Source organism: Amphiura filiformis, chromosome 3 (genome assembly GCF_039555335.1).
Source record: "Amphiura filiformis chromosome 3, Afil_fr2py, whole genome shotgun sequence".
Lineage (NCBI taxonomy): Eukaryota > Metazoa > Echinodermata > Ophiuroidea > Amphilepidida > Amphiuridae > Amphiura > Amphiura filiformis.
In genome coordinates, this window is record NC_092630.1 from 36186365 (window position 1) to 36247312 (window position 60948).

The window sequence follows — 60948 nt, forward strand, 5'->3', positions numbered from 1 at the left end:
GGACCATCCCGGTACTGTTGACTGTACTTCAAAAATACACTTATCTACTCTAGGTTCCAGAGTAGAAAATAAGTACAGCTTGTCTGTACGCAGTGCGATAATACTCATATATATGAGGCCTGCATTAATAAGGACGAAGAAGAGGAAAACCACACGCTCGTCACAAGCGATTTGAAGAGCAAATTCAGATTGAAAGTTGTTGTTTTTTCTGTTGCTATACTATAAACGTCTGATGCATACAAATGTGTACAGAAATGTTGTTTAGTCTTGCGACTCAAAAGGAATGTGCTACATTTCGCAAAATTTTTCCCCAAAGAGGAAGCAAATCACAGAAACGCCGGCGGTAGAGAAATGAATAAATGTGTGTTTTACCCAGTGTGTTCAAAACTCACAGTACGTTTTATGAATATAATGCAATGGTGGATTTCAGTAGATTTCACAGAGATTTGAAGTGTTTTAAGAAATCGCACTAATAACCCTTGTCGCGTTGCTTAATTTCACGTTCTTCATCTTCTTTCATTTCCTTTCTCTTATGTTTGTTTTGGTTAGCGCGTTCGGCTGTTAACCGAAAGGTTGGTGGTTCGAGCCCACCCGGGGGCGTTAGAAATCTTTTTTTCTGTTATGAAATGTCTTTTTTCTTTAATCCAACGATATCAACAGAGCTAGAGCCAGTGTATAGTTCAACGTTTTTACTTTGCGGCAGATGTATTGTTCCCTTTATCGCTCTTGCTCTTATTCTTCGTCAGTTTTTTACAGAGTTTGTTACAGAGATGGAAATGTGAATGCAATAATAATTTGCCATACAATTTGCATTAGCTGAAGAAAGCTTGACACGCGTAGCGTTCTGTATATTGCTACACATGATAATACTACGTGAGTTTTACAGACTATTTGTACCGCGAGTGATAAACCTACTTTTTACATTCATTACGTTAACTTAAAAACCTATCACGTCGTTCTACTTTTTTTAAAAATTGAATAATGGTTATCAATAAAGTGTGAATAACTACGATAAAATACACTTGTATAAAACACCGTGAACCCCGATTATCTGGTCAAGAAAAATGTTCCCGATATAACCTCTCAGTTAATAATACAATTTATACTGAATATCTAAAATTCTAAAAATCGCGAAATGTTACTTACGTATACAATAGTAGCTCAAAGTCACAAGATCGACACTAATAGGCAACATTTTTCGTATGCATTTGAATTCATTTTAGTCAGACATCAAAAGTAGCAAAAGAAAAGACAACTTGCATCTGAATCTGCTCGCCCTTCAACATGTTCAAATACTATCTCTATGGTGCAGCTGGTGATGAGTGCGTGTTGTTTTGATTTTGTTCTTTCCAAGGCAACAATTAAGGAAAGAAACATCCCGTGCTGTTATGACGGGTGTAATGACAAACTATGAATAACTATAGCTGTTGTTAGTATGGACAACTTGAAAAATCTTAAATAATGTGATGAAATTCTAAACAAGAGAATGAAGCTTTGTTCGGTTTACCAATTGAATAGCGTTGTTAATTTTCTCTCTATCTTTCTCTCTCTCTCTCTCTCTCTCTCTGCTGTGGTTCGCTTAAACGGCGTTTTTACTGCGAATGTAATATCATAATACCATTACTGATTCCAAATTTGTACTTTAATTGTAAGATTTATGTCACAAGGCTGTTAAATTGGAGCCTGACCTTCAGCAATCAAATCACGACGATAATATGTCTTCCTTGGATCAGAGAAGATGAGAATAGAAGGAGGTCGCTCAATGTCTAGCTATTCTCATCTTCTCAGCTTGGATATAGACGAATCCAATTTCACGCATTCCTACACCTCAATGGCAGCCATTAGCTGGGTCCCCGTCGGCTCTATCTCACCTAAAATGTGAAATGATGCGGCCTTGGAGGGTATTTTAAACTGCATTCTATCACCCGTGTTACACGTAGACAAAAGAATGATGACAGTTTACAACACAAAAGAATCTAACATCGAATTTTAAGCGGGTTTATTCCACCAATTGGGCACTCACAACACCTGTTTGGTGCATGCGGGGACCCAAAAATGGCCGACCAAATCCTGATCATGACTTGGCTCGTTAGATTCGTCTATACTAAAAGCAACTAAAATACCCTATCAGCATGTGTTTTGCAAACAGTGCTCAGTTAGCCTACTTGTCATTTGTCAGATAACCCATCGATTATATATCGACTGTAAATATAATCACAGGAGTGGATGTTGGATATGGATGAAAATTTAAAGAGTTTATCATTGCGGGTTTATGTCTATGCAGTTCTATAATACTTGCTGGAGTCGCCGATAGTTTCAAACATTCAATTGTATATAACCTTGAAACAACAAATTATATTTATAAAAACTGCAACATATAAACGTAAATGCTTCAAGTTTCTAATTAAGTAAAGAATAGATTTTGCTCTTATTATGATTTATAAACATGACATTACAATCGAAACACATGCAAGCACCGCGCAAATTTAAAGTTGATAAGGTATGGACAAGGCATTCACATTCAAGCACAGCGCAAATTGAAAGTTTATAAGTACAGAAGTATGGACAAGACATTAACAATCGAAACACATTCAAGCACCGCGCAAATTTAAAGTTTATAAGGTATGGACAAGGCATTAACAATCGAAACACATTCAAGCACAACGTAAATTTAAAGTTTATAAGGTATGGACAAGGCATTAACAATCGAAACACATTCAAGCACAACGCAAATTTAAAGTTTATAAGGTATGGACAAGGCATTAACAATCGAAACACATTCAAGCACAACGCAAATTTAAAGTTTATAAGGACTGTTTTTCTAGATTTCCCCTTAGGAGCCTATATATAGATCAAACACAATTGACTGAAGATCTTGGTTTTGAATGCGTTGAAAGGGAATTTATAAACACAAAACATGTTGTTTCAAGAGTTGATCTTTTTGGCACATGTAGGTATATTTAAAATGAAGTTGTCCAAGGTTATACAGCTTCAACATCAGAGCAGGCTCAGAAGCCTTAAAATGAAAGGGATCAAATTGGTATCAGTACGATAATTACATTCTTTCTTACGAAATGAAATTGAGTTCCGTAAATCTACATTTAAAGCTCATACTCAGGCTGCGTTGATTTGTTTGAATCACTGTGTCCAGTCATATTGTTCTGAAATAACAAGAAATTGAAAATGTATTACTATATACTTCTACATAGGAGAAAGTCAGCCCATTTTTGGTGGCACCATTTTTTTTATATAAAACTTTTCCGGGTGTTCTCAGTCTCTTTTCCCGTCTTTAAAAGATTACCATAAACGTGGCTTAGAAAATAATCTTCTCTCCTCTCTGTTCATGAGCCCTCATCTTCTTAGATCAGTCATACATCAGTCATACACTATGGACCACAATGGCCTCATCCCATTGGCATAGTTCAATAAACTCAATCAAACAATCATAGTGCAAAATTTGACCTCAAGTTGCAGAGTATGAGTTTTTGTACTCACAATTTCAAAGGTTATGCAATGAATGTGCAAATGATTGGGGTTAAAGAACTGTGACACTGATCATGCTGATAGATGAGCATGTTGTGGATCCTAGTGATACCTGATGAAATCCTCCGATATGTGAAGGACGAAATATTGTAAGTGAGTAAAAATTCACTTGGTTTTAGTTAAGCAAAATTGAAATTTCAAAGATAATGTCTGTGTAGCGTTGAAAATCATTTACACAGGATTTTGGAATGTGACAATATTGTGGAAATGTAAAATGCTAGAACAAACATATTATTTCATGGAATGTGTACACCATATGCTTCCCGTTCGTACTGATTTCGATACAGACATATTATTTTAAAACAATGTTCTTTGATGATTTATGTTGGCATTTCTAGATATGGTCTTTCATTATAAGCAAACATGTAGGCTCGTTTTGTATCGTGCAACACAAGCCACACGCCGTATTGTAACTGTAATGGGATTCGTACCAGGGTCTATCGATCATATTAAACCATTGCTATGTCGTCAGTCTATTCTACGAATCAACACTTTTCTGCACGAATCCACAGTTAAGTGTGGATTCGTACAGAGAACTAGAAGTACATATAATCCACAGTTTATTGGCTAGAATTGCGGCTGTATTTTAAATTAAGTGATCAGAAAAAGAGCACCGTCATGAACAAAACGATGACATTTTAAAATTATGAAACCATCTTACACAGTAAAAATACATTGAATACAATATCTCAATTGTACAAAGTGCTGAAATTACGTTTTTCAATAATTATACAATATAGAGCTTTTATACAAAATTGTACGCTTTTGATTGAAGTATTTTTATGTACAATAACAACGTGCCCGGCATAAAGGAAGTTTTTATATGTGCCTTTTAGATTTCAATTGTTTCGTGTTTTTTTTGCATTTTGCGTGAAATACTCGTCCATTATACTGTGATTATATTGTATTATATAAATCTATTATTCCGCCATATAGTATAATGTTCTTTTCTTTCTATCATTTTTAATTAAAAACTTTTTATCTTTTGTTGTTTCTGTTCCTTTCTGGGTTTTTTTCTTTATATTTTTTACGCCTTTTCAGTCGCTTACGTATATTTTATTTGGGAAACATTGCAACATACACATTCTGTGTAGACTAGACAAAATTGAAGTGATGATGTAACAGGATTAACTACCATAGCAATAGGTTTAAACAATTTTTGAATATATTGCACTGCACTAGTACGTTCACTTGGTACTTCTGCATTGAACCATAGATGTCAAAGAACAGGGATAACGGAGGGATCGTTTTTTACAACAGGGGGAACGGAGGATTTTAGGGGGGGGGCGCGAATTTTTTTTGATTGACTTGAGGGGGACATGAAATTTTGACCTTAATATTGGAAGGAGGACATGAAATTATAAACAAGGAATGGAGGATTCAATGGGGGGGGGGTAAACTGTTGCCTTCGATATGAGGGGGGTGGGTACGTATTTTTTGTGTGAAAATATGTGAAAATCTTCCATTCTTCCCCCTGACGTAAATAATGATCCCTCCCTAAAGACCTTGATCGTAATTCTATAGAATATGTATATCATGCTGACCACTCGCACCTGTAAGACGAGTTTCTTTGAAAAGAGCGGTATTGTATTCGATCTATGCTTGCAGACATACACAGGTGATGACAACCTGCTTAAATACATGTAGTGCAAGGCGGTATATTTAAAAATTGTTCTGCCTATGGCTGTGGTAGTTAGGCCTAAGCCTGTTACATCATCACTTCTACGGCAAATAATATAATTTTCTTAAGGATTATAAAGATAGCTAGAACATTTTTCATCTGCAATCAAATCGTGTTCAGTTACCATGCGTTAGGAATCTAATGTCGTTTTGGTGTGCACGTTTGCATTGCAATATAACACAATTTCAGCCTGCCGGTTGCTAGGGCCATTTTCTATTGTGAATGTGGTTTTTATTTTGAATGGCAAGCTCTTATATAGTTTTCACCACTATTTCTATGCCCGAAGTGAACAGGGTCTAGATAATCCACAGCGTTAGTGAAAAGTGCTTCTCTTGATCGCTCAGAAATACCGATCGTCAGGCAATTTTATGTGAATCTCTACAAAATATGTCTTAACCTAAATCTAAAATCTGGAGGAGTATACGGTAATTAAAGAGAAAGTGACTTTTGAGAGTGCTTCTCACCACTGTTTCTTTGTTGGAAGTGAACAGGGTTGTGTACATAACGCATTAGCATTTATGTCGTCCGTTGTGTGGCCCACTGAGATCGATGATTTTACTGGGCTGAGATTTTCCGTAGCTATGGTAGCGATAGAAAACGTGCTTCTGTTTCGTGCGCAATATCGCCTCGTCATACGATTTTCTGCGAATTTCCAGAAAACATATCTTAACCTAAATCTGAAATCTGAGGGGCACTTTTCAAGATAAAGTGATTTAGAGGTTAGTTTTCGCCACTGTTTCTGTGCCGAATTGAACAGATTTGTGTACAAAACGTATTCACCTGCAGCATTGCGATGATTTAAAGTCGGGGTTCAAATTTACGTTGTTGATAATCAATGTCATAATTTGATTGCTTTTTATCTTAATTTTGCCCTAAAAATGTGTTGTTTACTGCACTGCTCAGCATCAGTGCAGTCACCGGAGCAGATCAGTTACACAATCCAATTAAAATGTGCTTAACAACAGGGGATTAAAGAAACGTTTTCTTTCACATTTTTGTTCTCTGATACTAATTCGATCATGTGTCTTGTTGTACCAGAGAAGATGTTGTGCGGATGTCGAGTCAACGATCATGGAACCGCGGACAAATTCAATTGAATTCTGAAGGATCAATTGGTGAAATCAGTGGCAATGTTTTTAGTGTTTGTGTTAGTCTCGCAGTGTCGCTCTAACCATATTGGCACAAAGGAGTTTGCTGTTAAAAATAGAAATATAGCTCCTGTAAGTCCTCACGAACGTCAAGTTTACAGAGTGCTTTAAGGTGCAACGGCTTGCCTATAAACGATAATAACATAGCATAAGCTTTTATCTACTTTACTAACAAATTTGTAATGCTTTTTTGCTGCCAATTTGATAAATGCATATTTTGCTTTTATTATGAAAATAATCATATTCTCATAAATCGTAACTGCGTAAATCCAATTTTGATGGTCAGTTTATATCGGAAGAATTTTTTGCTTATAAATGGTTTTAAGTGTATACTATGACGACAAAACACGTACGACCTTTTGTGCCTTGTACAGTCAATTTTCATTTGCACATTATTCATAATTTGATGATTTCTCAAACGGATATGTGAGATTTTGCGCAAAATGCCTCTCTTCTTCTGAAAGAGAGGATTTAATTAGATTAGCCGGGACTCAAATCACACAAGAAGATGTTGAAACACAACTTTCGTATTTAAACTGATGGATACAAATAGAACAGATTATATTGTTCCAGATTTGTCAAAGTTACAAAACAAAAAAACCTACTTTGAATCCCCTTTTGCAAAAAATAATTGGACATGTTTTCGTTTTTGCACTAAGAGTCTTTAGGATCGTGGTCATTATACATTCAAAAGAGAATAACGTATTTGAAGATATCGATAAAGAAAGAGAGAGCAAGAGAAATAATCAAAAGATGACATTCTTTACTGCTTCGTTTTCGTTTTTGTAGATTTGAATGGCGCTACCATACCAACTCATAAGGTCATTTGCGCCAGTACTCACTCCTTTGTCAAATTGCACCTGTATAATTATCTTCATCCAGTCACAAAACGTTTTATGCTTCACTGCATCTTAGTTATTTTCTATCAGCTTGATGCCACGTTGTATATCATGATATATCTCTTTCTGTAAACTCATATAGCGATTTGATTTCCATACAGGCGTGTTTAAAAACCAAACGGTGTCTTTTCAGAGCCACACCAGGCTGAGTCAGCCGAGGAAGGGCTAGAAAGTGTTACTGCTTCGTCGTTTTTCATATCCTGTATATAGCCATGCAAGTCATAAGTTCTGAGTCAAAATAAATTTGTTGAGTGTGGCAAGTTTGTATAAAAAAAATAGGGTCATTTGAAATTGTGTTATTGACGCAAACGTTCTTAAATCGGGAGCCTTTTTTCGATTTGACCAATGCGATCAAAATGCATACAAATGCATACAAAGTAGCGGCGTGCCTCCTATCAATACTTGAATTAACATTTTAGAATAGTTTCTTGCGAATGCATCCGTACTGTGCTGTAGATACTAAAAATATCTGATTATTTTAAAATTTAAAATGTCATGTGGAGTATTTTTAGTAATTTAAGTAATATTATATATAAATGCAGTGCAACTTCAGCTGTGTACTACTTTTAGGTTTGGCACTTAAGTCCAGGTGCTCATGGTACAAATTATTTATTTTCATGGCTATAAAATAACAAAATATTGTAAGACGTAGATAAACTCACCATTCCAAACGATAAAATAAAATTCTCATCGCAGACAATTTTTTGTTTACAATTTCCAGTAAAAAGTTAGAATCAGAGAGAAAAAGAACAGATTCCCCAGGCGAGGCTTGAACTCGCAACCTCCGCATTTCTAAACAGATATAGACTCATCAGCGTGGAAGTACTGTTTATAAGTACAGCGCGCTAACCGATTGCGCCACTGGGGACTCGTGTTCACATAAAAACTAAATGAAATGATAAAGTCGTGGAGGCGTGTACGTTTTCCTCGCAGCTCCATTACATAATTAGTGGTTATTGCATAACTCATTGAACATGAATGCAATTCAGTACTGTACTCAAATGCGCAAAAAATGCGTTCATTAAAAGGTTGATTATTTTAAATAGCAAACCCGACACCATTCTTTAATTCCAAGGATGTCTTTGTTGCTCTTGTTGCAAGAGAGAAAATTACGATGGCGTGGCGCGGAACTGAATCAATAACAATATGTAAGACTTAAATTGTACTTCTGCGACTTATTAACAACTGCCTCCGTGGCGCAATTGGTTAGCGCGTTCGGCTGTTAACCGAAAGGTTGGTGGTTCGAGCCCACCCGGGGGCGTTAGAAATCTTTGATTGTTTTCTGTTATGAAATGTCTTTTTTCTTTAATCCAACGATATAAACAGAGCTAGAGCCAGTGTATGGTTCAACGTTTTTACTTTGCGGCAGATGTATTGTTCCCTTTATCGCTCTTGCTCTTATTCTTCGTCATTTTTTTACAGAGTTTGTTACAGAGATGGAAATGTGAATGCAATAATAATTTGCCATACAATTTGCATTAGCTGAAGAAAGCTTGACACGCGTTGCGTTCTGTATATTGCTATACGTGAGTTTTACAGACTATTTGTACCGCGAGTGATAAACCTACTTTTTACATTCATTACGTTAACTTAAAAACCTATCACGTCGTTCTACTTTTTTTTTAAATTGAATAATGCGCATTGGTTATCAATAAAGTGTGAATAACTGCGATAAAAATACACTTGTATAAAACACCGTGAACCCCGATTATCTGGTCAAGAAAAATGTTCCCGATATAACCTCTCAGTTAATAATACAATTTATACTGAATATCTAAAATTCTTAATCAAACTTGCAAATCTCAGTAAATAATAAATCTCAGCTGTTGCTCATCACAACAAAGCCCTGTGTGGTTAAATTCAAAGTTTTAGCCTTATCTTTTGGATCCTAGCAAGCACGCAAACTGCTAAACTAAAACTAATTTGCTTTGCTTTTGACTCTGGGCAAAAGTATCTTTGCTCTGGGCATATGAGAATGGTTCCTTTTTTAATCTCTTGCAACCTTGACATTAAACAATTCACATGTCACATTAAATCATCAACAAAAAAGTGCATCTTCAACAGTTTGTACGAGGAAATCGTGTTTCAGCGCAATCTTGTATGATTTGTTTCCACTCTATAATTGAATCCTCTCTCGGAGAAAAATTTGCGCAAAATCTCACACATTCCTTTTGAGAACAAAAATCGCAAAATGTTACTTACGTATACAATAGTAGCTCAAAGTCACAAGATCGACACTAATAGGCAACATTTTTCGTATGCATTTGAATTCATTTTAGTCAGACATCAAAAGTAGCAAAAGAAAAGACAACTTGCATCTGAATCTGCTCGCCCTTCAACATGTTCAAATACTATCTCTATGGTGCAGCTGGTGATGAGTGCGTGTTGTTTTGACTATTGAAGTGAATTTTGTTCTTTCCAAGGCAACAATTAAGGAAAGAAACATCCCGTGCTGTTATGACGGGTGTAATGACAAACTATGAATAACTATAGCTGTTGTTAGTATGGACAACTTGAAAAATCTTAAATAATGTGATGAAATTCTAAACAAGAGAATGAAGCTTTGTTCGGTTTACCAATTGAATAGCGTTGTAAATTTTCTCTCTATCTTTCTCTCTCTCTCTCTCTCTCTCTCTGCTGTGGTTTGCTTAAACGGCGTTTTTACTGCGAATGTAATATCATAATACCATTACTGATTCCAAATTTGTACTTTAATTGTAAGATTTATGTCACAAGGCTGTTAAATTGGAGCCTGACCTTCAGCAATCAAATCACGACGATAATATGTCTTCCTTGGATCAGAGAAGATGAGAATAGAAGGAGGTCGCTCAATGTCTAGCTATTCTCATCTTCTCAGCTTGGATATAGACGAATCCAATTTCACGCATTCCTACACCTCAATGGCAGCCATTAGCTGGGTCCCCGTCGGCTCTATCTCACCTAAAATGTGAAATGATGCGGCCTTGGAGGGTATTTTAAACTGCATTCTATCACCCGTGTTACACGTAGACAAACGAATGATGACAGTTTACAACACAAAAGAATCTAACATCGAATTTTAAGCGGGTTTATTCCACCAATTGGGCACTCACAACACCTGTTTGGTGCATGCGGGGACCCAAAAATGGCCGACCAAATCCTGATCATGACTTGGCTCGTTAGATTCGTCTATACTAAAAGCTACTAAAATACCCTATCAGCATGTGTTTTGCAAACAGTGCTCAGTTAGCCTACTTGTCATTTGTCAGATAACCCATCGATTATATATCTAACCAATTAAATCGACTGTAAATATAATCACAGGAGTGGATGTTGGATATGGATGAAAATTTAAAGAGTTTATCATTGCGGGTTTATGTCTATGCAGTTCTATAATACTTGCTGGAGTCGCCGATAGTTTCAAACATTCAATTGTATATAACCTTGAAACAACAAATTATATATATAAAAACTGCAACATATAAACGTAAATGCTTCAAGTTTCTAATTAAGTAAAGAATAGATTTTGCTCTTATTATGATTTATAAACATGACATTACAATCAAAACACATGCAAGCACCGCGCAAATTTAAAGTTGATAAGGTATGGACAAGGCATTCACATTCAAGCACAGCGCAAATTGAAAGTTTATAAGTACAGAAGTATGGACAAGACATTAACAATCGAAACACATTCAAGCACCGCGCAAATTTAAAGTTTATAAGGTATGGACAAGGCATTAACAATCGAAATACATTCAAGCACAACGTAAATTTAAAGTTTATAAGGTATGGACAAGGCATTAACAATCGAAACACATTCAAGCACAACGCAAATTTAAAGTTTATAAGGTATGGACAAGGCATTAACAATCGAAACACATTCAAGCCCCTGGGATTCAAGCACAACGCAAATTTAAAGTTTATAAGGACTGTTTTTCTAGATTTCCCTTATATATAGATCAAACACAATTGACTGAAGATCTTGGTTTTGAATGCGTTGAAAGGGAATTTATAAACACAAAACATGTTGTTTCAAGAGTTGATCTTTTTGGCACATGTAGGTATATTTAAAATGAAGTTGTCCAAGGTTATACAGCTGCAACATCAGAGCAGGCTCAGAAGCCTTAAAATGAAAGGGATCAAATTGGTATCAGTACGATAATTACATTCTTTCTTACGAAATGAAATTGAGTTCCGTAAATCTACATTTAAAGCTCATACTCAGGCTGCGTTGATTTGTTTGAATCACTGTGTCCAGTCATATTTGTCTGAAATAACAAGAAATTGAAAATGTATAGGAGAAAGTCAGCCCATTTTTGGTGGCACCATTTTTTTTTATATAAATCTTTTCCGGGTGTTCTCAGTCTCTTTTCCCGTCTTTAAAAGATTACCATCAACGTGGCTTAGAAAATAATCTTCTCTCCTCTCTGTTCATGAGCCCTCATCTTCTTAGTGGATCAAATGACAGTCATACCTGATGAAGTCCTCCGATATGTGAAGGACGAAATATTGTAAGTGAGTAAAAAATCAAAGATAATGTCTGTGTAGCGTTGAAAATCATTTACACAGGATTTTGGAATGTAAAAATATTGTGGAAATGTAAAATGCTAGAACAAACATAATTATTATTTCATGGAATGTGTATATGCTTTTTGTTCGTACTGATTTCGATACAGACACATATTATTTTAAAACAATGTTCTTTGATGATTTATGTTGGCATTTCTAGATATAGTCTTTCATTTAATATGTAGGCTCGTTTTGTATCGTGCAACACACGCCGTATTGTAACTGCGATGGGATTCGCACCAGGGTCTATCGATCATATTAAACCATTGCTATGTCGTCAGTCTATTCTACGAATCAACACTTTTCTGCACGAATCCACAGTTAAGTGTGGATTCGTACAGAGAACTAGAAGTACATACAATCCACTGTTTGTCATCGGCGAACCTGATGAAAAATAATGTTTATTTATATAATTCCCGTCGATCATGCCACTGTTTTTCCGTGTTAATCCACAGTTTATTGGCTAGAATTACGGCTGTAAATTAAGTGATCAGAAAAAGAGCACCGTCATGAACAAAATGATGACATTCTAAAATTATGAAACCATCTTACACAGTAAAAATACATTGAATACAATATCTGAATTGTACAAAGTGTACAAAGTGCGTTTTTTTTAATAATTATACAATATAGAGCTTTTATACAAAATTGTACGCTTTTTATTGAAGTATTTTTTATGTACAAGAACAACGTGCCCGGCATAAAGGAAATTTTTATATGTGCCTTTTAGATTTCAATTGTTTCGTGTGTTTTTTTTTGGTTTTTATTTGCATTTTGCGTGAAATACTCGTCCATTATACTGTGATTATATTGTATTATATAAATCTATTATTCCGCCATATAGTATAATGTTCTTTTCTTTCTATCATTTTTATTTAAAAACTTTTTATCTTTTGTTGTTTCTATTCCTTTCTGGGTTTTTTTCTATATATTTTTTACGCCTTTTTAGTCGCTTACGTATATTTTATTTGGGAAACATTGCTACATATACACATTCTGTGTAGACTAGACAGAATTGAAGTGATGATGTAACAGGATTAACTACCATAGCAATAGGTTAAAACAATTTTTGAATATAGACGAATCCAAATCCACGCATTCCTACACCTGACTAGCAGCCTTTAGTTGGGTAGCCGTCGGCTACAATGCACCCAAAATGTGAAATGATTCGGCCTTGGCGGAAATTTTAAACTGCATTCCATCGCCCGTTTTACACCTTCCGCGAAAACACAGGTAGACAAAAGAATGATTAAAGTTTACAACACAATAGGCCCTATAGTTCCCTTCGGCAAAACACACAGCTTCTACATGGTCTATTCGCTGTTGAAGTGACATAATAATCGGATTAACTACACCATATCAAACGGTACAAATGGATGTACTTGCGAACAAAAGGACTATGTATGAATAGATGCGACGGGATTACCTGCGGAATTATCTCTATTGTATATATTATTCTATTAACCCTCCACGTCCTTGCATCTTCTCTAGGTGTTAGGCGGCTTTTATTTGCACAATGGGGCGCTCAAAACACCAGGTTGGTGCTAGCGGCTACCCAAAGATGGCCGACCAAATCCTGACCATGACTTGGCTCGTTGGATTCGTCTATATTGCACTGCACAAGTACGTTCACATGGTACATCTGCATTGAACCATCTAGATAACCAGGGATAAGGGAGGGATCGTTATTTACAACCGGGGGAACGGAGGATTTAGGGGGGACGCGAATTTTCTTAATTGACTTGAGGGGGACATGAAATTTTGACCTTAATATTGGAAGGAGGACATGAAATTATAAACAAGGAATGAAGGATTCAAGGGGGGGTGTACTGTTTCCTTCGATATGAGGGGGGGGGGGGTACGTATTTTGTGTGTGAAAATCTTCCATTGGCGTAAATAATGATCCCTCCCTAAAGACCTTGATCGTAATTCTATAGAATATGTATATCATGCTGATCACTCGCACCTGTAAGACCAGTTTCTTTGAAAAGAGCGGCATATGCAGACATACACAGGTGATGACAACCTGCTTAAATACATGTAGTGCAGTATATTTAAAAAATTCTTTTGCCTACGGCTGTGGTAGTTAATCCTGTTACATCACCACTTCTACGGCGAATAATATAATTTTCTTAAAAGGTCGGGTATATTGCTCGGACAACATCATATCATTGGCACGGTAATATTATGAGGACAATGAAAATGACTCTTTTTTTGAGAAAATAGGACGTTTAAAATTGATATTCCGCAAAAACCAACTTAAGCGATGAGTTCCTTCGAACGAGACAGATTTGGCCTAGAAAAAAATTGCCGTCATGAAATGACTGTATGTATCTCATGTATCTGATTTCCCTGTGCGATATTGCAATATGCTATAGTTATTATAGTTTCAGTTGGATGAAATATTACAAAGCAAAAGCATAGTAACAATACTGTGTGACGTTTTGTTCCCCAAATGAGAACAATAGTCTACATATTGTTATGCAGCATTATTATGGTAAATAATAGTACAACTCATTGTTGCTAATGTCAAACTTGTCAAAGTGATTATGATTGTATGATGAGAGCTTGATATAGTGTCCGCTTCATTTACTTACGTCATCATTGCGATGATTTTTAAGTCGGTGTTCAAGTTTACGTTGTTGATAATCAAAATGTCATAATTTGATTGCTTTTTTAAATCTTAATTTAGCCCTAAAATGTGTTGTTTACTGCCTGCTCAGCGACAGTGCAGTCACCGGAGCAGATCAGTTACACAATCCAATTAAAATGTGCTTAACAACAGGGGATTAAAGAAACGTTTTCTTTCACATTTTTGTTCTCTGATACTAATTGTACCAGAGAAGATGTTGTGCGGATGTCGAGTCAACGATCATGGAACCGCGGACAAATTCAATTGAATTCTGAAAGATCAATTGGTGAAATCAGTGACAATGTTTTTAGTGTTTGTGTTAGTCTCGCAGTGTCGCTCTAACCATATTGGCACAAAGGAGTTCGCTGTTAAAAATAGAAATATAGCTCCTGTAAGTCCTCACGAACGTCAAGTTTACAGAGTGCTTTAAGGTGCAATGGCTTGTCTATAAACGATAATAACATAGCATAAGCTTTTATCTACTTTACTAAAAAACTTGTGATGCTTTTTTGCTGCCAATTTGATAAATGCATATTTTGCTTTTATTATGAAAATAATCATATTCTCATAAATCGTAACTGCGTAAATCCAATTTTGATGTTCAGTTTATATCGGAAGAATGTTTTGCTTATAAATGGTTTTAAGTGTATACTATGACGACAAAACACGTACGACCTTTTGTGCCTTGTACAGTCGATTTTCATTTGCACATTATTCATAATTTGATGATTTCTCAAACGGATATGTGAGATTTTGCGCAAAATGCCTCTCTTCTTCTGAAAGAGAGGATTTAATTAGATTAGCTGGGACTTAAATCACACAAGAAGATGTTGAAACACAACTTTCGTATTTAAACTGATGGATACAAATAGAACAGATTATATTGTTCCAGAAATTTGATTTGCCATGGGAATAATGGAAATTGTCCAATGTCAAAAAAACCTACTTTGAATCCCCTTTTGCAAAAAATAATTGGACATGTTTTCGGTGTTTGCACTAAGAGTCTTTAGGATCGTGGTTATACATTCAAAAGAGAATAACGTATTTGAAGATATCGATAGAATGGAAAGAAAGAGAGAGCAAGAGAAATAATCAAAAGATGACATTCTTTACTGCTTCGTTTTCGTTTTTGTAGATTTGAATGGGGCTTTCAATTCATAAGGTCATTTGCGCCAGTACCCACTCCTTTGTCAAATTGCACCTGTATATCTTCATCCAGTCACAAAACGTTTTATGCTTCACTGCATCTTAGTTATTTTCATTATCAGCTTGATGCCACGTTGTATATCATGATATATCTCTTTCTGTAAACTCATATAGCGATTTGATTTCCATACAGGCGTGTTTAAAAACCAAACGGTGTCTTTTCAGAGCCACACCAGGCTGAGTCAGCCGAGGAAGGGCTAGAAAGTGTTACTGCTTCGTCGTTTTTCATATCCTGTATATAGCCATGCAAGTCATAAGTTCTGAGTCAAAATAAATTTGTTGAGCGTGGCAAGTTTGTATAAAAAAATGATATATAGGGTCATTTGAAATTGTGTTATTGACGCAAACGTTCTTAAATCGGAGCCTTTTTTAGATTTGACCAATGCGATCAAAATGCATACAAATTTGAGCAAATAATATGGGTGTTTACAGGTATAGGCATACTCTGTTCATATTGTATAGGTCTACCCACTCTCTTAAAGGAAGTCTCCGGCAATCAAAACATTATTCCTTACATGTTAGAAAAATAATTATCAAGCACGAATCACATGGTTTTATTTAAAACAAACTCATAGTGACCATAAAAACGAATAACAACATCCGTTTCTCAACACGCGATATTCATAATTCCTGGGCGCCGAGTGCAATGACGTCCCAGTAATACAATGAAGGCTGACGACAATTGAACACAAATAACCATTACGTCATTGCACTTAGACAATTTCGGCGCGGGAATTTTGAATATCGCTTGTTGAGAGCCGACTGTTTTTATTCGTTTTTATGGTCAATATGAGTTTGTTTTAAATAAAACAATGTGATTCGTGCTTGATAATTATTTTTCTAACATATAAGGCATAATGTTATGATTGCCGGAGTCCCCTTTAACTGATAAACGATACACGTGCATTATTCAATTACAAAGTAGCGGCGTGCCTCCTATCAATACTTGAATTAACATTTTAGAATAGTTTCTTGCGAATGCATCCGTACTGTGCTGTAGATACTAAAAATATCTGATTATTTTAAAATTTAAAATGTCATGTGGAGTATCGTAAGTAATTTAAGTAATATTATATAATGCAGTGCAACTTCAGCTGTGTACTACTTTTAGGTTTGGCACTTAAGTCCAGGTGCTCAAGGTACAAATTATTTATTTTCATGGCTATAAAACATGTAAAATAACAAAATATTGTAAGACGTAGATAAACTCACCATTCCAAACGATAAAATACAATTCTCATCGCAGACAATTTTTTGTTTACAATTTCCAGTAAAAAATTAGAATCAGAGAGAAAAAGAACAGATTCCCCAGGCGAGGCTTGAACTCGCAACCTCCGCATTTCTAAACAGCTGTAGACTCATTAGCGAGGAATGTACTGTTTATAAGTACAGCGCGCTAACCGATTGCGCCACTGGGGACTCGTGTTCACATTAAAACTAAATGAAATGATAAAGTCGTGGAGGCGTGTACGTTTTCCTCGCAGCTCCATTACATAGTGGTTATTGCATAACTCATTGAACATGAATGCAATACAGTACTGTACTCAAATGCGCAAAAATATGTTCATTAAAAGGTTAATTATTTTAAATAGCAAACCAGACACCATTCTTTAATTCCAAGGATGTTTTTGTTGCTCTTGTTGCAAGAGAGAAAATTACGATGGCGTGGCGCGGAACTGAATCAATAACAATATCTAAGACTTAAATTGTACTTCTGCGACTTATTAACAACTGCCTCCGTGGCGCAATTGGTTAGCGCGTTCGGCTGTTAACCGAAAGGTTGGTGGTTCGAGCCCACCCGGGGGCGTTAGAAATCTTTAATTTTTTTCTGTTATGATGTTATGAAATGTCTTTTTTCTTTAATCCAACGATATCAACAGAGCTAGAGCCAGTGTATAGACGAATCCAAATACACGCATTCCTACACCTGACTAGCAGCCTTTAGTTGGGTCCCCGTCGGCTACAATGCATCCAAAATGTGAAATGATTCGGCCTTGGCGGAAATTTTAAACTGCATTCCATCACCCGTTTTACACCTTCCGCGAAAACACAGGTAGACAAAAGAATGATTTAAGTTTACAACACACAGTTCCAACAGTTGTGCAAATAAAAGCCGCCTTACACCTAGAGAAGGTCGAGGAGGGTTAATAGAATAATACAATAGAGATAATTCCGCAGGTAATCCCGTCGCATCTATTCATAGATGTACAAATGGATGAACAAAAGGACTATGTATGAATAGATGGGACAGGATTACCTCTATTGTATATATTATTCTATTAACCCTCCTCGTCTTTGCATCTTCTCTCTCTAGCTGTTAGGTGGCTTTTATTTGCACAATCGGGCGCTCAAAACACCAGGTTGGTGCTAGCGGGAAACCAAAGATGGCCGACCAAATCCTGACCATGACTTGGCTCGTTGGATTCGTCTATAGTTCAACGTATGGTTCAACGTTTTTACTTTGCGGCAGATGTATTGTTCCCTTTATCGCTCTTGCTCTTATTCTTCGTCAGTTTTCTACAGAGTTTGTTACAGAGATGGAAATGTGAATGCAATAATAACTAGATATATTGCATCCTTGTAAGGCTGCGAAGTCTAGCCGTGACCTTGAAATGACCTCTGATGACCTTCACCACATTTTGCATCATATCCACATAACATATACTAATTTTCATTCAAATTGAATAAACTTTGTAATTTGACCCCTTTGACCTTTGGTTGACCTCTGGTGACCTTGAAATGACCTCCATTATATTTTGAATCATATTAAGATCACATACACTAATTTTCATTTAAATTGGACAAACTTTAGAATTTGACCCCTTTTGACCTTTGGTTGACCTCTGGTGACCTTGAAATGACCTCCAATATATTTTGAATCATATCAAGATCACATATACTAATTTTCATTTAAATTGGACAAACTTGAGAATTTTACCCTTTTTGACCCCAAAACAGACCCCTCCTCAGTGTTTAAGCCAAATCTGATTACAATCGTATATGAACATAATGCTAGAGACCTTTTGGCATTAGTTTGATGATCACAGCACTTAAAGGAGGATTTCGTGATCCTAGCATCCTCGTTTTATGACATTTTCAGTAGATATCCACGAAAAAAGCTTATTTCCAAAATTTCAGTTGATTCCGATTTTGCGTTTGCGAGTTATGCATGATTATGTGTATTACACTGCTCCATAGACAATGTGTAGTAATTTCGTTCTGGTGCACCAGAACGAAATTCGAATTTAACGATATTTTTGCTAAACGAATTAATCTGCAAGAAATATTTGGTACATAAACATTATGTAGCCAGAGGTATCCAGTGGTGTAAAAATCTCAACTTTTTTGGGAAAAGTGGGGGATGAGGCTGTGGATCACGAAATGCCCCTTTAATATGCAGAAAATATTGAATTTTAAAGTGATTTTCAGTAATCAACCATTTTTGTTCTCTGATACTAATTCGATCCTTTTCTTTTATTTTAAGTGTCTTATACGGATGTCGAGTCAACGATATCGAACCTTGGACAAATGCCATTGAATTAAAAAAAAATCAACTTGTGAAATCAGTGACAATGTTTTTTGTGTTTTTGTTAGTCTCGCTCTCACAACATGCACAATATAAATATAGCTCCTATAAGTCCTCACGAACTTCAAGTTTACACAGTGCTTTGAGTTTTAACGACTTGTCTATTAACCAGAGTAACAGCAGAATAAACTTGTAATGCTTATTTGTTGCAGTTTTGATAAATGTATATTTTTATCTCGGATTTTCAAGGTTGCATAAAATTTGAAATTATCGAAGACGTATCACTATCAAGTAATAAGGCGTTTGTCCTATTTGACTTTTTTTTGTGCCTGCGACATGAAAATAATCATATTATCAAAAATCCTAACTGCGTAAATCCAATTTCGATGTTCAGTATTGCATGTAAATAGTTTAAAGTGGATGACAAAACACATACGAGCTTTTGTGCATTGTACAGTCGATTTTCATTTGCACATTATTCATAATTTGATGATTTTTCAAACGGATATGTGAGATTTTGCGCAAATTTCCTCTCTTCTTCTCCTCAAAGAGAGGATTTAATTAGATTAGCTGGGACTCAAATAACACAAGAAGATGTTGAAAAACAACTTTCGAATTTCAACTGATGGATAAAAATAGAACAAACATATATGTTGTTCCAGAAATTTAATGTGCCATAATTTGCCATGGGAATAATAGTCCAATGCCAAGGTTACAAAAACCTAATCACATTGTGCAAAACATCATAATGGGGTAAGTTTTCGGTGTTTGCACCGAGAATATTTAGGACCGCGGGTATACATTCAAACAAAAGGGTATTGCCTCAACGTATTTGAAGATATGTGACGTGTCATGTCAAAAGCAGACACTTTTGGGCAGGATCGTATATGGAGAAATAGCCAAAAATCTGTCCGGGGTGATTTTTTTCACAATTTGGGTTTGTTGCGAATTTGTGATGTTATTAATGTTTAAAATATTGTCTGATAGTTTCAGACTGGAATATAACTGGCATCTGGTATTTTTGAGACATTTTCAAGATAATTCCTACTTAACATTGTCAATAATATTTTTAAAGGCCGATATCTCAATTTCCAATTTTATAATACCATAACTTACGAATTCAATATCTTCGCTTAGGAATGTCCGATTTCATTGGGAAAAACGGCGTTGTGGAGCAAAATATCTCTATATTTAAGATATGTAAAACCTCAAAATTGATAACCTGCCCAAAAGTGTATGTTTTTGACATGACACGTCACATATTATATAGAATGGAAGGAAGGAGAGAGCAAGAGAAATAATCCAAAGATGACATTCTTTATTGCTTCGTCGTTTTTCAAATCCTGTATATAGCCATGCAAGTCATAAGTTCCGAGTCAAAATCATTTTATTGAGTGTGGCAAGTTTGTGTTAAAAATTATATATAGGGTCATTTAAAATTGTGTTATTCTTTGCCTTTATTCGATATTCGCTTTGACCATTGCGATCAAAATGCATACCATGAACAAACAATCTGGCTATTTACAGGTATGCGTTGTTTATATAGTACACACACTCTCTTAATAACTGATAAACAATAATTATTCAATTACAAAGTAGCGGTGTGCCTCCTATCAATACTTTAATTAACATTTTACGACAGTGCTGTGTTGTAAACGAAAAATGTCTGGTTGTTTGAAATTTATAATATGGAGTCATATGGAGTATCGTAAGTAATTTGTTTTAAATAGTGTAGTGCAACTTAAGCTGTGTACTAAAAGCAAGTTTGTCACTAAAGTACGTGTATCGCTTTCCGGGTGCTCACGGGATAAATCACGTTGCGTATCATGTCCGCTATTTCAAGACGCAAGTGTCCCTTAAAGATTGACGGCCTCATCCCCCCACTTTACCCCATATTTTTCTCATTAACATATATTTAAATTAGGCGCTTTAAATCGGAATATTTCCGAAGAAATCATCAAAACACTGTAGTGAATTAGTCTTATCTGTGGTATACCACGTTTGAGACCAATTCGAGAGTTTTTTGATGATTTCTTCGGAAATACACCGATTTGGAACTCCTAATAGGATCTCTCATTTAATATCAATTTATTATATGAATATCATTAATAAAACACTGTAGAATATATTATCATGATTATCACACTGTATACATGGTATAGGCTAAATGTTAGTAATTCCATAAGGAATTAGTCCCATTTACAAGAAACATTTGCATGTTCTTTTTGCATGGATGCTTGAAAGGGACGACCTCATGACCTATTATGTAATACATCAATTTTAAAGAATTCCATTTTCCAAATATAAGCTAATATATCAGGTCATCTTCCTTTACATAGTGCAGTTATGTCCACGGCAAATTCACCGTGACCTTTCCAGCCATAAACCCGCTTATTGAAGATTAAACCGATATATGCAGTACTAAACCATTATAGTAATCTATTGTCCAATGCAAATTTATTACCACGTGATAATATTAATCCAATGAGCGATCGAATTGTCCGCTACGGTCGACTAATCCAATCGATAATGACGCTATTGACATGTACGAGCGGAGCTCCACTGACCGAGTTTTGGGTTTTTTTTTACTGGTTTGCTGTCATTTACTCATCAAGGTGGTCTCCCGTTATTATAAGGACTATGCTAAGTATTTAAAGATTGACATGTAGAGAATAAACCATAGTTGATTGACAGAAAGTACTAATCTTGTACCTATTACGGTTTCGTGACACCAATCTTCCAAATACGACCAAGCCAGGGCTGCCCGGTGAAGCAAAATGTGCATTAGAATAACACGGGAGTTTGGATAGATTAGATGGTAGGATTTCTTTCTCATAAAAATGTATGGTCCCCGTTATTAAAGCTTGTACCGGGTTGAAAATTCAGATATTTTGAAAAGAATAAGTAATTGAAACATAGAGCAAGTACTAAAATCATAGCTTTTATACTTTTTGATATATGACGCTAACTAGTTCATCTCCTATATCTACAACACAGCGCTACCAGTAGGGTCAATTGCCTATTGTGAGTGCCCCTGTGTTGTGTGCATACATGTAGGCAACAATAACTGCATGATGAATTATATTTTATATATGTTTTAATTATATAAAATAACAAAGTATTGTAAGACGTAGAGAAATTACCATTCCAAACGATAAAATAAAATTCTCAGAGAGAAAAAGAACAGATTTCCCAGGCGAGGCTTGAACTCGCAACCTCCGCATTTCTAAACAACTGTAGACTCATTAGCGAGGTTTGAACTGTTTATAAGTACAGCGCGCTAACCGATTGCGCCACTGGGGACTCGTGTTCATATTAAAACTAATTGAAATGATAAAGTCGTAGAGGCGTACGTTTTCCTCGCAGCTCCATTACATAATTAGTGGTTATTGCATAACTCATTGAACATGAATGCAATGCAGTACTGTACTCAAATGCGCAAAAAATATGTTCATTAAAAGGTTGATTATTTTAAACCCCACGCCATTCTTTAATTCCAAGGATGTTTTTGTTGCTCTTGTTGCAAGAGAAAAAATTACGATGGCGCGGCGCGGAACTGAATCAATAACGATATCTAAGAGTTTATATAAAAATATATGCACTGATGTTTCTTTCTATTATTTTATAACGCTGGAGAATATTTCGTGACACAATAGACAATTTGTCGTTACCATTTAAGTACTATATATAGTGCTACTGTACAGATTTATATTTAGGAAATTATGTTAGGCAAAGTACTTTCACATTAAACAATTATACGTACATTTATATAAATTACATTTGCAAGTAGAACTTGCACTTGCTTGTTTTACATGTTTTAACAAGCCAGCAAATACAAATTATATATAATTTGTTCATGTTCAAGTACTAACCACCAAGCCAGCTCTTTTTACAACAAAAAAAAAAAAAAAAAGGAAAAAAAAAAAGAAACAGAAAAAAATGAGGTAGAAGCAGCAGCAAGACCGCTGAAGTACTCAAAGTAGGTGATAGTCTGATCCTAAGTGAAAATACCAGACGATTGGAGTGCAGGTCTTATCAATTCCTTGTGCAAAACAGTTAACATACCCATCACACCTTTAGATTATCACCTGCCTCCGTGGCGCAATTGGTTAGCGCGTTCGGCTGTTAACCGAAAGGTTGGTGGTTCGAGCCCACCCGGGGGCGTTTGAAACGTAAAGTTTTGATTGATGAAATTACGTATTACGTTCTTCAAAATAATATTACTACTGTCTGTTCAATTAGCTTAGATTCTTGAATTTTTAAGATATTTGAAAAAATTGAAAATTGTGGTCAAAGTCATCAAAGAAAAGTGTTAGCACAGCCTTAGACCTAACATGATTTATACTTTTCAAATTCTAAAGTTCAGTTTAGAACCTCATTTCTTTTCAATTTTGGTCATTTCCCGCGATATTTTTATAAAAAGCCGTAGAACGTCGGGTACCATAAACTTTTTTGAATCAATCCATTTAGAGCAATGGGGACGAATGTCATAATGCGCTGAGATAGTATTTATTCGACCATCCGTATCAGGAAGTATTGTCCATCAAAATAGATATATATTTGCCAGTATGCATAATTTGTGTTGAAACCCTACTGTTGAAACATTACGTTATTATTTATGAACTAAGCTGTTCTAAAATATGCCCAGCTTATATATATAAATACATTCCTCGTGTATTTATTTATTTATTTATTTATTTATTTATTTATTTATTTATTTATTTATTTATTTATTTATTTATTTATTTATTTATTTTACGAATTGGTCTGAGAAGGTATAGGCCTATAGGCCTACTATAAAATTACACATTTATTTTCAATTTGTTATTCCGGGTTTTTGTATGAGAAGGACATTTGGAAACAAAAGAATTTTTGCATCAGAAAATATTATTTAAAACAATCAGGTTACAGAAAACAATTCTTGTAAAGTCACTGTATCTGAAAATGTCAAGCGAAAGCTGATATTCTTGGGAAGGAATGATGGTATTAAACAAAACTCAAGTTACATTGTAAACCAGTTGAAATAAGAACGAAATCCATAATTTTAATGTCATTGTTTAGGAAAAATAATGCTCAGAATAATGTTATGCATAAAACGTAATCGCGCCATATAATTTCGTGTAAAAACACTGGTGGACCCTCATCACCTATAGAACCTATCCAATAACCGGAACGATATAACAATTGGAATGGCAGGACAGATTGGTGGACAGATTGTTTTGCCAAATTGGATAGGGTCTATGCCCTAAGTTGAGAATGGACCGTCCCACTCGATTTGTAAAAAGGTCGCGAACCCTTATGGTGGACCCAAGTAACTGCCTAAAATGAGGCAAAATTGAAAAGAAATGGGGTTTTAAATTGAACTTTGGAATTTGAAAAGTATAAACCACGTTAGGTCTAAGGCTGTGCTAACACTTTTCTTTGATGACTTTGGCCACAATTATTTATTTTTTAAATATCTTAAAAATTCAAGAATCTAAGCTAATTGAACAGACAGTAAACCTTCTTTTAATGTATCTTCTGTCTGCCATTAGTAACCTGTTATTATTTTCTAAGGTTATGCAACCTTGTATCACAGAGATTTGTACATACCGTATATCATAATCAATTTGCAGTGATTTCCCTATTTGTGCTGCGTCGTGGGTTAAAATATAGTTAACCTTGCTCAGTAAACTTCTTTTTGACTCGTATAATACAAGAAGGACTTTTTGACACCGTTTGATTAGATCTCTTTTTCTCTCCGTCCGTCCATCTATCCTTTCTCTTGAGTAAGTAATTATTTTTTCTTATTTTTTTCTTTCTGAAATCTTAAAATACGTTGAGACAACTGCCTCGTTTGTCTCGATACATAGCCTGCACCTTGTACAAGTGCCGAATTAAAACATATCACTTTTTGCAAAAGTTTTCTGTAAGTTTGACATCGGGCAATTCCCATGGCACATTGCATTTTTAGAATATTGTAAAAAAGCGAAACCATCTTTTGTGCTTTTTGTCCCAGATAATCTAATTAAATCCTCTCTTTAATATGAAGAGAGGAAATTCCCCGAAGCTACGCAAAATCTGTGAGATCAGTTTGAATAATCATCAAACCTTAACAAATAGTAGTTCAAAGTTAAGTTGACTATATAGACAACCTGGCTGTATTTCAGCGTTTACAATGAGATGACTATAATAGCAACAGTAAAAGAAAGTAAAAGATACTTTTGTACAGAACTAGTCTTACAAATTCAATCTTTATGGCGATGAGCGTTTGTTCGGGCGATTGGGCATTGGTCATTGACAATTGAAGTTGTTCTTTCCAACGCAATAATAACGAGAGAAAAATAATGAACACTGCTTTTTATAATAACGGGCATTATGAAAAAACGTTGAATAATCTCGATCAACGTGGTAACATTCTAAACAAGTTCACTTGTTGAACAGCGCTATTTAATTTCTCTATCCCACTTTGCTGTGTTTGTGGTTTGCTTTTAACAGCGTTTTTACCGAAATGTGAATGCAATATTAAAATAACACCCTGACAGATTTATATTCTGTATTTTAGATCTAAGATTAATGTCACGAGGCTCTCAAAAGGTTAGACTGTAATTAACGTGGAGACCAATCAATCAGTGAGATATTGTGTCTTAATTCTATGGATACATAGGAATGCCTCGGCCTGCTGTAGTAAATGAAATCGACTTCGACTGTACAATGCACAACTGGTCGTACGTATTTTCCATCATAGTATACACCTATGTTCTCAATATTGCGTCACTACGGCATTCCAAGCACTTTTTACAGTAACTCCAGCAGTGCAGTAAGTTATGGTTGACGATGACGGAGGCATCTTTGAACCCTTCGATGTAAGAACAGGAGTCTTGCAATGCAATGTATTGGCCCCTTTCTCTTTTCCTTGTTGACTACCTTTTGGGAAAGGCGTCTGGACCAGACTCCGGAGTTGTGACCTGTCCTCCTCGATCAAGAATATATCCGGGCAAATTGCTAAAAGACCTTGACTTTGCTGATGATATCGCTCTCCTTGAGTCCTCCACCCCGGGCCCAGTCTCAGCAGACCTTGGACTTATAATCAGCGCACCCAAAACAGAGTATATGACCATCAACTGTCAACCCTAGTCTCCTCTCCAAGTGTACGGAAACCGACTTCAGATACCTCCGACTTCAGATACCTAGGCTCCATGATGGGGTAGTGACCTGAAGAAACGGGAAGGTCTTGCTTAGACAGCCTTCTTGAAATTAAAGCAACTGTGGAAAATCCCAATTTCCACCAAGGTTAAACTGTTTCACACAACCTACGTCACATTTTTACTATACGGCTGTGAGTCGTTATCTTTAAGGATATGGAAAATAAAATCAACTCATTTGGCACATCCTGCTACCGTATTATGCTGAACATCAAGAGAGTAGACAGAGTACCAAATTCTACCATCTACAATCTGACAGAGACAGTGCCATTTGTTGAGAAAGCCAGGACTCGTTAACTGAAATTTGTAGGGCGTATATTCCGCTTGCCTGACGATGAGCCAGTAAAAGAGTATGCATTGTATGTCCCAACTCATGACGAGAGGAAACCTGGACGGCAACGAACCTTGTTCTGGAAAATATATTCAGTGTCTTTTGGGGATATGGACAGCATGCTGAGTCAAGGTCAACTATCAGCAATGGCTCAAGACCGATGTAGCTGGAGGAAACTTGTAGTCGCTTGCCCCGCAGCTAAAGGATAACGATGATAATACACTTAAAACCATGAAACCATTTACATTAAAAAAATTCTTCTGATACTGAACATCGAAATTGGACTTAAAGGAGGATTTCGTGATCCTAGCATCCTCTTTTTATGACATTTTTTCAGTAGATATTCACGAAAAAGCTTATTCCCAAAATTTCAGTTGATTCCGATTTTGCGTTTGCGAGTTATGCATGATTATGTGTATTACATTGCTCCATAGGCCACTGTGTGTAATTTCGTTCTGGTGCACCAGAACGAAATTCAAATTTGACGATATTTTTGCAAAACGAATTAATCTGCAAGAAATTTTTGGTAGATAAACATTATGTAGCCAGAGGTTTCCAGTGGTATAAAAATCTCAACTTTTTTTGAAAAAAGTGGGGGATGAGGCTGGGGATCACGATTTTTGAGAATATGGTTATTTTCATGTCGCAGAAAGACCAAATTTAATTTTGGCAACACTCTTAATTATCACTTGACAGTGATACGTCTTCCATGATTTCATATAACCTTGAATATCTATGATAAAACAACAACATGTACAATGTACATTGTACATTTATCAAAACTGCAACAAATAAATATTTAAAGTTAAGTAGAGGTTAGCGTATGCTATGTTATTATGGTTTATACACAAGTCGATAAACCTCAAAGTTCTGTGTAAACTTGAAGTTCCAGAGATCTATTATAGGAGATATTGTTTTTATAAAAGCACTTTCAGTTCTCTGGAATGCAAATAACTTAATTCTTCGTAAAAGAATTTTCCCAAAATTATGTCAACCGTAAAAGTTTTTAGCAGGACAAATTCACCAAACTTCCTAGTTTTATAGAGAAAATGTATTTTTATCATTGACATTGTAGTTATAGTTGTAGTTATAATTGTAATCACATTTTTATAATCATTTATAATTGTAGTTGGATTATAGTTGCATTTATAGTTGCAGTTAGAATTGTAGCTGGATTGAGAGTTATAATTAGAGAGTTATAGTTGAGTCTAGAGTTATAGTTGAGTTTATAGTTACTTTATAGTAGTTGTAGGTTTAGAGTTAGGGTTGAATATTTCACTTATGCTACATATGATCACAGAAGTAAGAAATCTTTCATGATATCAGGTATTAAACCTAGTAAATTAAAAACCTAGGTCTATAGATTCAAATCTTCTTATACTATACTCCTGTGATTACTCCAACATCAGATACTCTTTTTTTTCTGGAAGACCTGGGTAAATTACTTGAGGGCACAACAAAGGGGAATTAGTTTTATGGGCGTATTACATGTTTTCACTGTGGGAGACTATTAGCATGATTAGTAGTTGTGAAAACAGACCCTGGAAATAAATTCCAGGATCTGTGCTGTGACTTGGTATAGATCTGATCACCTACCATAGTGGGGTGGGTGTAACAATGCCATTTAGTACCATTTAGCATAACATAATTAGCGCAAATTGCACTCTATTAGTTTAATTAGTGTTCAGTGGTGTAGTTCAGGGGTTGTGGTGCCCAGGGGCCAATGATACATAATGGTGCCCCTTTTTTTTGCATCAGGCCCCCCTTACAAGTGTTTGTGAACGGTCCCTAAATAGTTTATTTGCAAGCATAGCAAGCATGAACTTTTGCACACATTTGAATTCGGAGAGAGGGGGGGTGAAGGGGGTAGCAGAACGTCCAGCCAAACTGATGAAAGTCCAAATCGGTATTTTGTCTCTTTATCCCATAAGAGAGTGTAATGTACCCGTAGGTTTATTAAAAACTCTATATTCCGGTTCATTAATACAAAGCAGTAATATAGATGGATGTGCTTGAAGATTCGGTCATATTGTTCTCCTTTTTGTGTCGTATACATGCAGAAATTTCAATTGTTAATTTCATAGAAGTTGAAGAAAAAGGTGTAGTTGTCATCCTTGTTGGGTCTTGGTTATGAGGCTGCATCCTTGACCATACTGCCCCCTCTTTTAAAGTGCCAAATCCCCACAGCTCATAATTAGTGCACAGTCCAAAATGAGGGGTGTTTGGGCGATGGAGCCAAAATTAAAACCACTGGCAGGCCTGTACATAGAACCCTATTTATTTTCACCTTCAAAAGACAGCGTAAAGGCCCCAACAGTCAATTTTGAGTTTCCCGATAATTTCTGAAAACAAGTGAGGTAACTTTTTCATTATTCATTATTTTTCTGCCTTTCATTATATGACCAACATGCATGTAAAATGTGTTGTTATTTGCCGCTCACTCACTTGAAGATGGATGTTTAGCCCAAATGAGATTCAAAAGTATATTAATAGAGTCTGCAACAGTGCAAGGTTGACAGCAAAATGTATGTTTTGATTTTGAATTTTAAAAAAAATGGATATTCATCATTTTCTTTTGCAAATATAGCCAGTTTTTATTGGTATTTTTTGGAAAATCACAATAATGGGGGGGGGGGGCACATCAAAAAATTTTGGTGGGTATGCTCCTCCGAAATTTTGACGTGGTGGGTCTTTGGGGGCTGACTGCGTACCGATAAAAGGGGGTCTTTTGGAGCTGCGAAAAAGTAAAACAGGGACTTTTGGAGCTGCAAACAGTCCAAATCAAGGGTCTATCTTCATGATTTTGGCCTTCTTGTTGAAAATCGCCTGAAAAAAACCTTTCAGAGGGTCTTTCGGAGTTCTATTTTGGTCAAATATAGGGGGTCTTTCGGAGCTGCGAAATCCAAAAAGGGGGTCTCTCCGGGGGAGCATACCCGTATGGTCATTTGTGTTGAGTGAACCTCCCCCCCCCCCTGGGACCAGCTTCTCCCACTCCCCATTGCTGCCCGCATTGCTGCTGATGCTGGTATGCCTCTGCTCTTCCGGGTCTTTGAATTGATGAAGGATCATGCTATAAAAATTAATTAAGTCATGAAGTGACATGAGCTATCTATAAATTGCATAATGGGTTGCTGTTTTGGCCATGATTTGACCACCCAGAGGCTTTCATTTCCTGCAACACATTGACCCCTCACTGTGTGACTCAAATCCAAGCATGAAGTTATAGAACTCCCAGGACCCCAGTTTAGTATCTTTGTTTACCTTGACAAAAGGACTCATGTAACATTTCACAGTGAACCCAGGAAGGGCTTCATCATATTGAAAAAATGCAGAATTATGAACAATGCCAAAGGGATTGAGGCTAATTGTTATAATTGGTTGGTTAGACCTGTATACATGGTATAAAGGTATCAAAGGACACCATTTCATCAGTATGGGTATAGCATATAGTTTCAACAATGCATTATGGGAAACTATATCATAGTTTCAACAATGCATTATGGGGAAGCATTCCAGTACAGGGTACAGAATGCAATACTAATATGGAAGGCATTTGACTACAGGTATAGCATAGTATCAACAATGCATTATGGGAAGCTATGGCATAATTTCATGGGAATGAAATAATTCCATAATTTTATGGGAAGCTATGGCATTATGGGAAGCTATGGCATTTAACTACAGGTATAGCATAGTATCAACAATGCATTATGGGAAGCTATGGCATAATTTCATCAATACTTTGTATGGGAATATAAGGTACAGCTGATGCATTCTGGGAAGAATACATAGTGTACATGTATTTAACATGACAATAACGTGGTTTTAAAAATGCATTATGGGCAAGAGTTTCAACAATGCATTATGGGCAAGAGTTCCAACAATGCATTATGGGCAAGAGTTCCAACAATGCATTATGGGCAAGAGTTCCAACAATGCATTATGCGAAAGCATTCAAATATAATCTACAGCAATGCATTATGAGTATAGGTATAGCATATAGTTTCAACAATGCATTATGGGAAAACATTCCAGTACAGGGTACGGAATGCATTATGGAAGGCATTTGACTACAGGTATAGCATAGTATCAATAATGCATTATGGGAAGCTATGGCATTTCATCAATACTTTGTATGGGAATATAAGGTACAGCTGATGCATGTAGGCCTATTTAACATGACAATAACATGGTTTTAAAAATGCATTATGGGCAAGAATTCCAACAATGCATTAGGGGAGAGCAATCCAATACAATCTACAGCAATGCATTATGGGAAGACATTCCGCTACAGAGTATAGGTATAGCATATAGTTTCAACAATGCATTATGGGAAGCTATGGCATAATTTCAACAATGGTACAGAGAATGTCTTTAGTTATATAACTCGATCTAGCCAACTATAAACTCAACTATAATTCCCACTACAACTATAAACTCAACTATAATTCCAACTACAACTATAAACTCAACTATAATTACAACTACAACTATAAACTCAACTATAATTACAACTATAACTACAACTACAACTATAACTACAACTATAAACTACAACTACAACTATAAACTATAAAATGTTAACACTCAGTTTTATAATACATTGTTATAATGTTAAGAAATGGCGTCAGTAAGGGAGAGAACAATTGTCTTGTTTCAATCGTTTTGTATTGCACTTGAAGTGGCCAAATTTGAAGGCTTCTTGAGTAGTACGAGACCTATTTTCATCCGTATTGCCAAGGCAACGCCCTCACTTCAACCAAAATAAGATTTCGAGGGTGCTTAAGAAACGACGAAATCAGATTTCACTGTCATACTGCTTAGTTTTAATATGATAAGTCACGAATTCTTCTTATTTATCAAATCATATTGCATGTCATAAAGCAATGAGCTCTTCTTATTTATCACATTATAAACACAGTGACGTCTTTAACCATTGATCAATTTGACATCATTCAACTTCAAGCATCAATGTTGATGACATTATTGGCAATTTTATTTGATATTCAGGTTGCTAATAATGTTATGGGAACAGCAAATTTTGTAAAGGAAGATATCACCTTTTTTGTTCAAATAACAATATCTTCAAAATGCAATAACATAATTATTTCGACAAATTCCACAGATCAAGTAGTGTGCACACACGATTTCAATTCATATATAAATCTACATTGCAAATGTAATCGATATTATACTCGGGATATTATATTTTTGATATTCTGTGTATATGTGTCGGTAACAATCATTTTGATACAGCTTGTACACGAGTACAATAATGAAAACCTGACATTTTGAAAAGACAAAACGTAGTGGATTTGCTTACATATTTTTTTAAATTTATTTATAACATTCGGCCGAAGCCAGGCTAATCCCAATAGTGCTCAGAGGCTACTAAATTCAAGGGATGCCATCCGGATATGACGGGACAGGGATATGGAAAGAAGTCCGATTTTAGATCGGACTTCTTTCCATATCCCTTTCCATATCCGTGTAACGCGGCCCATACACGTTCAATTTTATTGGGCAATATCAATAACCCTAGATACAAAATCTATCATAAGTATGATCATTAATAGTGCACAATGGTAGATTTTGTATCTAGGGTATTTGATATTGCCCAACAAAATTGAACGTGTATGGGCCGCACTGTTGTGTAATCTATACGGTTTGCTTTCGGGAACAGATGTGTCTCACTTTTAACAATCAGTGACCTCAACAACAAAACATTGCATGCGTGGTATACCTTTATTCCGCGGAATTCCGGTTCATCTTGTCCCCGGGATAGTCTTGTCCTAGTTCGTCTGTTCCACTATTTTGCTGAATTGTACTAGTCATGGATACCGATAAACAGGTGAAAACTTAAACTCGTATTGAATAATATAGTCAGAGTTGAAACCAACAAAAAACAACATTACATATATTTCTGATCATTTCAGAAAAAGGAAGTATTCTTGTTTTCACAGGATTCACGAACTCGTTACCAAGATCAGTCTGATGTTGTAAGCAGTTTGTGCATAGTACCATTGTTGCATGATACCATTATTGTCTAAAATGTTATCATCACAAGCAAATAAATATAGTTAAAAATATTACCAATACATGTATAATAATTACAGATCGTTGACATATATTTCACAATCAAAACACTTTCAGTATGTCATTTCCTTCTGTATATGTCTGATTTAAGTTAAAATAATGCTGCGCTGTAAACAAAAAACTAAGGTACAACATCTAATTTGGTCCTATATATAGCGCCATCGGTGCCCGATAGGTACCGATGGCTCGTTCTATCATAATATGAAAATTTTCACAGTGCATTATTTTTTTATTTAAATGAAAAACGATAACACTGTCCAAACATTCATTATTATACTTCATGCAATTTAATACATCACCAAGGTATGATAAAACGAGGCATCGGTACATAACCGGACACATAGTGCTATAGGACAAAATTAGATGTGGTTCCTACATTATTGTTATTTTTATACAATACAGGTGCGTTTTATATGAAGCTGCAGTGTTCTCTAATAAAATTATTGATCGGGCCAACTTACTTGACCTCGTCGCTTTACTTTGTAAATGAATACTACGTTTTGATTATCAATAAACTTGTTATGTGTAAAAAATAACCTTGTACAGTTGTAAAATGTGTTTTTATTGTTGATCAAATTGATGTAGATTTGGATTGCATTGGTTACATCCACATAAAATGCGAAAATTGTGTGTATAGTGCAACTTCTGCTGCGTACTACTCAAGCAAGTTTGTCACAAGAGTACGTTTACCGCTTTTCGGATGCTCACGGCACAAATCACGTTGCGTATCATTTCCGTTATTTGGAGCACAAAGTAGCTAACAGGTGATATAAGCGCTAATAGCGTCTCTTCCCCAGACTTCGAATATTTCAATTTTAGCAAAATTGCAAGTGAGGCGCTAAAGACGTTGTTGGCATATCTGTCGCTAACAGGTGATATTAGCGCTAATACGCTTATGGTGCTAGGCTTATCATACACTATTAGCGCTACTACTAAGCGCGTTTTCATTAGACTTAGAATATTGTCACTTTTAGCACAATTGCAAATGTGGCGGTAATAACTGCTAACAACGTTATTAGCACATCTGACGCTAAAAGGTGATATTAGCGCTAATAGCGCTTATGGTGCCATTATAAGTTGTTGGGGTTAATAGCGCTATTAGCGCGTCGTCCCCAGACTTAAAATATTTTCAATTTTAAAACATTTGCAAATGAGGCTCTAATGACCGCTAAACCACTACAAATAGTTTGGCAATAGCACTTTTAGCGGATTTTTCATTAACGTTGCTAATAGCGGTAATATCCACAGATGTATCATACTAAAGAAACGCTAATAGCAACATTAGCAAAAAACGCGCTAATCGTGGAATAGGCCCATGCCTAGTGATTAATTTCACACAGAGCGAAATGGAAAAAATGTAAGCTTCCCCAGGCGAGGCTTGAACTCGCAACCTCCGCATTTCTAAACAGCTGTAGACTCATTAGCGATATACTGTTTATAAGTACAGCGCGCTAACCGATTGCGCCACTGGGGACTCGTGCCAGAGTAAAGCTATTTAAAAATATTAAATCCGTGTACGTTGGTTCTTGTGCCTTGCAGTTCCATTACATAATTAGCGGTTTATTTCATAACTCTTTACTCAAATGCGTTAATAAACATGGTATTAATTCAAAACGTTGGATTATTTTACAATTGATTTATTACCTATTCCAACTCCAGTGACACTTGTATTGTTGGATTTACACTAAACAATAACTGTCTTCCAAAAAGAAATGTTTGAAATTACCTTTAGACCCTACGTGATTTCAATTTTTCAAATTCTTATCAACTTTACCTCATTTTTTTGCCGGTCAGTAACTTAGGTCCACCAAAATAGTAGTCCTGACTCCCTAGTAAGTAGTATGGTGGTTCGAATCTTATTAAAAATTGACTGTTTTTTTTTTATCTTATAAGATAAGTTACGTCTAGATAGAGAAAAACAAATTGAAGTATCAATTTACAAATTGAAATCTCAATGTGTGCGAACCGTGGACGGTCGCATGGTTAACCCATTACAGAAATTGATATATGCTCTCATCAACTGCCTCCGTGGCGCAATTGGTTAGCGCGTTCGGCTGTTAACCGAAAGGTTGGTGGTTCGAGCCCACCCGGGGGCGTTTGAAATTTTTTTCTTCAAATAATAAGTAGCAATCGGTAATAAACACATATAGTAATTTTTTAATATGATTATTTTTTTAAGGATACAACCCACAGACTTAGAATATTTCACTTTTAGCACAATTGCAAATGAGGCGCTAATGACCGCTAATAACGTTATTAGCACATCTGATGCTAACAGGTGATACTATCAGACGCTATTAGCGCTAATAGCGAGTCTTCCCCAAAGTTTAGCAAAACTACAAGTGAGGCGCTGATGGCCGTTAATAACGTTATAGGCACAATTAAATAAATGAGTTCTGGTACAGATCAAATAAAAATGAAAGTATGAAATGAATCTCATCAATAACGTTATACACGTAGGCACATCTGGAGCCAACAGGTGATATACAAATAACGCTATTGGCGCTAATAGCGCGTCTTCATTAGACATAGAATATTATCACTTTTAGCGCAATTGTAAATGAGGTGCTAATAACTGCTAATAACGTTATTAGCACATCTGACGTTAACAGATGATATTAGCGTTAATATCGCTCATGGTGCTATTATAGGTTATTGACGCTATTACTTTTTAGCGCGTCTTCCCAAGACTTAGAATATTTTCAATTTGAACACATTTGCAAATGAGGCCCTAATGACTGCTAAAACGATAAAAATGGTCTGGCAATAGCATTTTTAGCGGATTTTGCATTAGCGTTGCTAATATTCACAGGGGTATCATAGTAAAGAAACGCTAATATCATCATTAGCAAAATTAGCCCATGCCGCGCCTTCTTCATATTCTAGTGATAACAAAATATCAGCTTCCCCAGGCGAGGCTTGAACTCGCAACCTCCGCATTTCTAAACAGCTGTAGACTCATTAGCGAGGAATGTACTGTTTATAAGTACAGCGCGCTAACCGATTGCGCCACTGGGGACTCGTGCCATAAGACTTTAAAATGAAGTCATAGAGGCGTTTACGTTGGTACTCGTGCCTCTCAGCTCCATTACATAATTAGTAATTATTACATAACTCTTTGAATACAATACAGCAATATGCTCAAATGTGTACATAATAAACATGTTTATTAAAACGTTGTATTATTTTAGAATTGATTTATTATCCATTCCAACTTCAGTGAAACCTCGTTAATTTCACTGAATTGTTGTACTGATTTTACTCTAAACAAGAATTCAGTGTCTTTCAAAAAGAAAAGTTTGAGCTCACCATTAAACCGTAATTTCAATTGTTCAAATTCAAGAGTTGAATTTATTTGTAACCCGAATTTTTCTCAACTTTGCCTCATTATTTGGCGGTCAGCGGCGCGCGTTGGTAACTTAGGTCCAACTAAATAGACCTGACTCCCTAGGATGGTGGTTCGAATCTGAGTAAAATATACTGCTTTTTTTAAAAATTTCATAAGATAAATTACGTTTGGACAAATTTAAGTATCCATTTACAAATTAAAATCTCATTTTCGATTATGATAATGACTAGCTGCTATATGAGATTTGTCATCTAGTTGTGGTCCAGGAGCGAATGTGTGCGAACCGTGGATAGTCGCATGGTTAACCCATTATGAGCTCATCAACAGCCTCCGTGGCGCAATTGGTTAGCGCGTTCGGCTGTTAACCGAAAGGTTGGTGGTTCGAGCCCACCCGGGGGCGTTTTCTTTTGATTGTTCGAAATTAAAGGATCTATCACGTATTTCATTTTCTTCAAATAATAAATATCAATCGATAATAAACGTTTTTAATTTGATTTTTGTAAAACGATACAGCCCCCAGACTTAACATATTTCTCTTATAGCACAATTGCAAATTATGTATTTCATTTTTCTTCAAATAATAAGTATGAAGAGGTAATAGGCTCTAAACAAACATAACAAACTTGTTTAATTTTATTATTTTTTAAGGATACAACCCAAACGAAAATGCGGATCAATGCCCTACAACATGTATCACAGTGCTCTGCAGTGATTTCCCTGATTGTACTGCGAGTTGGGTGGCTTACCGTAGTTAGCGCAATTTTGCTAATGACATTATTAGCGTTTCATTAGTATTGTATCTCTATATATTAGCGCTAATACGCTAATGAGACATCCGCTAAAAGTGCTATTACACAAAGACATTTTAGTGTTTAGCGGTCATTATCACGTCATTCGCAATTATGTTAAAAGTGAAAATACAAGCAGGGAAATCACCGCAGAGCACTGTGATGTTGTAGGGTATTGATCATTTTCGTTTGGATTGTATCCTTTCAAAAAAATAAAATTAAAAAAAATTATTACCTCTTGATACTTATTATTTGAAAAAAAAAACCTGAAATACATAATTTCCAACAATCAAAATTAAACGCCCCCGGGTGGGCTCGAACCACCAACCTTTCGGTTAACAGCCGAACGCGCTAACCAATTGCGCCACGGAGGCTGTTGATGAGATCATAATATCAATTTCTGTAGTGGGTTAGCCATGCGACTATCCACGGTTCGCACACATTCGCTCCTAGACCACAACTAGATGACAAATCTCAACAAAAGCAGTTTTTGTCGGGATGCTCATCCTACCCAAGCATCCCGCCAAAAATGCTTTTGCTGCAAACCCCTATATATCAGTACTTTCTTTGATGATTTTTTGATGTTTTCTCAAAATTGCTCAAGTGGATGTAAGGGGTTTTGCAACAAAGCTCTTCATATATCAATTTCTGTAGTGCGACTATCCACGGTTCGCCCGCATTCGCTCCTGGACCACAACTAGATGACAAATCTCATTTAGCAGCTATTGATTATCATAATCGAAAATGAGATGAGATTTCAATTTATAAATTGATTTGTTTTTCTCTATCTAGACGAAACATATCTTACAAGATAAAAACAGTCAATTTTTACTAAGATTAGAACCTCCATAGGGAGTCAGGACCACTGTTTTGGTGGACCTAAGTTACTGACCGCAATTCGGGTTACAAATTCAACTCTTGAATTTGAAAAATTGAAATCACATAGCGTCTAAGGGTGAGCTCAAACTTTTCACTGGAGATGGAATAGATAATAAATCAATTCTAAAATATTAATGCAACGTTTTAATAAACATGTTTATTTATATGTACACATTTGAGTACATTGCTGTATTGTATTCAAAGAGTTATGTAATAATCACTAATTATGTAATGGAGCTGGGAGGCACGAGTACCAACGTAAACGCCTCCATGACTTATTAATTTTAAAGTCTTGTGGCACGAGTCCCCAGTGGCGCAATCGGTTAGCGCGCTGTACTTATAAACAGTACATTCCTCGCTAATGAGTCTACAGCTGTTTAGAATGCGGAGGTTGCGAGTTCAAGCCTCGCCTGGGGAATCTGTTTTTTTTCCTCACTAGAATTAGCGTTTCTTTACTATGATACCTGTGTGAATATTAGCGCTATTAGCAACGCTAATGCAAAATCCGCTAAAAGTGCAATTGCCAAATCATTTTGAGCGTTTTATTTAGTGCTCATTGGCGCCTCATTTGCAAATGTGTTAAAATTGAAAATATTCTAAGTCTGGGGAAGACACCCTAATAGCGCTATTAGCCCCGACAACTTATAATAGCACCATAAGCGCTATTAGCGCTAATATCACATGTTAGCGTCAGATGTGCTAATAACGGTAATAGCATTCATTAACGACTCTTGAGTTGACGTTGGGAGTTCAAGCCTCTGCTGGGAATTTTACATTTTTCTTTTGGTCTGTGTGAAATTAATCACCAGAATTGGAAGAAGGCGCGACATGGGCTAATTTTGCTAACTATGCTATTAGCGTTTCTTTAGTGTGATAGCAACTCTAATGAAAAATCCGCTAACAGTGATATTACCAAACCATTTTTATTGTTTTAGCGGTCGTTAGCGCCTCATTTGCAAATGTGTTAAAATTGAAAATATTCCAAGTCTGTGGGTTGTATCCTTTAAAAAATCAAATTAAAAAAAAGCTTACTATGTGTGTTTCGACCCAAGCGCGATATTGGTCATTTAGCGCGTTAGCGCGCCAAGATGCTAACAATGCTAATTAGCGCTGAAAGAATGAAAACCGTGCTACTACCGCTATTTAGCGTCATAGCGCGCAATTATCAGATGAACGCTAACAGGTGCTAATATTCAAATAACGCTTGCGTGCTATTTGAAATTTGCTAATTTATTTGCTAATTGAAAAGCGTTAATAACGCTAATAACGTGTATTAGCACACAATGTGCTATTAGCGCTAATGGCAAGTACTAGCGCAAGTAATGCTAATGGCGTTATTATCACCGAATAGCGTGTCATTTGTAATTGTGCTATAGCAACAAAATGTTAAAAGTCATAGTAAATGGCGCTACCAGCGCTAATAGCGCTATTATCGTGTATTAGCACACAATATGCTATTAGCGCTAATAGCAAGTACTATCGCAAGTAATGATAATGGCGTTATTAACACCAATTAGCGTGTCATTTGCAATTGTGCTATAGTAACAAAATATCAAAAGTCATAGTAAATGGCGCTACCAGCGCTAATAGCGCTATTAGCGTGTATTAGCACACAATATGCTATTAGCGCTAATAGCAAGTACTAGCGCAAGTAATGCTAATGGCGTTATTAACACCAAATTGCGTGTTATTTGCAATTGTGCTACAGTAACAAAATATTAAAAGTCATAGTAAATGGTGCTACCAGCGCTAATAACGCTATTAGCGTGTATTAGCACACAATATGCTATTAGCGCTAATAGCCAATATTAGTAATGCTAATGGCGTTATTAACACCGTATATCGTGTCATTTGCAATTGTGCTATAGTAACAAAAATTAAAAGTTATAGTAAATGGCGCTACCAGCGCTAATGGCGCTATTATCGTGTATTAGCACACAATATGCTATTAGCGCTAATAGCAAGTACTCGCGCAGGTAATGTTAATGGCGTTATTAACACCTATTAGCGTGTCATTTGCAATTGTGCTATAGTAACAAAATATTAAAAGAGCCATAGTAAATGGCGCTACCAGCGCTAATAGCGCTATTAGCGTGTATTAGCACACAATATGCTATTAGCGCTAATAGCAAGTACTAGCGCAAGTAATGCCAATGGCGTTTTAAACACCGAATAGCCCGTTATTTGCAATTGTGCTATAGTAACAAAATATTAAAAGTACGCTATCAGCGTTAATAGCGCTAATAACGCTAATAACGTGTATTAGCACACAATGTGCTATTAGCGCTAATGGCAAGTACTAGCGCAAGTAATGCTAATAGCGTTATTAGCACCGAATAGCGTGTCATTTGCAATTGTGCTATAGTAACAAAATATTAAAAGTCATAGTAAATGGCGCTACCAGCGCTAATAGCACTGTTAGCGTGAATTAGCACACAGTATGCTATTAGCGCTAATAGCAAGTAGTAGCGCAAGTAATTAAAATTGTTACAAATGAACACTTTCTCTACATAAGGGCGCTATTAGCGCTATTAGCGCTTATAGTGCTAATAGCGCTCATTAGCGTGATGTGTGCTATTAGCGCTAATATCAAGTACTAGTGCAAGTAATGCCAATGGCGTTTTTAACACCGAATAGCGTGTTATTTGCAATTGTGCTATAGTAACAAAATATTAACAGTACGCTATCAGTGTTAATAGCGCTAATACCGTGTATTAACACACAATGTGCTATTAGCGCTAATGGCAAGTACTAGCGCAAGTAATGCTATGAGCGTTATTAGCACCGAATAGCGTGTCATTTGCAATTGTGCTATAGTAACAAAATATTAAAAGTCATAGTAACTGGCGCTACCAGCGCTAATAGCACTGTTAGCGTGAATTAGCACACAATATGCTATTAGCGCTAATAGCAAGTAGTAGCGCAAGTAATTAAAATTGTTAAAAATTAACATTTCTCTACATAGGGGCGCTATTAGCGCTATTAGCGCTAATAGCGCACATTAGCGTGATGTGCGCTATTAGCGCTAATAGCGTGTGGTGTACCAATAATGTCATCCAGTAGAGACAGCCCGTCACCATTAAGGTTAAAGGGCTCTCCTGAGTTCCAGTATCAACAAAAAACATCAAGGCGTAGAGCTGGCAGGCCCGAGGCCGGAGACTCCCATACGACGACTAACACTCCAAGTGGGTCCCCAATATAATGGCCCCACAGGGCATGAAAGCAATGAGTAACCTTGAGGTTGACGTGCTGTCTATACTGGATGACGTAAGTTTCAATATATAAGAGCCCCGCAGGGCAAAAAAGCTAATGTGACCGCTGTCCCCACCAACAAAAAACATCAAAGCCGCAGGGCAGGCAGGCGCGAAGCCGGAGACTCCTATACGACAACTAAACACTCCAAGTGAGTTCCAATATATATAACAGCAAGAAAGCTAGTGTGACTGCTGTCCCCACCATCAACAAAAACATCAAGGCCGCAGGGCCGGCAGGCCCGAGGCCGGAGACTCCCATACGACAACTAAACACTCCAAGTGAGTTCCAATATAAAAGGGCCCCGCAGGGCAAGAAAGCTAGTCTGACCGCTGTCCCCACCATCTAGTATATACCCAGCAAACACAAAACGTTTTCGACATCATTCGCAAAAGGTTATACAAAGTTGTCAGAAAACGTTTAAATGTCGGGTTATATAAAGGGTATATTAAGAGTATAAAACGTTTTCATAACATTAAAAACATTTTTGATAATCTACTGCTCAGCAAACAAAAATGTTTTACAGAAAACGTTTAAATGTCGGGTTATATAAAGGGTATAAAAACGTTTTAATAACATTCCAAAAACATTCTTGAAAACTTGATACAAAACATTCTAAACAGAATGTTATTTTGGGGTTGAAAAATATTTTGGGAAAAATTTTTGCCCAAAATATTTTCCATAACGTTTTAAAAACGTTTTCATGACCTTTGTATAACCCGACATTTAAATGTTGTTAAAAGGTTTTCAATAACACATTTTAAGAACATTTCTGTATTTGCTAGGTTCAAACATTTTAACATGTTATTTAAGTATTGACACAATATTTGGCAAAAATGTTTATAAAAATAGTTTACAATAACATTTTTGAAAACATTTAAAAATATTGTTGTAGTGTGTTTTCATATAAAACGTTTTAAAACGTTATCAAGACCTTTATATAACCCGACATTTTAATGTTATTAAAACGTTTTTACCTAAACCAAAAGCCAAAATATAACTTATTTAAAACGTTTTTAAAACGTTTTTGTGTTTGCTGGGTAAAGATCAAGGCCGCAGAGCCAGCAGGCCCCAGGCCGGAGACTCTCATACGACAACTAAACACTCTAAGTGAGTTCCAATATAAGGGCCCCGCACGGCAAGAAAGCTGATGTGATCGCTGTCCGCACAATCAACAAAAACATCGTGGCCACAAGGCCGGCAGGCCTGAGGCCGGAGACGCCCATACGACAACTAAACACTCCAAGTGAGTTCCAATATAAAAGGGCCCGCAGGGCATGAAAGCTAGTCTAAAAACTGTCCCCACCATCAAGAATAAAGATCAAGGCCGCAGGGCCGGTAGGCCCGAGGCCGGATACTCCCATACGACAACTAAACACTCCAAGTGAGTTCCAATATATATAAGAGCAAGAAAGCTAGTGTGACTGCTGTCCCCACCATCAACAAATAAGATCAAGGCCGCAGGGCCGGCAGGCCCGAGGCCGGAGACTCTCATACGACAACTAAACACTCCAAGTGAGTTCCAATATAAAATAGCCCCGCAGGGCAAGAAAGCTAGTGTGACCGATGTCCCCACCATCAACAAAACACATCAAGGCCGCAGGGCCGACAGACTCGAGGCCGGAGACTCCCATACGACAGCTAAACACTCTAAGTGAGTTCCAATATAAAAGTGCCTCGCAGGGCAAGAAAGCTAGTCTGACCGCTGTCCCCACCATGTAGAATAAAGATCAAGGCTGCAGGGCCGGAAGGCCCGAAGCCGGAGACTCCCATATGACAACTAAACACTCCAAGTGAATTCCAATATATAAGGGCCCCGCAGGGCAAGAAAGCTAGTGTTAAAGCTGTCCCCACCATCATCAAAAACATCAAGGCCGCAGGGCCGGCAGGCCGGTGACTCCCATACGACAACTAAACACTCCAAGTGAGTTCCAATATAAAACGGCCCGCAGGGCAAGAGCAACGAAATTTAGTGTGACCGCTGTCCCCACCATCAGCAAAAACATCAAGGCCGCAGGGCGGGCAGGCCTGGGCCGGTGACTCCCATACGACAACGAAACACTCCAAGTGAGTTCCAATATAAAAGGGCCCTGCAGGGCAATAAATTTTGTGTGACCGCTGTCCCCACCATCAGCAAAAAACATCAAGGCCGCAGGGCCGGCAGGCCCGAGGCCGGTGACTCCCATACGACAACTAAACACTCCAAGTGAGTTCCAAAATAAATGGGCCCCGCAGGGCAAGAAACTTAGTGTGAACCCTGTCCCCAACATCAGCAAAAAACATAAAGGCCGCAGGGCCGGCAGGCTTGAGGCCGGTGACTCCCATACGACAACTAAACACTCCAAGTGAGTTCCAATATAAAAGGCCCCGCAGGCCAATAAATTTTGTGTGACCGCTGTCCCCACCATCAGCAAAAAACATCAAGGCCGCAGGGCCGGCAGGCCTGAGGCCGGTGACCCATACGACAACTAAACACTCCAAGTGAGTTCCAAAATAAATGGGCCCCGCCGGGCAAGAAACTTAGTGTGACCCCTGTCCCCAACATCAGCAAAAAACATCAAGGCCGCAGGGCCGGCAGGCTTGAGGCCGGTGACTCCCCATACGACAACTAAACACTCCAAGTGAGTTCCAATATAAAAGGGCCCCTGCAGGGCAATAAATTTTGTGTGACCGCTGTCCCGACCATCAGCAAAAAACATCAAGGCCGCAGGGCCGGTGACTCCCATACGACAACTAAACACTCCAAGTGAGTTCCAAAATAAATGGGCCCCTGCAGGGCAAGAAACTTAGTGTGACCCCTGTCCCCAACATCAACAAAAAACATCAAGGCCGCAGGGCCGGCACGTCCGAGGCCGGAGACGCCCATCCCACAGCTATACACTCCAAGTGAGTTCCAATATAAAAGGGCCCGCAGGGCAAGAAAGCTAGTGTGACCGCTGTCCCCACCATCAACAAAAACATCAAGGCCGCAGGACCGGCAGGCCCGAGGCCGGAGACTCCCATACGACAAGTAATCACACCAAGTGAGTTCCAATATAAAAGGAACCGCAGGGCAAGAACGTTATGGTGACCGCTGTCCGCACCACCAACAAAAAACACCAAGGCCGTAGGGCCGACAGGCCCGAGGCCGGAGACTCCCATACGACAACTAAACACTCCAAGTGAGTTCCAATATAAATTTAGCACAATTGCATATGACGTGCTATTACTGGCTATTAGCGCTAATAGCGCTATTAGCGCTAATAGCGCGCTTTCCCTAGAGTTAAAATGTTTTAAAATTTAGCACAATTGCATATAACGTGTTATTACTCGCTATTATAGCGCGTTTTCCGTAGACTTAGAATCTTTTTTTAAATTTAGCATAATTGCAAATGACGTACTATTACTCGCTATTAGCGCTAATAGCGCGCTTTCCCAAAAGTTAGAATATTTTCAAATTTAGCACGTCCCCTTAGTATTTTCTTATTAGCATAACTAGCAAAACACTGCTAACTATTCGTTATTAGCGCTATTAGCGCTATTAGCGCTAATAGCGCGTCTCCTTAGTATTTTCTTATTAGCATAACTAGCAAAATACTGCTAAATATTCGTTATTAGCGCTATTAGCGCTAATAGCGCGTCTTCTTAGTATTTTCTTATTAGCATAACTAGCAAAAACACTGCTAACTATTCGTTATTAGCGCTATTAGCGCTAATAGCGCGTCTCCTTAGTATTTTCTTATTAGCATAACTAGCAAAATACTGCTTACTATTCGTTATTAGCGCTATTAGCGCTATTAGCGCTATTAGCGCTAATAGCGCGTCTCCTTAGTATTTTCTTATTAGCATAACTAGCAAAATACTGCTAACTATTCGTTATTAGCGATATTAGCGCTAATAGCGTGTCTCCTTAGTATTTTCTTATTAGCATAACTAGCAAAATACTGCTAACTATTCGTTATTAGCGCTATTAGCGCTATTAGCGCTAATAGCGCGTCTCCTTAGTATTTTCTTATTAGCATAACTAGCAAAATACTGCTAACTATTCGTTATTAGCACTATTAGCGCTAATAGCGTGTCTCCTTAGTATTTTCTTATTAGCATAACTAGCAAAATACTGCTAACTATTCGTTATTAGCGCTATTAGCGCTATTAGCGCTAATAGCGCGTCTCCTTAGTATTTTCTTTTTAGCATAACTAGCAAAATACTGCTAACTATTCGTTATTAGCGCTAATAGCGTGTCTCCTTAGTATTTTCTTATTAGCATAACTAGCAAAATACTGCTAACTATTCGTTATTAGCGATAGTAGCGCTAATAGCATGATTTGCTAATGCTTTGCTACTGATAAAAAATGTTCTGGCTATTATCGCAATTAACGCATTTTCCTATTAGCACTGCAATTAGCGCTAATTCCCATAGCCTTATACACTAACATAACGCTAATAACAGTAATAGCAAAATTGCGCTAATTGCGATAATAACCAATACCGCGCCTTGCTCTGTGTTTCTATCGATTGCTAATATCATTTGAAGACAAATGAAATAATTTCGAACAATCAAAAGAAAATGTTTCAGACGCCCCCGGGTGGGCTCGAACCACCAACCTTTCGGTTAACAGCCGAACGCGCTAACCAATTGCGCCACGGAGGCTCTTGTTGTGTTCATAATCAATTTCTGTAATGGGTTAACCATGCGACCATCCACGGTTCGCACACATTCGCTCCTGGACCACAACTAGATGACAAATCTCATTTAGCAGCTATTGATTATCATAATCGAAAATAAGATTTCAATTTGTAAATAGATACTTAAATTTGTTTTTCTCTATTTAGATGTAACTTATCAATTCTAAAATGATGCAACGTTTTAATAAACATGTTTATTATGTACACATTTGAGTAAATGGTTATGTAATAAACCACTAATTATGTAATGCAGCTACGAGGCACGAGAACGTACGTACACGCCTCTATGACTTAATCATTTTAATTGTTTGATCTGAGGAATCCGGGGAAGGAACATACAGTGAAATTAGTTTCATTATGGCACGAGTCCCCAGTGGCGCAATCGGTTAGCGCGCTGTACTTATAAACAGTACATTCCTCGCTGATGAGTCTACAGCTGTTTAGAAATGCGGAGGTTGCGAGTTCAAGCCTCGCCTGGGGAATCTTTGTTTTTTTTCTCTCTCTGTCTCTGAAATTGATCTGAAATGATACATTGTGACATGTGTGCGCATATCGTTTCTTTGTAATTATTGAACCAAATCAAACACGTAAGTTACACCGGTATGGTATGAATATTATGTGGCGTGTCATGTCAAAAACAGACACTTTGGGCAGGTTATAAATTTTGATGTTTTTACATATCTTAAGGGATCTGGAATGAGCGTTTTGAACGTTTCGACAGTATTTTTTGTGGGACATGAGAGCACATCAGACATATCGAATTGAATACGAAGAATGTCTTTCTGTATCATTCAATAATTTTCATTTTTTGAAATTCACGATATAATAAAAAAATTTAATGACAAATTATAAAAATTTGATATTTTTCACATTTTGGATATCCTATAACAGTCCTCGAAGTAAATTTTATAAATCTAATGATATATTCTTAAAGTGTATGTAGCTGGGAGGAAAAGCCGACGATCAATAGAAAATCTTGACCTTTCGTATTGAAGATATGGATTTGTTTCCCAAAACACCAAAACAAATTAGGTCTTTTTGGGAAAAAAATCCATATCTTCAATATGAAAGGTCAAAATTTTCAATTGATCGTCGGCTTTTCCTCCCAGCTACATACAAGAATATATCATTAGATTTATAAAATTTGCTTCGAGGACTGTTATATATCAAAAATGTGAACAATATCAAAATTTCAAATGAAAATTATTTGATATCAGAAAGACATTCTTCGTATTCAGAATGCAATTTGATATATCTGATGTGCTCTCATGTCCCACAAAAAATACTGTCGAAACGCTCAAAACGCTCATTCCAGATCCCTTAAGCTCCCTCGAAATTTTATAGTTGGTTGAAGTGGGCGCTGCTTAGGCAATATACGGGCTTTTGACAAGAGTCTGTAGTCCGTGTGATTTAATTGTCCTTGTGTGGGTTTCATGATTTTGCTTCATTTAATTTAAATATTCTAAAATAAATCAAATCAAATCAAGTAATAAAACCAAATCAAGTGAAATGTCATTTGATGTATAAATTCGAAAACGTTGACATTAGCCCGGGACTAAAGAGCTGCAATTTATCACAATCGAAGCCAGACATAGCTATAATTTCATGAGTTAATCGCAATTATAGTGATAAATGTATTATTTGAATATAATATGGTTCCGATTGGATTCTAGGATCACTCGTTTACCGTGGTATGTTGCATGTTAAAGTCCAAAGTTATTAAAGGAAATCATATTTCCAAGGTTTACAAAAAGCATATTCATCCACTTCATATTGCCTGTTTATTCTGGCCTGACCTTGAATTTCTTCCTTCCTACCTCTAAACAAAAATGTTTATTATAATCCATACGCTGAAAGTTTTATGTAAATTGAATTTTGGAGAACGATGAGAAGGAGTCACGAACAAAATGCCTGCTTAATATCGCCCGACACTCGTCACAAGCCCAACTTAATGATCTTCGTTCAAACCGTCATCTTTATTGTAATATTAATGAGATATGTTAAAAGTCATTAACATTTTCATTAGGTATTTCTGAAATGAAATATTTGGCATTAAAACAAGGAAACAGCATTGTTGACAAAGTTGAAGCCACATTGAAATACATGTAGCTAATTTATATACTGTCACGGTATATAAATTCATATAAAATATCATATTTTGTCATTCATACACGGCTTTCAGCTGAAGTATTAGCAAGCTATGTTAGCACATCTATGACAATAACAAAGGTACCGAAATCTGTATTATGATCATTTTTACGAACGTCCGGATGAGCAAATCACTGAATGGACCTTTTAATGTACCGTACCTTTAAACTTAATATAAGTTAATGCAATGTATTATTATGTAATGAGATATAGTATTTCATGAATGTGTTGTATAACCAATCGTATGAGACAACGTCACATCTGATATAATTGAATTAGGAGCATTGTAATTATAGGCTACTGTGAGTTGTATGCAACGTAAGCAAGTTTGCCACTAAAGTACGCTTACCGCTTCCCGGGTGTTCACGGTACAAACAACTGACACGCTTCAAGGTCACGAAGGTATCAAATGAAACTTATTTCATTCTACAGGCATCTGCTGCTATTAAGATATCAATATGAATCTGTCCTAGATACAAATAGTGCGGATTCCTACGCATATGTTTTTGTTTGTTATAAAATATTAATGGCAATGAAATAACAACATTTTTGGGGAAAACGTGAGACCACTTTTATTGACCCATATATTGAGCTGACCGTCTATAATGTACTCTTGCTTACCTATTATTCTGCCTTTCTTGCAAATTAGTAGAAGAAAAAGATAGAAATAAGATATAAATGTTAAATATGATCCAGCGATGTAGCCGATGTAAAGTGAAGGCGAGTGCGCATGTGCTATGTCAGCAACCAGCCAATCCAATAAGAGTAAAGATTTGCTACAAAATAAATTCACCTGTCGTCAAATAAGTGATTGATGCGGCGTTACTTGCTAACACAGCATATGTAACCGCAAATACTCACTAGCTTTACGCGGCCGGCGTTTAATATTTCTTCGTAGCCTTTTTCTTGCACAAAATGTGATGACAACAAGGTTTTCAAGGCTGCAAAGAACAGCATACTACCAAAAAGAGACTTTTGTCTGTTTCCAATTCAACATTTTGCTTTGTATATCGAAATATCTGAGCATTGGACACATGGCAACATAACTTGCAACTTATTGATTCGATCCGAGTGTTTAATATGATCACAATATTCTGTTTTCCTGTTCAGTATGGATCAAATATATACTCTTTCAGGAATTGTACAAAGTGACACACGTTTTTGGTGCAACAGCAGGACATAATTGTTATTCTTTAAATACCACAAGTGTTTTATGGTTAAGATGGATATGTTTACTATGGAACCCAACTTTACAGTGAATACTTCTGATAGTCATTCTGCTTCAGTAGAGGCTGCAGGGGGAGAATGGGTTATCGCCTGTTACTTCATTGTCAGCATCACCGGGTTACTTGGTAACGCGTTGGTTGTATTCGTACTATCACGAGTACGGAGACTACGTACTGTCACCAATCTGTTTATCTTACACCAGTCCATAGTAGATTTAATGAGTTCTTTCTTAGTTATAGCGCTAACAATTACTGAAGTAAGTGTTCCAACTGGCTACATCATACCACGCGTCATGTGTAAGCTATGGCTGTCGAGATATCCACTTTGGTCGTGTTATATGGTATCGACAATGAATCTGGTATCTCTTACGCTAGAACGATGGCATTCCATTCTGTATCCATTACAACATAACATGCTCATCTCCAGAAATCGTGTCTTATCTTTGTTCCCGATCCTGTGGGTATTAGGTTTCACATTTATAACTTATGTTATCTTTATGTACAACTTGGATGATTCTGGCACAATGTGCAATATTGGTCGACTGGGTCTAAATCTAACTGCCGGTTTAGGTATAGTCACCGTTTTACTTTATTATATAATACCAATTTGCGCGATGATGTTCGCTTATATGAGTATGTGGTATGAAATACGAAAACAAAAAGTACATGTCCCAGTCCAAGTCGCAGCAACTGCCAATCCGTCAGGTGAAGCTGCAGCGATCTCGCATAAAGATAGAGAACGACAAAAAATCGAACGTAACATTCTTAAAGTGCTCTTCTTAGTCGTTTTAGTGTATTTCATATGCTGGGGACCTAACCAGATAGCATACTTGCAATTTTGTCTGGGAGGACATTTAGACTTCAACAGCACATTCTTTCACGTTTCTGTGATAATGATAACATGTAATGTCAGCATTAATCCAATAATCTACGCTTTAAAATATCAGCAATTTCGGCAAGGATTAAGGTCGATATTTTGCCCGTCGAACCGGGTGGAAAGCATCATGGCACTTGAGTCTGGAGTATCAAACGCGAACAGACCTCATGGAGTGGCTTCCACGCATACAACAGAAGCATCGTAACTTTTGCTTTAAGGTCTACGTTTTATGTTTTAGTTAATTAACGTGGTTTTAATTAATTAACCCAAGTGATTTCCCCCCAAGTATGTAGAAGGATTAACTAACTCCTGTTGCTATTTTTGCTGTTTCCTCTTTACATTGATTACATTTAACCATAGACAGTAGAGAGAACTCTGTCTATGATTTTACTTATAGAAGTTACTTGTTAAAGGTGACTAGATTTAACATAAACGCATTCTATTCAACTGGCATGAATATTCTCTTGAGTGAGACCTTAATGATTGATAAATGAATATACAATGTATGTAGATAGTTTGTTGAATGCGTCATGTGCGTCTGTATTTAAAGGCCCATACAGCTATCCCAGCAAAGGTGTAAAAAATGAAATTGTTATAAATTGCCTGAATGATTAGGATTAAAATTGTCAAAAAACAACAACAAGAAAAACATTGGCCAAAAAACGAGGGAAAACAGCAGTATTGACAAAGTAACTGAAATACTCGTACATGTAGTTAATTTCTCTACTTAAGTATTGAAACACCAACAGGCTATGTTAGCAATTTCTATGACACTAACAAAGGTGCCAATACCTGAATTTTGATGATTTTTACGATCAACCAGATGAGCAAATCACTGAATGGGCCTTTAATAGTAAATCCATGGGGAAAGGGCGGCGTAAATGAACTACAATACCGACGACTAAAAATACCATGATGAGAAAGTGATGACATTTAGAATGAAATGAACACAAGGAAATCTGTCTCGCTAAATCACGCACATCGTATATCTTTTATATTTTATATTATCCATGATAACGAAAATGCTGTTTCACCGTGGTCAGTTATGTAAAGCCACTCTGTAAAATATGATGTGTTGCCGATCTGCTTGGCAAGAGTTTCTTGCAAATACACGTACCTTCAACAATAAAAATAGAAACATAGTAAGCCCAATCGGCATTGTAACTTCCAGTTTTTGAGAGCAGTTTTGGGACACTTTGACCTCTGACATATCGGGAAATTGATGTAATTATTATTCATTCATTTATTATTTTAAATAATGTTATCAACAACAATATTTCAAATAATTAATTTATGAAAAAGGCCTAATCATATTTTTTTATTCTAGTAAAACATTTTAAATGATATTTTATACAAAAAAAAAATCATTTTTCCGATAGGTCAGAGGGCAAAGTGTCCAAAAACTGCAAAAACTGTCCCGCAATGCATTGCAATGCCGATTTGGCTTATTATGTATTGGCTGTAGCTGAGGCGCAAGTTCATTCACCTGTGTTTAACTGAGACATGTCTTCTAACAAGTCATGTCTATACCAGAAGACAAAAAATAAATACGTGTCTCAATTAGTCGTACATGGAGACATTACTTGTGTCTCATAATCTGCTTCACAAGACGTGTCTTAATAGATTGTGTTTTCTTTCAGGCAAGACAGTAAGGCCCCATATCCATAGGCTGTTCCCTTGTGGCGTGTGCCCTTGTTCCGTGTTCACTTGTTCCCATGTGACCTGCCACATAGACAACGAACCTTTGTTTTGCTTAGTGGCCGTATCCATAGGTTGTCTGTGTGGCAGGTCACATGGGAACAAGTGAACACGGAACAAGGGCACACGCCACAAGGGAACAGCCTATGGATACGGGGCCTTAGACACATATCCATGGCTCCACTGTTTACATGTTATGTCATGTCAATAACGACGTGTCTATATTTACAAGACACGATAACCAAGACACGATAACTAAGACACGATGGCTAAGACACGATGGCTAAGACATGATTTTTTATAGAGTGTACTGAAGTATTATTGTTTTCTTCACTTCAACGCACATAAAAAAGTAAACTGTAATAAACTTTTTCACATGACATTTACTTGGTTTTTGTTGTTATACCTCCGTGAAAGAGCATAATAGAGAGAGAAAATAACGCGTGCTTACCAATCAAATTATCGTTATTAGCGATCTGTTTACAACTCTATCAGCACTGAGTGCTGGAAAGACATGGTAAAGAAGCTTAAAGAGGAATAAATTTATCTACAGCAATGAATAATCTTACACCAAGATAATAGGAATTACTAACTAAGTATTTTAATACTTAGTTAGTAATTCCAATATATCTTAAAAGGTGAGTTGGAGCGGTACCACAGCTCTGAGACGAGCTAGCGTATTTGTGCTCAAAAATATGTGATGCGATCAAGCAAAATCAGTCGGACTCGGAAATATTGATTTTGAGATATAGCCAAACAAAGGAAATATTTCCTTTTGTTTCCTCTTGTTTTAAAAACTCTTAAGGGATCTAAAATAAGCGTTTATTGCGTTTCGACAGTATTTTTTGTGGGACATGAGAGCACCTCAGACCTATCGAATTGAATTCTGAATACAAAGCATGTCTTTCTGATATCAAATAATTTTCATTTTTTGAAAATCACAATATAATACAAATTTTATGACAAATTATAAAAATTTGATATTTTTCAAATTTTTGATATATAACAGTCCTCGAAGTAAATTATATAAATCTAATGTTATATTCTTAAAGTGTATGTAGCAGGGAGGAAAAAGCCGACGGTCAATTGAAAATTTTGACCTTTCATATTGAAGATATGGATTTTTTCCCAAAAGACCTAATTTTTTTTGGTGTTTTGGGAAAAAAATCCATATCTTCAATACCAAAGGTCAAAATTTTCAATTGATCGTCGGCTTTTCATCCCACCTACATACACTTTAAGTATAAATCATCAGATTTATAAAGTTTACTTCAAGTACTGTTAAATATCAAAAATATCAATTTTTAATGATTTGCCATAAAATGTGTATTAAATTGCGAATTTCAAAAATTCAAAATTATTTGATATCAGAATGACATTCTTCGTATTCAGAATGCAATTCGATATGTCTGATGTGCTCTAATGTCCCAAAATAAATACTGTCCAAACGTTCATACCCCAGCCCTTAAATTGCTCATATCCTTTGAACTGGTTATTCAATTTCAATGGTGGTTCCTGCAAAATCCAGCTTTGTAAGTGCATTTTACTAGGCCCTGCATGAAATTATCGATTGGCTCCAAACAAAGGATTTGAGCCGGTGTCCTTCACCGTAGTTATGGCGGAGTGTAGTCCATTCAATCAAATGTTGTCATCAACCTATTTGATCGTAGTGCAGGGTTATATGTGTGAGACGAACTGTCACGGTAGATTGCAATCATGCTTTTGTTGAATGCATTTGAGTAGTCCGCCATATTTACGGGATGATACGTCAAATGCAAGGCCTCTATAAGAAACTGAAAATTTAATATTTCTGAGTTCCGCTTGATTTTGCTTGATCGCATCACATATTGAGATAAATAAAACCCACACTATAGCAGGAAAAGTGTGTGTTCAATACGTGAGATTACAAGGCTCACTATAATGGGTTTTATTTTTCCTCCACGTGCATGATTTTCATGGGAGGGGGAAAATAGCGAAAACTTTCGGTTTGTCCTATCATAACTCGATCAACAACTGCAATACATATGGAAATATAAATGTGACCTTGACTCATTTCCTATAAGATCAATATATTACCCTGCAGAAATAAACTCTTTAACAAACTCACCAAAACTGGAAAAAAATATGGTCTAAAGGCTCCGACTCGCATTAAGACTCCTGGAACGAACTCCGCTTTATATTCTGTCGTTCGGCCGAGAGAATTTTTATTATCACTCAAAATACTTCCAACGCCTTTAGTGGGACTTGGTTATTGGAAGTTTTCAATTGCATTCTCAAAATAAAACAGGCTAGTGACCCCGCGCTTTTATCTATGCTTTTATTAACAAGGCAAAAATGTGCACATCGCGTAATCTCTACAATACTATATATATTACAGGGTGTTCCAGAAAAATTACCGTGCAAATGAATTTGGACGTAAGTCGAGAAATAGACATCAGAATCCACACATCTAAGCATCAGCGTGTAGCCCATCTTATTCTGCATCCTGTACGTCGATTTTACTGGAATCAGTTGACCGATTGCGAAGAAATGAGCGATTACATAACGTATGCGTCAATTCACTTCATTCCAAGTTCGAAAGAAAGATCATTCAACACAATGCGCATTAATAGTGGTTAATTGTCAATGGGCTTCATGTTTTGTTCTGTGAACTCCTTTTCGTTCTTTTAAACAATCTGTTTCTTGCAAAACATTTAATTAGGTTTTGTTCAAATTTGAAAACCTGCACGATATTGAAAATGAAGGCTTGCATGTAAGATGATGCTCGGTACTTGTAAATATCGTTTTCGTTAATGTTGGTATAAAATAATGTTGCATAAAGAATTATTGCATTCCAGCTGGCTTAAAAAATTTCTCAAACACATTTATGTTTTTGAATATTTCGTAGAGATTGCAATGCAAATTTTAATCTTTTAAAACTTCAACATTAATGTTGCATGGTATTAAAAATCACACATAAACTGTAAGTTCTTGATCATTGTCATTCTTGGCCCAAATGTTCTTGGAAAGTTAAAATATAACAGATTTGCACAACCGTAAGAATTAAAGTTGCAGAAATCAAAGTTCTCTCGGACAAACTGTTATTCATCTTCAGTGAAAGCATGAATAGCATAACAACGTCGGATTATAGAATTGATAATGTGGACTAAATTTAATGAGATACACAAACTTTAGGAAGCGGTGAGCGAGTATGAAAAAATAGCCGGTGATCAAACTTGGAATGAACTACATTGATGCGCACATTATGTAATCGTTAATTTCTTCGCAACCAGTCAACCGAATGAAATAAAAATGTTCGTACGTGATACACAATAAAAAAGGCTATGGGCCACATCTTAAATAATGTCTACTTCTCGACTTACGTTCAATTTTATTCACTCGGTAATTTTTCTGGGACACCCTGTAGTAGTTGAGGAGTGTTCAGAAAAAAAGGGGGGAAAGGGGCAAAACTTTTTGAGCCTTGCGAGAGGGTTCCAAGTTCTTAGCACATCGAAGACGAGGTCTCGGGGCGAGGTCCAACGGTTTTTTTTTAAACATTTTTAAAACTGTTATAATTGCAAACAATTTTCGCGTTTGTGAAGTGCCAAAAGTGTTTGAATAATTCTCTTATAAATGTTTAATTCTTAAGGTCTGATGAAACTTACATTTCATGTGTGTTTGTTCCTTAATACTTTCTACGAATACCGGTCAGTAAGTGTCGTATTGGTGTGATTTACACAATCAAATTCTTATTAATGCCTTCACAGAGGTAAACTGCGGCGCAGCTACTTCATTTGTATATTCTAGAGTACCTGTGTGGGTACTCTAGAGTCACACGTACAGTACACGCACGGTACTGGAATGATGCTGCACTGGTACTGTTACAACCACAAAGTTGCTGGGCTGCATTGTACCCGAGGGCGGCAGCAATATGAAGTATATATATGTGCATTAAAACGCACATTCTGACCCGGGGGGGGGGGCACATCATAAAATGGTGGGTATGTTCTCCCGGGATTATGAGGTGATGGGTCTTTGAAAGCCGACCGGGCGTACCGGTAAAAAGGGGTCTTTTGAAGCTGCGAACAAGAAAAGGGAAGGTCTTTTGGAGCTGTGAACATTAACAGTCAAAATCAAGGGTCTTTCTTGACTTTCTGGTTGAAAATCGCCTGAAAAAACAGAAATGTGAGGAATGAACAATTTAGGGGTCTTTTAAAAGGGCATTTCGTGATCCACAGCATCATCCCCCACTGGAAACCTCTGGCTACATAATGTTTGTGTACCAACAATTTCTTGCAGATTAATTCGTTTAGCAAAGATATCGTGAAATTTGAATTTCGTTCTCGCAAACTCGCAAACCCAAAATCGGAATCAACTGAAATTTTGGGAATAAGCTTTTTTCGTGGATATCTACTGAAAATGTCATAAAAAGAGGATGCTAGGATCACGAAATACTCCTTTAAAGGTGAAATTATCAAATTCAAGGGTCTTTTGCTCAAATTTAGGGTGTCTTTTGGAGCTTCGAAATCCAAAAAGGGTTTTTTTTCGGGAGAACATACCGTATGATCAGGCCTACCAACCCACCCCCACCCCCATCCCCACCCCCGGGATTCTGACATGACCGATCATCAAGATAGTTACCTCGATTTAATCAAACCTGACTATGCACACCGTTTCAGATAATTGTCTGTATAAGTTAAGTTACGATGTGCTCCAATTGATTTGCATTCGAAGTGAGAGAAATAGAGCAAGAGTAGACTGATTTATATCATTATGGCCTTCGTGTTTTATTTCTTATCGTAAGTATGTTCCACTTCATTATTGCATGTTCACTTGCCTGACTTGACACGCGCCGCATTACTTGCATCAGATATATTGACGAGAAACTTGTTGCAACTAACTCTCTTATAAAGTTTGACATATGTGCTTATTTTTGAAGCTTAAAAGCTTCAAGCGGCAAGTTCGAGTAAAAGCTGCACCCCACTTATTTGCTTGTATGCTGAATTCAAACCTTTTGTTTGCGAAGCTGTTTTGAGCCCCGTGACCCTAACAAAGACCCCAAATCCCCGATATGATCATAGATGGAACAAAAATTAAACATGCTCCAAATTCACTAAAAAGCATGTCAAATTATTTGTCTGGGCCAAAGGATCACAAAAATGTAACATATTTGCGCGTAGGACATAATTATATGTAACTATAGGGGCTAAACAGGTCAAAGGTCAATTTGCATGTGGTACAGGTGTGAAAAATTACAGTTGCTCCGATTTTCGTAAAAACAAGGGATTGAGGAAAAGTACAAGGGATTCAGAAAAAGAATCTGCGATGTGAAGGTCAGAAGATAGATGATAAATAAATACAAGATGCCATTAAATTATATGGAATCCTACATATCTTTTAACTCTTTGCTGTGTAACATAATAACTAGACATCGCAGAAAGTGCAAACTATTCTTTTTCTGAAACCTCTTAACAATTATTTGCCTCAACTTTTACGAAAATTGGAGCAACTTTGATTGTTGCCCACCGACCTTAGACCCTTTGTGCCCCGTAACTTCTATACGCACAAGCATTACATTTCTTGGACTCGTGTGGCCAGACGCATAATTTGACATAATTATTTGAAAGTATTATTGGAATCAAATCAATTTTTGCCCCTATATGATCCTACGGGATAATTTTGGGGTCTGTTTGAGGGCGAAATACATGACAGACAAGAGATTCGAGTCCAGCATTTACCCAAATTAATAAAAATAAGCTGGTTGCCAACTTTTACGCAAAGAACTCTGGATTTTTTTCAAAATAGAACCAGTCTATTATGCCAAACCAGAATATAGTTGACGGGTTTTTTCCTATTTAAAAGACATATTTTTACATTTAGATCGTATTATATTTTGGATAGGTCTTACGTAATATATAAACGTGTTTGGTAATTAGGGCAAGGAAATCTGTATTTTGTTACTTTGATAACGAAAAGGTCCATGCAACATACTGCAGTTACTGTCCAGTTTCCTATACACACTACACAGTGCTCTCACCATTGACATGTGACCTCTACAAACAGTGTATGTTACAACCTTGGTTGTTTAGAGGTATAGGGCATTGCCTAGTTAACGTCACTGTGTGAAAACTAACCAGTCAATATTTTTTGTACTCTCTAAAACTCTAGAAAATATAGTTTTGTAACATGTCCCAGATTTTTAGCTAATCTAGATGTTCGGAAATATTCGTACTTTTTTGTTTTAGTAAAGAAGGCCTGCAAAATTCCCTGTAGATCGAATGCAACTTTAGTCACTATTACTCATTTTGTGGACCACTCTCTTCCGAAGGGCATTAAAACTAAACCCCCTCTGTCAATCAAGAATAATGTATACATTACATGTAGGCTAAAAACTAAGTAGGTGGGGCATCTGCAAATGGTCGTACCTCCCTGATATGTAAATGACAGATAACAGCAAAAACAACTTCCAAATCTGTCCATAACTGTCAATGTATGTAGAGAAACAGAGGATTTCAAGTGGGTGATTATTGATTGGCAAGTGACATATTTGGGCATAACTGCAGCCCACCATTCAATGTGGAGGATCGACTGGCACTTTATCGATTGATTTTGCTGGAGTAATTTCCTGTTAAACAGGTTTTAGTACTGCAAAGGTCGAATCATGTTTGCTGTGCAGCATAACTGCACTATGAATAATAATAGGACAATTACTATATGAGTACATTACTTTCAACTGAATTTACCGAGTGCGTGTGGCATAGCAGTTATCCTAACGTGATTATATAGCTAAATATTATTTGTGCTGAGGGGTTATATATCTAAGCTGAATTTTATGCGAGTTGTGGTCAAATATTTACAAATTCAATGAAGCTTGCGTTGCAACTGCCTGTAATTAGCTTTAACCTTTAGGTTCACTAATGTGTTTGAATTACAACCAAATTGCTCCATTACCACTTGTACCATGCTTGCTTTGTTTGGTTATAGATTGAATTATTCTTGTTGAATAAACTGAGAAAAAAGGGCAGCCATAAGCTCAGTATCTTTTTAAGTGTACTGATTTCTGAACAAGGATCATTAGTGGAAGATAGAATCTACGCGTCTGTTCAAGATACACATTTTCTTCCTAAAAAGACTTGAAAATATTAGGCCTTTGTTTGGGGAAATGTATCTTCAATACGAAATGTCATAATTTTCAAATGATGGACGGTTTTTCACCAAATTCAAGGTTAGCAACTATTTTAAACTGTTGTGATATGGTAGTTCACAGCATCTTGCGAATGGTAGTGAAATTGCATTAACCATTTCATAGCGAGTGTGTACAAGAATTCAAATATCACAGATATACTTTTGTAGGTCCTGTGGTTCTTGAGTTATGTTGTAAAGAGGGCTGAAACAACAACACTTTTGTAAAACGTACATAACTCATTAACAACAATATATTAAGCAAGTATATGATTTGTAGAATGAACTTTTGCAAAACAACAAAGTGTTATTTTTCAATAATATATTGATTTATATAGTGATTTTTTTTGGCTGCTTCGGCCAACAATCACCCTCAATAACGTGCAAAATAAGAAAAAAATCTTTAATCAATTTTACTGTTGGGATAACACAAGAAATGAGAATTCTTGTCCCTTTGCCCAGATAGAAGGGTGTGCAGTGGTCGCTCCGCTATGAGACGTTCATTGTGAGAAAACAGAAGAGCAGAGATTTATAGTGTGCTGTGCGCAGACATAAACACACAAGCTTCAGTACACTTTACATGAATCTGCTCGGACCATTGTGGCCCAAAACACACATGAACTATTCGACCATTCAAGGATCGACCAAGCATTGGTGGTCGATCGAAAGATCGAACTAATTTGTTTCTATTGCCTAACAACAATGTCTTACCTGTTTCTGGATTAACCTATGAAAATACTTGTTAACTGTTAAGATCACTATTTCTTGCAGCGGTGCGTGCGAGTGTGTGGGGAGGGTGTGGGGATGGGGATGATTATGCGTGTATTTATACGTGGTTGCCATCTCTATTGCCCTCAGATTTCTTATAGTAGGAATTATTTTTACAGCGATATTGCGAATTGCGGAAAACTTACGTTTTTCAGGGTGTTTGCTGTATTTTGCTTGGCATTGCTTTGTCATTCAACTTGTTCAAAAGGGTATCATGAAAACTGTTTTGAACATTTTCATTAGTTATTCGTTTTCAATTATATAACTGGATGTTTGTTTGTTTATGAAAGCAAACCGACGAACACGTCCCTTATACATGTTATTGTTATAGGTTTTATTTCTCCTCGGGGAGAAGGTTACATAAACAATAACATACCGGTACTAAACAAATCATATTATTGAAGGACGAGGCTAATAATACGAGGGACGGTCAATATGTTCCCACAACAGTTTATATATATCTTCGTTCTTTCATGACCGTTATTTATGATAAATTTACAAGTTTGTGCCTTTGTCTTTCAAATCAAATGTGTATTAGCGAGATTGAATACGTAATGACATCAGCATAAACACAAAAGAACATGGACACTGACTGATTTATGGTGAAAAGTAGTGGAGAAAATAACGAGCCAAATTGAGGTGTTGTTTCATAATTCCAAATATCTCGAGATTAAAAGTATGGAATCTGTCGCGGGTTTTCAATTTGGTAGACCGATAACACTCATTTCAGACCTATACCATTTATTAATAAAGATAAAAGGGATCATGAATAGGTCTATTGCCATTTGGTCTAATACCATTTCGTCTAATTCCCGTTTAGTCTATATTCAATGTGTCTATTACCAGAAAGGCTAATTGCCACTAATAACCAGTATGTCTAATAACCATATAGTCTAATAACCATTTGGTCTAATATTTCTTTAATAACCATTTGGTCTAATAACCGTTTGGTCTAATAACCGTTAGGTCTAATACTCGTATGGTCTAATAACCAGTTAGTCTAATACCATTTCGTCTATTTATTAATAAACTAAATGCATGTAAGACTAAATGGTGTGTAGACCAAATGGGTATTAGACCAAATGGCTATTAGACCAATTGGTTATAGACCAAATGAGTATTAGACTAAATGGTTGTTAGACTAAATGGTTTTAGACTTATTGGTTAATAGACTAAATGGTTATCGGACCAAATGGTTATCGGACCAAATGGTTAAAGGACCAAATGATTATTGGACGTAGTGGATATAGACCTAATGGGTTTAGACGAAATGGACGTAGACGTGATGGATATTAGACCAAATGGTATTAGACCAAATGGCAAATCCCCCATGAATATC

General features: G+C 36.6%; 14 non-coding genes across 14 annotated transcripts; 7 read left to right on the forward strand and 7 right to left on the reverse strand.

Annotated features, from left to right (window-relative positions):
* Positions 1 to 8025: 8025 nt before the first annotated feature.
* Positions 8026 to 8139, reverse strand: Trnai-uau (transfer RNA isoleucine (anticodon UAU)). Its single transcript has 2 exons — positions 8102 to 8139; positions 8026 to 8061 (listed from the first exon to the last, which is right to left on the reverse strand). It is a non-coding gene; the product is annotated as a tRNA-Ile (tRNA).
* A 319-nt stretch (positions 8140 to 8458) lies between these two features.
* Trnan-guu (transfer RNA asparagine (anticodon GUU)) lies at positions 8459 to 8532 on the forward strand. The gene has a single exon. It is a non-coding gene; the product is annotated as a tRNA-Asn (tRNA).
* Positions 8533 to 16964: 8432 nt separating this feature from the next.
* Positions 16965 to 17079, reverse strand: Trnai-uau (transfer RNA isoleucine (anticodon UAU)). The gene is made up of 2 exons: positions 17042 to 17079; positions 16965 to 17000 (listed from the first exon to the last, which is right to left on the reverse strand). It is a non-coding gene; the product is annotated as a tRNA-Ile (tRNA).
* A 314-nt stretch (positions 17080 to 17393) lies between these two features.
* Trnan-guu (transfer RNA asparagine (anticodon GUU)) lies at positions 17394 to 17467 on the forward strand. Its single transcript has one exon. It is a non-coding gene; the product is annotated as a tRNA-Asn (tRNA).
* A 4907-nt stretch (positions 17468 to 22374) lies between these two features.
* On the reverse strand, positions 22375 to 22489 carry Trnai-uau (transfer RNA isoleucine (anticodon UAU)). The gene is made up of 2 exons: positions 22452 to 22489; positions 22375 to 22410 (listed from the first exon to the last, which is right to left on the reverse strand). It is a non-coding gene; the product is annotated as a tRNA-Ile (tRNA).
* A 787-nt stretch (positions 22490 to 23276) lies between these two features.
* Trnan-guu (transfer RNA asparagine (anticodon GUU)) lies at positions 23277 to 23350 on the forward strand. Its single transcript has one exon. It is a non-coding gene; the product is annotated as a tRNA-Asn (tRNA).
* A 10810-nt stretch (positions 23351 to 34160) lies between these two features.
* Positions 34161 to 34271, reverse strand: Trnai-uau (transfer RNA isoleucine (anticodon UAU)). Its single transcript has 2 exons — positions 34234 to 34271; positions 34161 to 34196 (listed from the first exon to the last, which is right to left on the reverse strand). It is a non-coding gene; the product is annotated as a tRNA-Ile (tRNA).
* A 548-nt stretch (positions 34272 to 34819) lies between these two features.
* Trnan-guu (transfer RNA asparagine (anticodon GUU)) lies at positions 34820 to 34893 on the forward strand. The gene has a single exon. It is a non-coding gene; the product is annotated as a tRNA-Asn (tRNA).
* An 808-nt stretch (positions 34894 to 35701) lies between these two features.
* Trnai-uau (transfer RNA isoleucine (anticodon UAU)) lies at positions 35702 to 35816 on the reverse strand. Its single transcript has 2 exons — positions 35779 to 35816; positions 35702 to 35737 (listed from the first exon to the last, which is right to left on the reverse strand). It is a non-coding gene; the product is annotated as a tRNA-Ile (tRNA).
* A 656-nt stretch (positions 35817 to 36472) lies between these two features.
* Trnan-guu (transfer RNA asparagine (anticodon GUU)) lies at positions 36473 to 36546 on the forward strand. Its single transcript has one exon. It is a non-coding gene; the product is annotated as a tRNA-Asn (tRNA).
* A 688-nt stretch (positions 36547 to 37234) lies between these two features.
* On the reverse strand, positions 37235 to 37308 carry Trnan-guu (transfer RNA asparagine (anticodon GUU)). The gene has a single exon. It is a non-coding gene; the product is annotated as a tRNA-Asn (tRNA).
* An 809-nt stretch (positions 37309 to 38117) lies between these two features.
* Trnai-uau (transfer RNA isoleucine (anticodon UAU)) lies at positions 38118 to 38231 on the forward strand. Its single transcript has 2 exons — positions 38118 to 38155; positions 38196 to 38231. It is a non-coding gene; the product is annotated as a tRNA-Ile (tRNA).
* Positions 38232 to 45622: 7391 nt separating this feature from the next.
* On the reverse strand, positions 45623 to 45696 carry Trnan-guu (transfer RNA asparagine (anticodon GUU)). Its single transcript has one exon. It is a non-coding gene; the product is annotated as a tRNA-Asn (tRNA).
* Positions 45697 to 46098: 402 nt separating this feature from the next.
* Positions 46099 to 46213, forward strand: Trnai-uau (transfer RNA isoleucine (anticodon UAU)). Its single transcript has 2 exons — positions 46099 to 46136; positions 46178 to 46213. It is a non-coding gene; the product is annotated as a tRNA-Ile (tRNA).
* The last annotated feature ends 14735 nt before the right edge of the window (positions 46214 to 60948 follow it).